Raw genomic sequence first — 72089 nt, forward strand, 5'->3', positions numbered from 1 at the left:
AGATAAATCAAATCTGAGCCCAGCATGTAGTAGTGTAATATTGTGTAATGACAGCACATTAGTAAGAAGGGAAAATTGTAAGAGACAAAAATGTTCTTAACTTGTAAAACAATGTATACTTCTAGGTATTTTATTTAAAAAATCCAATTTCTTAAGATCCAAAACTAGACACTTATTTCTTTAAGTGTCTAGTTTTGGATCTTAAGACTTTTTATAAATGAAAGGGTTGTACTGAGATGGTATCCTTGGTATTATAATACCCTTATTATTAAATATTTTTAATAAATATAAGTATATATTATAATGTTTGTATTATTAAATATACAACCTAAATTTTATGGTCCTCGATTGATTGTTTTTAAAAGATTTTTAGGCCCTACTTTTTCTTCCAGGACTATTTTATTTTTTTGTGGGCCTTTTCCCTTTTTTGGGGCTGTGCTCATCTACTGTGATTAGTTGGTAATTTCCATACAGTCTACATAACCCCAGCTAACATCTGTGCACACAGAGGGCGAGAGTCTGCACCTGGCCAGGGATCTCTGTGACCTGTGTGACTATTAGTATTATAATGGATATAGTTCAGCTATAGGATGCATGGACATTAAATATTTTGCCAAGTTAATAATGTATCCATAGATGTGCATCAACACCTTGATTTACGACATCCTCAAAGTTTGTTAGCTCCTAGGTGTCCTTGGCTATCTGTTTTACTGATGTGAAAAATGCCAATCACTTGTTTTTAAAATTTTAAAAGTTTAATAGTAATAAAATGGTTATAAAAATAGTAACACAATTAGAGTAATAACAATTTGGACAAATTGAATTAGGACAATATGAGACAATAAAAACAGAGTTACGGACATCTGGGTGCCTTTTTCTGGGCATCATGAGCCCAAAAAAGGACCCCTGCTAACAAAGGATTAACCCTTAAGAACAATAGCCCGTTGCATATTCATACACTTCATACATGATGCATAAATTCCATTCAAACACAGGATTTTGTCTGGTCATTGTCAACTTCTTCCTTCTAATCCTAACAGCGCCTTCAAGGTGGGAAGAAGTTAGTTTCTTCTGATAAGAAGGCAATAAATTCGTTTCCCTGAAAGATTTACGCGTCCTGTGGCTGCTACATGGTGCGAGTGCCTCATTCCTTTCTTTAAAAAAACCCCACTAACATAGTTCTTATTTTAACAAATTTTATAACCTAAAACTATATTTAACACAGTACTTAAGAGAATTAATGCAGCATTTCTTTCTAACATAACACATGTAACATTCATTGTAATATTTGCAAAAAGCCAATCATATAATACATAATAATGCATTTTTAATACAACATAATGCATTTTTCACACTGACATACAACATTTTGCTGTACTACATCCAGTTCGCTACACCTTGATTTGCTGCATCCACAGCTGACAACTAACAAGCTTTAGGCTTTAGCTCCCTTGACTGAAGGATGCTGGCTGCTGCTGTTCCCCTGGCTGGATCTCCTTTCCTGATCACTGACAGAACAAGAGGACACAGTCTCTCTCTCAAAGCTATGTCAGGGAAGGTATAGGTCGGATATTAGGAAGAAATTTTTCACCCGAAGAATAATAAAGTACTGGAATTCTCTTCCCAGTGAGGTGGTAGAATCACCATCTCTGGATGTGTTTAACAATAGACTGGACATGGCATTAGGTACTGTAGTCTGGTTGAGGTGTTAGGGCATAGGTTGGACTTGATGATCTTAGAGGTCTCTTCCAACCTCGTGCTTCTGTGATTATTAGGCCTGAGGCGCGCGGAGCCCCGATCGCCAAGAAGCCCCCGGCCCCACAGAATCCCTGCGTGCGCGTTCCCGCGCCAGGCCGGCAGTGACGTGCCCGCGCCGTCAGCGGCCGGAAGCGCCGCTGGCAGCAGTAAACAACGGCGTCGGGAGCCGCGGCCGCCGCTTCCATCTTGGAGGAGCCCGAGCCCGAGCCCACCGGGGACCATGGGCAGCGTCCTGGGCCTCTGCTCCATGGCGAGCTGGGTAAGGTGGACGCGGGCGGCGCGGGGGTCCCTCCCTGCCTTTCCCTGCCCGCCGCAGGCTCGGAGCCGGCGGCCGGCGCTTCCCCCCCTCCGCAGCCGGGCCTCGCCCGCCGCCTCCCCGCGGCTGTGTCACCCAGGGCGGCTGCGGCGCTGCCTTCCCTCCTGCTCCTGCGGCACGGGGAGGCTGCGGGCCCCTGCCCGGCCCCATCCGAGCTCGGTCCGCCCCGGTGGCCGCGGCCCCCGCTCCGCCGGGCAGGGCTCTCTCCCCGCCGCGGGAGGGGGCGGGCCCCGCCGTGGTCCCTCTCGGGCTGCTCCCGGGATCCGCAGGGATCCGTCGGAGCCGTTTCGCCGGCGCTGTGGGGAGCTTGGTCCTTAACCCCGACAGGCCGGCCTGTCGAGCTGCTGGGCGCCGCTCAATCCGCGTTGCTGTGCGGGAGGGGCCCCGGTGTCCGCTGAAATCACCTCCCCGAATCTCCAAAGAGTCCGGTCAAATGCTTTGAACTCAGCGTTTCTTTCGGGAAAATCAAAACCCGCACGTGTCCCCGATTCTAATATTTGTATTCAATGCCTCTTTCTTACGGCTTTGTCTGTAGCAGCTCCACCCTTTGTAGCATCTTTGTCTCGCCGAGCCATCCTTTCCTGGCGGCACAGTAATCCATGGTAATGTGTCACCACGTCAGTCAGGTGATGTTTGTTCATGGGAAGCAGGAGATTGAGATGGCATTAAGACTCTTGGCACGATGCAGGAAAGCGAAGAAGTTGGTAAAGAGTCTTCAGCTGACACACTGCTTTTTTATCAATACGTGATATATGTTTTTCCAAGTCTAGTCCCTGTCTATATTGACACAGTCAAGTGGTTTGTGAGTTTTTAGATGTTTGCAGTAAGAATGTCAGTGGGATTGTGAAAATCTGAATTTTTAATACCAAAAATAATTGTACCATGCATGAATCAAATTAAATTACCTATTATTAAAGCGTTCATGCACACACTTCTAGTGATATAACAAGACCTCATATTTATCCAGGCTCCTACATCTGCATGTATGGGTTTTGGCTCTTCTACTACAGAGTGACCTTTAATTAAGAGAGATGATCCATAATCTCTTAATCTCACGTACAAATTATATGAAATTACCATAGAATTGGAAAATCTGCATAAATTAACTTCCAGGCTGATATGCCTGTAAATAATCAACTAGAACACTGATAATATCCTTTTTACTAATTACTGTCAGGGCTCATTTTGCTCTCATTAACATTTTGCATACTACTTGATGGTTTAGCCAGTTAGGTTTGAATTACTACTGGATATACTTAACAGTATTATTTTTAATTATTGTTAAATACTTCATGACATTGTGACTATAGGCTTTATTTCAAATACTTGAGTTAAAATATACTGTGTTTTCAAGTTCATAAACAGGCTTTCTAACAACTGGTTGGCGTTTGTAGTGTTTGAAGAACCCCTATCTACTTGATCTTGATTGTTTGTTTTTCTGCAGAGAAATTCAGCCTGTTAGATAAAATGATTTCCATGACATCATAATCTTAAATCAGATTTACTGTGAGTAGTTAACCCCTGTCCCTTCCTTTGAAGTACCCAAACAAATCAGGATGGGTAGTTTTTGTTGGTATTATTTTTCTCTTTCCCCTGATGGCTTTAAAGGGATCATTTTCTTTCCACATTTAAAACCACAGCTAATCAGCACTTCGAGCCTGTACAGCAGTTCTGAGCAGGAGGAATCTGTCCACGCTGCTCTCTAGGGATATGTCAGTACAAACTCAGCTTGTGGCTCTGAGGAGGAAGCACCCACTGAGGGTGAGGGAGCCGCAGGACTAGGTGCAGTGGGGTTGGTGTGGTGCGGGCTGTGGCACGGCCAGCAAAGCTCCCCTGCCCATGGGACGCTGCTGTCACTGCTGCTTGTCCGCAGGGCCGCAGTGCTCCCCTGCCCCTGGGGACGCTGCTGTCACTGCTGCCCCTCCACAGGGCCACAGAGCTGCCCTGCCCCTGGGGACGCTGCTGTCACTGCTGCCCCTCCACAGGGCCACAGAGCTGTCCTGCCCCTGGGGACGCTGTTGTCACTGCTGCTCCTCTGCAGGGCCACAAAGCTCCCCTGCCCCTGGGGACGCTGCTGTCACTGCTGCCCCTCCCCAGGGCCACAGAGCTGCCCTGCCCCTGGGGACGCTGCTGTCGCTGCTGCCCCTCCACAGGGCCGCGCGTTGTACTGTGCAGTGGCTCTCTGCTCAGGCCTCCTGCCGTGCTCGTGTCTTGTGTGCTTTTGTGCTGTGCTGCTGCTGTGTGTGACTGCTCTGCACTCCCCTGTGCTGATCAGGCAGTGCTTCACGGTAGCATTTTTAAGAGCAGGGGAAGCCTGTCAGAGATGAGGTTGAGGCCCCAAAGCCATAAGAGCAGAGTCATCTCAGCAAAAGTCTTCTGCTCCTCCTGACAGCCAGGCTTCATAAGGCAGCGCTGTTTTCCCTCTGCTGTGTCTTGCCTCTATTGTTCTCTTCTCTGAAACAGCTGAGCTGCTGTTTTGCTCTTTTAATATTCTCTGTCAAGGCAAAGATCTTGATTAATTCAGTGTCTATAAGCTTAAGAGTAGGGATGATGTAGCTGAACCCTGACTAGGCCCATCAGGGACTTAGTGTTTTTGCAAATAATTAATTCAATATATAATCATTTAGTCATTACTCCAGCAGGAAGATTATGTTTAATATTAAAAACTTGTTCTGTGTACATCAAGGGCAGTAAGATTTGTCCTTCCATGATTTTGTGGGGTTTTCTATCTCCTACTCTCTTCTTCAGTATACATCTTGTTACGTGTTCCTCATGCAATTTCCACTGCCCTGGGGAATGAAATGACTCTTTGCGCAGGCATGAATTAACTTTAAACCCTGCTGCCTGCTCCCAGAATAGGTGTGTGGGTTTGTCTTCTTATTTTGCCTTAGTAAACACCATTGAGCTGCTTATTTTTCCTCAAAAATATAAAAGGATATGAGTTGCTAGGTAAGTAAAGTTTCTGGAAGGCAATAGATTTTATTCAGCTGTGTCTGAGTAACTTTTGTCTAAGCTTCCTTACAGAAGCAAATGAAAAAGTACTTATGGAGTAACTTTTTGTCTGCATGTGTCACTAAGCTGAGTCACACTGGGGAGTTGAGCTTTGATCTCCATTGTGGTATCTTGCAAGTCAGGGTGAGTAGTTTTTGTTGGTATTATTTTTTTGCTGAAATTTTTGTGGGAGATGTGCTTTAAATTTAGGAAGAAAGTGGCACAAACTCACCTTGTCTCCTCTGCTGATAAGCTGAATTCCATGGGCTGAATGTTCCTTGGTTCCTGTTCTTTGTGAAGTCTGTAACAAGTAGTTTTGCTGATAGTATACTGCTATTTTGTTGGAATGGTGTGCGTTTTATTCTCTTTTGCCAAAGAGAGAATTGGGCTGTAACGTGATTCCTTGTGTAAGTAGCCAGCTTGTATAAATAGTATCATGTATCAACAGGTGTCTCTTGCTCAGAGATGGATATGCATGAGCTGTGTAGGGGCAAAACATTTTAAGAGCTGGTGTTGGAGCTCAGACACTCCAGTGAGGTGTATCGCCTCTCTTGAGGCATATTGCTCCAATGAGGTGGAGACAATCATCTTCATTTCAGCTACTGCAAGTCTCTCCTGTCTGTAGAAGCATTCATGCTTGTGCTTCCACTGAGGCAAGGAGCAAGTTGCTTGAATTATTTAGGTATTTAACAAACACTGGGATGCCTTACAGAAGTGAGTTTTTGTAACCCGTGCTTCTGTCCCCGTGTTTTCTGCAGCACATGAGCCTAATCATATATTCTATTCTGCCAAACTCAACCTTTTATTCAAAAGTACGTTTAGAAATATTAATGCAGACAGAATTAGTTCAAGAAGGTAATTTTTTGAACAGAGAACTGAGATATTTTTCACTTGAAACGTTATTTGTGTAGGAAATAGTGTAAGACAGTAGTACTGTAAAATTCTGATGCATTTGCGGATAATATTTGCTGTACGTTTCCTCCTTGTGAAGTGTAGCTGCACCTAGTGTAGTTGCTTGCAGTCATAGAGGAGCCTTAAAGGTCCACCTATGTCAGGACATTCCTCTGGCTGCCCTGGATGATTCCAGACCCTGGCAGGCGGCTCAGAGACCTTGGCACAGAGTCAAAAACACCTGTGCCTTCGATTTTAGTCCATAGAAAAAAATTACTGACGTTGTGTGAAGATTTACAAACCACAAGAGTTTAAGTAGAATGATAGTTAATTTGTCATGGAGTGAAAAAGTAGAATTTTGAGATTTTAGAAGGGAGGTTCAAGCAGCAAAATAAAATAATCTGGGTGTGTCCTGTCCTCCTTCTTGTCCTCCATCTTGTGCTGTGATGGTGACACTTTTCGATTGGTTTAGAGTAGAGACAAACTGTCTAACCTAAGTAATAGGTATTGGAATATTATTGTAAATAAAGTACTCGTAGTTCTTAGTATAAAAAGTCAACACCACCCCAAAGCAGTCAGTGTGCCACAGACCAACCTGCCAGACAAATCTCAGCAGGTCAGAGAAAGAATGTAATAGATAAAATAAACAACCTTGGAAAGCAGAACTGGTGAATCTCAACTTCTTCTTCAGTCATGGGGCTAGAAAAAAAGACTTTCTAATACCTCAAGAGTCATCTCAACCACAAAACCTGAGACACCTACTCCATCTTTTATGAAGAAGAGGGCCTGAGTGGGATGATCTGGTACTCTGTCCAGTTGCATCCTGAACGCCTCCAGTGGTGCAGACTCTTACCATATCCTTGGGGAGGTTGTTGCAGGGACTGGTTGCTCTCAGTGTAAATAATTTCTTTATTATATTGAGATGAAACCTCCTATAATCAATGCATTCATATTATTTGTGCTGCACTGAGAGAAGGAGAAGGTAAAAAGGGGCAATATAATAACTATTCCATCCTGAAATACTTTTAATGAGAATCTGCCTAGTTTCAGTGGTTTAGCAGACACATGTAATGGTGAAGTTTGCCAATTTAAAGATGATTCTGTAGCGTAGTGGAATGAAGATTTTTACCTCCTTGGGAAGGAACATGTGCCAAAAAGAATACAGGGAAGTTATTTAAAAGATGAAGTTTGTGGGTTCAGTGTGTGAGTCTGGTTGAAACTGTAGGAATGATAATCGGCCTTGTCCGGAGGGTTTCCCAGGAGTGTTGTGGCAGTCTGTCTGCTTTTCCCAGCAAGCCCTGGGGACTTCCGGTAGCATCGGACTGCTGTCATTTTTGGTTGTCACATGATGAAACTGCTGAGAACTCCTTCTGACACATGCCTGTCATACTGGGTGACTGGAATGTCCTGGTCATGTGGCCTTCTAACTACTCCTGTCCTTAGGTGAGTGTGTGACTCAAGCAGTGATGGACACCTGTGGATTTTGTCCCATGGTGGAGTTGTCCCTGGATGTGTGCTGGGGGAGAAGCTGGGTTTTAACTCTGTTCTGTATCTTTGTGTGTCATGGTTTCTTGTAGTTCAGAGAAGGGCAGTGATCACACATTTTGATTGTACCTTTCCTCCTTTGGCTAATGTTTACTTGTGGGACCTTGCCTTTCTTTTCCTTCCCAAATTGTCACACTGCACGTGGCAGAGAATTGTTCCCTGCTTCCCAACCATCTTCTGGTGAAATAGCTCCCTTTTTTTCTTCCCACAATTTTCTATGTGAGAATTAAATACAGGTAAATTTTGTCCTGTTTGGTTTTCGCCCCTTGTAGTATTACAACTGTAGAGCATTCCCCATGATACCATGATATTTGTATCAATATCATACAGTATTGATAGCAAATATCAATTTTTGCTGTTGATATTTGGTATCAATAACACATGTTCTTCATATTTGCTCTGTTCTTACTGTTCGTAACTTTTACATTGCATAAGTTAATTTTGCAGACTAACAGAATCATGTGATATGTGAGTAACTGCTAATATGAAATAGTTTGCAACCTAAGATTTAGGCTGTATCACCTGTTTTTTGTGTTTTGGAAATATTTATGGCCCCAGTGAGGATTTTATCCCAACTGTGCCAGGTGCTGAGAGTGTACCTACATAACAGTTGTGCTCGTATCTTTTTCCTGTGGTGTGTTTGTTTAATCTCTGCAGCTGTGGAAGGGAGGATGTAGTTGCTAACAAAAGCATTCCTTGCATGTCATTTGGCTGAAATGAAATAAAATTCAACAGAACAAATGAGCTTGAATCCAGTCTTTATTTCTTCTGAATGGCTAAATGATTACTTGCAATTATTGAGAAGTATTAGAAATCACTAATTTCACCGTGCAGCGGCGCGTTGGGAAGCGCTGTTGTTTAGTGGCTCTGTAGCAGTAGCAGTGACTTAGTCTGCACCAATGGTGGGATGCACAGGATGAGTAATTTTCCATCATATCTGATGATCTGCACAGCCTGATTAAATATTGAAATATAGTAATCCAAAGCTTTTAAATAATTCATGTTCTGTCTTTTTGTCAGATACCATGCTTGTGTGGAAGTGCCCCGTGCCTGCTGTGCCGATGCTGCCCCAGCGGAAACAACTCCACCATAACTCGGCTGATTTATGCCTTCTTTCTACTTCTTGGCGTCAGCGTTGCCTGTGTGATGCTAATCCCAGGCATGGAAGAGCAGCTGAAGAAGGTCAGGTCATTTATTGCTAGCATTTTTGGGAGAAAAAAATCTCAAAAATAATAGTAATTGACATCTTGAAAAGCATGGGTTTTATTTGGAAATATGTCATTTTGTTACCAGCTGTGCTTCACAGTCACCAATAATTTGTTTGTGAGTCAGAGATGTTGTGGGAAGATCCCTCTATAGGTGAAAAGCACTCTTTTGAGGTAAAGCCTCTTCTTCTCCAGAGCAGAAAAAGAAAAGATTTTGTATCAAACAAGAAAATTTATGTATGTGTACTTTCAAATTAAGTATTATTGAGATGCTTGTATTTATGGCATTTAATTGATTTTTATTGTGGTTGTGATTAAAAAACAAAACAACCACACTCTAAGATGTCTTCTAGTTTTGTCATGCTGTACTAGTTAAAATTCCATCTTAAACTATGCAGTGTGTAACAAAAATATTTTTCACTCATCATTGTAGCCTGTTTTCCACCCAGGGAATTAGGAAGTGTTTGTAGGATCTTACAGTTTATTAGCTAAATGAAGATGCAATATAAAACTGGAGAATGGTATTGTGAGTTACAGTAGAGCTTACAGAACTTGGGTTGCATGTACTTCAGTTCTGTTTTGCAGTCTTAAGTTTTTTTCATAGATAGTAGCTTTGGTTAGGCATGATTTTCATGTTTTTTTCCCCCAAATTATTTATCTGTAAATGTGTATTGTAGGTTGGTGTAGTTACCACTTTAGAGCTTCAGTGAGAGCCATGTTAGTCACCCAGGAAAGAAAATTACAGCCTTCTGGAGTATGATATGACTTCTGAAAGATATTGCTCATGTCCTGGTAGTGACTGGAGAGAATGTTCTCAGCTGTTTCTGAGAATATTGAGTAATATGGAAATTACAGACACACCTAATTGATAGGGTACTTTTCTTGGGAAAGGCTGTGTCTGTTTTAGAGAGATGTAAGCAGGCTGCCACCTCCTAGCTATGTCATAAGCCTGATAGTAACTGTCAAGTCAAATTTACAAGTTCACAGATCTTTAATTATCTCTTGATTCAGATCAGCAAGGGAAAACTGCATTTCTTTAAGAAGTTCTGAAATTGCTAATAACATAAAAAACCTGTTAATAAGATCCCTGTCCCACTCATGGAAACATTCAAGGTCAGGTGGGATGGGGCCTCAAGCAACTTGATGTAATTGAAGATGTCCTTGCCCATGGCAGAGGGGTTAGTCTAGGTGAGCTTTAAAGGTCTTCTCCAACCCAAACTATTTCATGGAAAGATTTATTTTATCCTGCCTATGCAGGTTTTTTTTTTTCCTTGCATGTGTTTGATATTCTAGTTGGACTGCAGCTAACTTCAATATCATATTTTCTAACAGTATTTATAGTTACATAATGTTACAATATTAATAAATTGAGTATTGGAAATGTATTAATATTCATTTACTGACAGGAAGTCTTTTAATGATGACTGATGTGTCTTGTATTTATCACAGATTCCTGGATTTTGTGACGGAGGGTTGGGAACAAGTATTCCTGGTGTGCAGGGCCACGTGAACTGTGATGTGCTGGTTGGCTACAAGGCTGTGTACCGCGTGTGCTTTGGCATGGCCATGTTCTTCCTGCTCTTCTCCTTGCTGATGATCAAAGTGAAGAGCAGCAATGACCCCAGAGCAGCGGTGCACAATGGGTAAGATGCAGAAATGAGTGCTGAGATGAGTTAATGATTAATTTTTGTTTCATTCCACAGAGGGTTTTTCAAGAAATAAAAATATTTAGGAGCCTCATCTGAATTATATTCCTCTTCACTTTGAAGTTTGTAAGAACTTTTTTTCGTTTCTGAACGGTTTTGTTATAAAGGTTATAGCAGTTACACATATATATCGATATAGATGTATAAAACATATCTTTTCTCTTTCTGCTATCTTCTCAGTTGCCCCTCTGCAAAAAGAAATGAGTTATGTATCTAGTTTCTGAGCTTCTCAGTGAATTTTCATTTCTTTTCATTTTAGTTAAGATTATCAGATGGAAGAATATAGTGGAATTTCAGCTTGTGTATTGACACAAGTGGTAGTTTTCATCCAAGTTCTGCCTATGTGTAATGAACCAAGGAAATGTAAATATTTGTGAGAGGACATGGTGCTAAAAAGCCTAAAACCATTTATGGTGCCTGATCTTGGTGGTCACAGTGATTGCTTAGACTACTGCTTTTTAGAGGTGACTGTATTTAACAGAAGCTATGAACAGCTAAGCAAAAAATTTTATTTTATATTCAGTATAGTAGGATTAAACATGTCTAACATAAAAAGAGAAAAAGCTTCAAATTATTTCTGTAGGGGAAAATAATTAAGATTGAGCAGAATATTGCTTTGTTTACTTTTGGGGTTTTTTGGAAAAGAAAAAGAGAGTACATATTAAGATATGTTAGCAAGAGTAACTCAGTTCAGCCTTTCCCCTCCACCCTGCTTTGTTCAGGAGAACATGCTTGTTGCAAGCAAAAAGAAAGTGGTTCAGCTACATTCTGTATCAGAGCTCTGTTGTTTTTTGGTTCTTTTTCAGAAAAAGGCACATGGGGATTTTCCATAATGAGGAATGTTTTTTACCTAAATTTTTTCTAAAGTGTTTGGGATCTTCTTGATAACCTTATTTGGAGTTGTGCTCTCCAATACAAATTTAGGTACTGTTTATACAACCCATAGCAGTATGCTCTTCTTAGCCAATCTAACATCAGCACTAGGATAAAAGGAAAAATTTAACTGTTGCTGGTAAAATATTTAATAACATTACTTTCAGTACTTCTGTAACAACTCATTGCTTCAATAATATGCATTACAGTGAGCTTTATGAAAAGCGTTATGGCTTTTAATTTTTGAAATTGTCTGTATGTTCAGTAATATTTTGAGATGTAATCTTTTTGTCAGTGATTTGAAATATTCAGAATATTAGGGTTTTGCGTATATGTGTACTAACTTTTTCATGCTTGCCTGCAAGTTAAGCTAAATAATACAATCTGGTGCCAATGTTCACCTTCTCTGCTTTTTTAATGGCAGTCAGAGTGGTTTCTTGCCTCAGGTTTATGATGAGAATAGAAAAAATAAATTATATGTACAAGATAATTGCTAGCTTGTACAGAATGCGCAGCAGCTTTAGGTGTTATTTCAGATGACTGTTGTTTTCAATTGTAGAATGGGGTAGAACAGTAAGATCCATCAAAAAAAGTCTAGAATTAGAGATTAAGCATATATAAACTTGAACCCATTTCTATTTCTATAATTGAGAATGGCATTGATTAAAAAAGTGGATTCTAAAACTACTTTTAGTGGGGTTTGTATTGCACTGTAAATGTTACAACTTAATTCAACTTTCAGACTGGATTTTGTCACCTCTCTATATCCCAGGGAGTTAGTCCATTTTCTTCTGTATTCTACACTCCTGTCATCTCACATAATTCCTCTCCACACAACTGGAATTTGTTCTTCTGGTATCCATCACTTGATTGTAACAGCCAGCAGGAGAGATTAAACTTGCTAAAGTATGGGAATAAATGGGAAGGGATAGAAAACTTGAAAAACTGACAAGTGGTTGACATTGTGGGGGTGTGGTACATATCTTTGTGGTGTTACATTCAGTTTTGAAGTGCATGTAGATGGCATCATGCCTGGTTTTGGAGCTGCCTGTCACTGGGATCAGAAAAAATAGTCTTTACCTCCTTACAGTTTTGTTGGCATAACAGTTTGAAGTTCTCTATGCAGGGTATATTTATACAGTTAGTGTTTGGGGTGAGTTGTTGTATCTTTGGTGAAGGATATTCCCATGTATGCTTTCTGGAAACATCTGATCTCTTTTGATGGTCTGTGAGTTCATGTCTTTTACTGGAAGAAAAATTCCAATGACACTGCCCTGAAGCAGGGACTTGGAACTTGATTGTGTCTTTTCTGTGCAGGATAAATGATTTGCTTTTGTTTTTGTGGTAAATCCTCATCAGCTCAGTAGGCCTAAAGCATCTGAAGTTGGATGGGAGGAATCTAGACGTTTGTATATTTCTCTCGTGTAGGAAGTGAAGCAAGACTGGTAGGGAGCTCCAGCATAATATTTTATGTTATTGTAGGCACCAATGTGATCTTTGATTTTAAAAGTACAAAGATATTTTTTAACCCATTTTTCTGATATGCAGACAAACCAACAATCTCACTGCAACTCTGTGTCAGTCTAACACAGGTTAAGCATAATTTTTTAGAGAGCAAAAATCTTGGGCAGTTAAAATTTTTATCCTGCTTCAAGTGAGGCAAGTTACAAATGAGCAAATTAAAAAAAAAACCCAACTCTTAAAGATGTGTATTTTTATATGAATTAGACCAGACTTAACAGTTGCATTATTTTCTTTTATTTCCCTTTAGATTCTGGTTCTTTAAATTTGCGACGGCGCTTGCAATTAGTGTTGGAGCTTTCTTCATCCCAGAGGGACCATTTACAACTGGTGAGGGAATGTTGTCTTCCTCTGTATCATGGTGCAATCATACTTAGTTTTAGATAAAGTAATGCGTGCTGATGTCATACAGTTTTAATTGTAGCTGTGTAACTGTAGTGCTTCTGTGTGTTTAGGGACACTGCGATGGGGGGTAAACACCTATGGTTCTTAACTGATTTTGTTTTACTTCTCTTCTAGTGTGGTTCTATGTAGGTATGGCTGGAGCATTCTGCTTTATTCTTATTCAGCTGGTCTTGCTTATTGACTTTGCCCATTCCTGGAATGAATCTTGGGTTGAAAAAATGGAGGAAGGAAACTCAAGATGCTGGTATGCAGGTATGGAGGGACTATACTACAGTCAAGTTTTAACTTTAATTTAATATGCATTGTGTTAAATAAGTTACTCACTGAATAGTTCATTTTACCAATGCAGAAAGGGCTGCTTCATGCAGGAGTGTCATTTTCTCAGATGTGTAGTTCAGCTCCATTGATGTTCTTCTGTTGTCAAGTTAAATAAGGGGAAGCAGGGAGAGATGCAGCAGTCTCTGAGTAATAAGATCTGTTCCCTGTGCGCAAGGCATGAGTTTCACAGAATCACAGAATGGGTGAGGCTGGAAGGGAGCACAGCAGCTCATCTGATGCAGCCTCCCAGCTCAAGCAGGGTCATCCTGGAGCACACATGGCACAGGATTGTGTCCAAATGGTTCTTGAATATCTCCAGTGAGGGAGACTCTACAACCTCTCTGGGCAATCTGTTCCAGGGTGCAGTCATACAAAAAGTAAAGAAGTTCTTCCTCATGTTCAGGTGGAGCTTTCTGTGCATCATGGTATCAGAAAAATGGCAACAGCAGCTTTTAGGGTTTTTCTTGTTTTGTTTTTTGGGTCGGTTTGGGAGTTTTTTGTTTGGGTTCTTTGGTTTTGGGTTGTTTGTTTGTTTGTTTGTTTGTTGTTTTTTTTAGTCATAGCTTTTGCTAGCTCTTCAGTGCTGATTAAAAACAAAGTAACCTGGTAGTGCATCATGTTGAGTAGAATCATCTCAAACAATTGTTTTTTCTGGTTGCCAGTTAATCATTCTTTGAAGGTATATGCTGAGTGAAAGGTCAAGGTAGTGAAGGAGAGTAAAGTCATCTTACTGGAGAAATGTTATTTTAATAATGTGTTTCAGATTTTATAATTTAGGTGTTTCAGAAGACAGTATGGCCTGTGTTAATTCAGTGGCTGCTTCTCTAGTGTTTTTTCTAAGATGTAATTTGGAAATGAGATTTTGTATTAGCCTCTGAAGCTGAAGCATTTCTTCATTTTCTTTTTTAAGCTGTTAGCCAAAGTGTGCCCAGTACAGCTATCTATGTTCCTTTATCCTCCTTGCTCTTCCTGGTTGCTGTTAGGGCACTGGAGAATCAAGCATGGCCTCAGGATTCCAATGTATTGTTTCTTTACGGGCTATTTGAGAACTTCTTTTACATTTCAGTGCCCAGAATTCTTGTTATATATTGTATCCCACACTTGATAATCATGCAGTATTTATTCCAATCATAGTAGTCTCTGTTATTAACCAGTTTAACTATGGTTTTGTTTCTTCACAGCTCTCCTCTCAGCTACAGCTGTCAACTATCTGCTGTCTCTGGTAGCTATTGTCTTGTTTTATGTTTATTACACTCATCCAGAAGGTTGTTCTGAAAACAAGACATTCATCAGTGTTAATATGCTCCTGTGCATTGGTGCTTCTGTAATGTCAATTCTGCCAAGGATTCAGGTACGATTTTAATTCTGTTACCTCCTGTATTATCACAATGTAATTGTGCCTGCAGCTTTTGATTGCCTAACTTCCCTGTTCTGTGACTCCTTTGTCTAGGAATCTCAGCCAAGATCTGGTTTGCTGCAGTCTTCGGTGATCACAATTTACACAATGTATTTGACTTGGTCAGCCATGACCAATGAGCCAGGTAAGTGTAGTAACAATGTAGAGCATTTTGGGTAACCAGTTCAGCAATAAATTGTACTTTCACTTCTTGCAGGGCAGCAGGGAGGGAGGGCAGGGTCTGCGTGGCTGGTCCAGGCAGGTTCCCATGAGGGGGAGAGGGAAGCAGAGTGCCACTTCTTCTGGGAGGTGCTCACCTTTTCCTCCCCCCAAAGCCACGCTCCCAGCAACAATGTGGGATGTGTAAAATAGCAACATGGCCTTGCCCACACATCTCTGAGCTCCCCCCCCTGCAACCAGCATGCTAAGATTGTGTCTTTTCCCCCTGCTTGTATGGCATGTAATTTCTCCTCTTTACTGGCAGAACTGCAATATCCTAGAGCTTAGATTTTGCAGATCAGTGCAACTCCCCTGAGGAGTCTAGGAGTTTCATCTCTCTACCAAGTTTCATGTTTCTTAGGTGACCAAGATGCTACTGATTATATTTTGCCAAACTGAGGATTTATAACAAGTATTAATAAATGTTGTCAGTGTTTATTGTGACTGGAAACAGTTGAATGTCTCTAAAAATAAACAGGTGTAGAAATTACGATGATTAAAATAAATCACCAGATATTGATTTTAGTGATTTTAATTGGGTCTCTGACCCTTTTGTCTTAGCTGTGGACAATCTTCTGTGCTTCTGTGTCATGGAATACATGAGTCATCTAATTCAGGCAGTGATTATGGGAAAATAAGATTGTCTACTACTTTCAGCTGTTTCATCAGTGTTACCTGTGGATGCTGTGGGTTGGGAACCACTCATAATAAAAAACTGACTTACTGGCATTGTTTTCCATTTCTGGGATGACTTGGGTACCCCATCTATGGAATATGTTTGTCAAACCTGTTTTCTAGCAGTAGAATTTCTGAAGCTTATTATACAGAAATTTCTGTTTTGTTGCATCTAATTATGTCAGATGGAATAGTAAAGCAGTTGATGCATATCTTACATAAGTTCAGAATCCTTTCATCTGCTCAAAGACATAGATTTTTATGCCATATACTGTCATTTCCCTGCTCTAGAGAGATTCAGTAGGCTAAAATTAAATTCAGATTTCACTTAAAGACTGTCACAGTCACGACGTTCCTTTCTATTTCTGTGCATTCAGCATGGAAATGTGCTATTAAATATTTGTCCTGTTCTTGTTTTATGTAAGTTCTAATGCAATTTCCCTCACAGACAGGCGCTGTAACCCCAGTCTGCTGAGCATCATTGGTTACAACAGCACCACCATTCCAACCCAAGGTCAGGTAGTGCAGTGGTGGGACGCGCAAGGGATTGTAGGACTGGTTTTGTTTCTGCTGTGTGTTCTCTATTCAAGGTAAGATTCCTTTAAAAAAATACATTCATTTGTATCACTTCTTATTGTTGGATATGAAATTGTATTTATTTGGGTAACTGTACCATGTCCTTTCCTGTCATATCCAGCATCCGGACATCCAACAACAGCCAAGTTAACAAGCTGATGCTGACCAGCGATGAGTCAACGCTGATAGAGGATGGAATGCCCAGGAGTGATGGCTCCCTTGATGATGGAGATGATGTTCATCGAGCTATAGATAATGAGAGGGATGGAGTTACTTACAGTTACTCCTTCTTCCACTTCATGCTTTTCCTGGCATCACTGTATATCATGATGACACTTACCAACTGGTACAGGTATTTATCTTTGATTAGATGTTGTGCTGATAATGAGCATACAAGAGGCTGTCTGTTGCTGGACAGGGAGGCACAAGTTGCATGCTCTGGAATGTCGGTCTTGAGTGAGCCTTCTCAAGGGAAGTGTATCTGAAAACTGTAGCAAACCTTGTTCACAAGTGCCTGCCATATTTTCTAGGATGATTCGTGTTGTTCACTGAACTGCTGAAATGCATCCTGCTAAAGTGAACAGGATAAAGTCTTACATTATATAACAATTAAAAATTAGTAAACACTAGGCCCATGTCTAGTACAGAGAGCTAGGAAAAGGACATGTTATGTCAACAGGTCAAGGGGAAGGTGTTTCTTCCCATCTCCTCCAGTTCTGGGGCTTCCCGATATGAGAGAGACATGGGCATATACTGGAGAGAGTCCAGCAAAGGGCCACAAAGATGATTAAGGGACTGGAGCATATGTGATATGAGGAGAAGCTGAGAGAGCTGGGACTGTTCAGCTTGGAGAAGAGAAGGCCCAAGGGGTGTCTCACCAATGTGCGGAAACACCTGAAGGAGGTGTGCAAAGAGGATGGAGCCAGGACTTCTCAGTGGTGCCCAGTGACACGGCCAGAGGCAAAAGGCACAAACTGAGACACATGTGGTTCCCTCTGGACATCAGGAAACATTTTTCCATTGCTAGGGTGACTGAGCACTGGTGCAGGTTGCCAGGGGAAGTTGTGGAGTTTCCATTCTTGGAGGCACTCCAAAGCTGTCTGAGGCAGCTGGATTTAGGTGTCCCCACTGGAACAGTGAAGCTGGACTTGAGAACCTTGAGTAGTCTCTTCCAGCCATAGCCATTCTCTGATGGGGCTTGGTGGAAGGAAATTATGTTGTCTGATCCTTGGAAAAAATCCTAACAATAAAATAGTCCTCCTGTGTGTGAACTGTTGGTAACAGCTAGATCAGATCAGAATTAAAAAATACAGCTTACGGTCTCTAGTTACATGGCAAAGAACAATTTGTATCAAAAAAGCAACACTAAGAGGTACTTCCTTCAAAATAACTCTTAATAGATAGTCCTGCTGGGAAATTGATTTGTGGCCCTACTTGGGTCCAATATGACATCAAGATGATCAATTTCTCTAGGTGTTGTGTTGCCTTGTTCTTCTAAAGTTCTTCTAAGCCTTCTGATGTTTACATTTTTGTAATGGAGTTTCTCACACACTTTTCTTGTAAATAGTGATTGTTTTGCATTCCTTTCTGGAGGAGGAGAGAATTGATGGACTGTTGGTTTGACCAGTATGGTTGGAGAGGTGGCAATTTCATCCTCCAATCCATGGTCACTTTTGGAATTCTGTAAATAACAAGGTCGGGAAATAAATGCGCTCTTTTTTGCCTTGGACATATCAGTGTGTGAGTGTCGTTCGTGTCGTATTGCGACAGTGGTGTCCTTTGGCAAGGCAAAATACATTCTCTTTGTCTCTAAGTGCTATCCATTTACTGCCTTTCTGCAGATTTGTTAGAGATTCCTTGTAATTATTTCTGCTTTTTGGCAGCTTCTCATACTGAGTATTTTTTGTGCTGTTGTTTTTCCACCTCCTGTGACACCTACATACAAGTTGTGTTCTTGTACAGACTGGTGTGAACTGCCTGGGAGAAGGGTCCTTTGGTGTGTGAATTGAGAATGATCTCCTGTGAAAACAGTGTTGAAGGGTAGCTTAGAACACAAGTATGTTATATTGAAAAATATTGCAAATGATCCTTTGTCTTTTCCTTGGTTCACAGCCCGGATTCTTCCTACGAGACAATGACCAGCAAGTGGCCGTCGGTGTGGGTGAAGATCTCTTCCAGCTGGATTGGCATCGTGCTGTACGTGTGGACTCTGGTGGCTCCGCTGGTTCTCACCAACCGCGACTTTGACTGAGCTGTGTTGCTCTGGAGGAGGCTGTGCTAGCGCCACGCGTCCCTGAAACAAACAGTATTCCAGCTAGCAGTGCGGGTGTAAATACATGTGTGTGTGCTGTCCAGGTAGTGTTCCCTGCTTTGTCCTGCATGATTGCCTTGAATCATGTCTTGTCATTTCAGCAAATGACTTTTTCTAGCTGAGCTCAGTGGTAATTGCTGTAACGATGGTTTTCAGAGGATTACTCCTCCTTTGAGTGCTTTGGGAGCACCAGATGTAAGATCAAGAGCTTTGGGAAGTATGTTTTCTTCCCCTCAATTGCATTAAATGGTTGTAGGAAAAGAAGTGCAAGCGTTAATTAGGGTAATTAAACAGTGCTTGGTCAGGCTTTACAAGTGAAGAGGGTCTGCCTTTGATGATCCCTGTTGCCTTGATTCCAAAGTAAGCCTTGAGTGAGTGTTGTTAGACTCAAAGGAGCACTGTGGGTTCACTGGGTGTCTTGCAGCACTTAGACACTACCAGCCTGACTTTTCCCGTGCCGAGGGCGGCAGTACCTTCAGCACAGATGTGAGGGGGAGCTGCAGAGGAGCCAGTCCAGTGTGCCCCACTGCACACAGGACAGGCACCCTGGGAGAATACCCTGGTGTCAGAAGCATGTTTTTAAGGCACCTGTTTACAATGTGCATCTACATAGTATTATTGGTTTTTTAAGTAGTTTAAGTAGCATAGCTGTGCTGTAATTTATTGCTGTTTTGTGTGCCACTTTCTTGGCTAAGCTACAATCATGAAGTTTGCAAGGAGCCAAGTGGTAAAAGCTGTGTAAGCCCTTTGGAGGAATTGAGTATTGTGATTAAAAAAAAATGCGGAGAAAAAGAAGCACTGAAGTTACAATAACTAAAGGAGGTTTGCATTTACTGAGGCTTCAACTGAAGGGTTTCTTAAAATATTTGGGGCTCTGAATCTTGAAATCTTTTACTGTATTAGGTATTTGGCTTGTTGTCCATTGCCAGAGATGGACTTGAGCCTAGAAAGTCTAAATCTAGGCATAGTTCCTGTGCAGTTACGAAATCTTAAAATGCTTTTGTGCTTGCTGCTTTGTAACTGAAGTACATAAGCTGCATAGTTTCTCTGTTACTTGCTACAACTTGAGCCTAGAGCCACCTGACTGGGAGTGACCCTGGAGCCTGCAGCAGATGTCATGCTCATCCCTTTCTGTGGTGTTTGTAACTGTGACTTCCTGTTGCTATTCTCTAAGCTTTTAATTCTGCACCTGAACGCTGACATTTACTGCAAAAAATCTGACATGTCAAGTCAAACTTGAGACATTAATGGAAAGATTAGTAAAGGCTTGTAATAATTTGGAATATGTTGTTACCTTATTAATAAATAAATTTGGATGAAGATGTCCCATGACTTTTGATGTGTCATGCTGCTGCTGGATGTGGCTATTGCAAGGGTTTGTGTAACCTTCTCATCCTCTCTTCTGGGGATGCTTTGTAGCACTATCAGGTTCTGAGAAGAACCCACAGTGCTGCAGAGCACACCTGTGAGTCCCTGGCTCTTTCAGGAGGTCACCTGTAACCCCCTGGGTGAAGTTCTCTGACAGTCCTATGCCCTTCACAGCCATGTCCCAGTAAACACTAACGTGCTTTGCACCTGGAACTGCATTCCTGCTTCATCAACTGCTGCCACCTCACTGGATCACACCTGTTTAAATTCGGGTAAAACACCTACAGTGCTTCTACAGTCCTGTAACAAAGTTCCTGAGTCCTGTAGCAAAGAACAAATTGCTGAATTCAGAAAATGGGCTGACAGCTCTGTCTATGGATTCAGCTCCTTGTACAAGTGGCCAGATTACTCTGGAAAAAAACCTTGGATCCACTTCCAGAGCTGGGGAATGTGGCTTTTGTGTTGCATGTATGAAGTTAACAAAACCTAGTTTTCTTTCTTCTTTTGGAGGCTTATCAATAAACCTGTCAGGCTGGACATAATGAAACTACTTTCCAGGAACTGTGCACAGCAGACCTTGCACAGCTACTATGATAGGAAAACAAGATGCTGTTAAATCCATAACCACCTGGCACACAGAATAAGAGACAAACTTTTGACAAGTATCACACTTAAGTAACATTTATTTTGTCAGCATAGATGGTCCAAGTTAAAAGTACTCATGCAGTCATGGGGCCTGGCAGCTGTCAACAACTTTTCCCCAGTTTGTGCTATGTGTGAGCACTTCCACTGAAGTGAAAGTAAGGCAGAACCAAGATTTAGCAAGGTACAGGCACTTTGTTCCCAGTTGAAGCAGGGAAAAAAAAAGCCTACATCAGGTCCTGGTCCCCCCACCCCAAAAAAAGCCTCATGTGTGTTAAACAAAATGTAAAAAATAAAAACCCCAAAATACAGAAAGTCAGTGTTCCCTAACCATACACTACTAGTTTATGTCATCATATGTAAGACAAGAAGTATAAGAAACCATAAACCAAAGCTCACTATTGACAAGTGTTGGTTACTTGCAGTACAAGCAATGTGGGCAACACCAAGTGTTCACAGCAGTGCAGCAGGAGCCGGGCTCAGCAGTGCCAGCTGTGCCTGTGGCCTGGCTAACTCCATAGCTAAACAACTGCTTGTATAGGATAGGAAAGGTACTTCAGATTCCACATAGCTGGTTACATAAAACAGTGATGTACAAAAAACTCTCATACCAAACAATATTCTAAATAAATAGTTCATCTTCATGACTATATACAGAGCCTCCCTCACATCAGTTATCCAAGAAGGACATGTCTGTGTCCATGGGTGCTGGGGCAAGTTCACACAGGTAGAACAGCGTGGCCTCACTCGCCTCTGCCTCCGTCAGTGGCTCCAGACGCACCAGTTTGCTCTGGGTGGGCTGGGGATCCAGGCTGCTCTCCAGGAGCTCGTCCCCTTCCAGGGACTTTTCAGCAGTGGAAAGAGTTTCAGCTGTGAAGCCCCCACTGTCAACAGCAGAGCCTGGGTTCCCATCGAGGAATGCAAGGAGTGGAAAAGCAGTGTAGTGTATCAGCTGCTTATCTGTGGGGAAAAAAAATGCCCAGAATATCAATTCATGTGCCTTTCTACATGCAGAAGGAAAAAACAAAATCCAACCCACACCATTTATCTAAAGAATAATTACTAAAATAGATAGGTGTTTGTGTTTTTAAAGAATTGTTATGTTCATGTGTAACATTATTAGTGCAGATTCACCTGCAAAACATCAGTTTCTCTGCATCTAGTGCAGACAAAAACCTAAAAAGCAAATATACTAAGTATTGTGTTTTGGTTATTTATCAGCATAACATAAAATCAGATAAGGAGCAAATAACTGAGATGGCTTTTAGAGTAATGTTCAACTGTGGAAACGTTTCAATAGATGACTACAACTAACCTGATCTGGGCTTAGTACCTTGTGTTTCCTGTGAAGCTGCTGGACCAGCATTATTCTTGTTAGCTTCTTTTCCCTTTGTCTCCACCTGGGAACAAAAGCAAACTTTTAAAATATACTTTTAAAACTTGTTCCAATGCTACTGGAGAACAGCTGAATGACTATGACAAATATTTTTTTATTTGTGGTAAGATGCAGTGGCATAATCAGTATTATCCACACTAACATACCTTGGCTGAGAAAACATGAAATGGAAACACAGACTACAAAGCAAGAACCAAAACTAATGCTTTAAATGAACAAATTCATTTGTTCAAATGGACAAATTCAAAGCGCTACATCTTTGCTTCACTGCTTATTACTGGTTTCTCTTCCCACCAGACAATACAGATGAAACCATTCTGATAGAAGTGCATACCATGTTTGCAAATAAAAAAATCTCGGGGATATAAAAGTCAAGGGACTGGTATAATGTAGAGGTAACACAAGTTTTAAAGGGCACTGCTAATTAATTAGGGTGCTTTTTACTTTGTTGTTTAAAGCCCAACAGGATGAACTCAGCTGCAGTCTTCCTATTCTCATGCAAGTCTTAAAAGCCAGAGCACAAAGTGCCATGATTCCAGTAAAGAAAACAGCAAAAGATGAGTGAATTTTGCATCTCTCACTAGTGCATATGTTGAGCAATGGATTTAAGACTTACTTTGGTATTAGTGATATGATCATGATCTGTGGGATTCATCTGCACAGAACTTGTAAAAAGCTGAATAAGACAAAAGACATCCAAGTTTTAGGTATCTCAGTGTTGCTATTAAGAATACAAGACCATTGCTTCTGTATGTGTGAGAAAAACCCCTGTACTTATTCCACCCTCTATGAGGACTGGAGACTATGTGGAATTCCATGAACCCTGATCACAAAAGAAACAACTGTATGGCATCTAACATGGTTTGCTGCAGTCCTAAAACACCAATTTCTACTAACACTGCTGCATGGATAATTCTGTCTGCAAGATGGATGAAATTGCAAGTGACACCAAGCTGGAAGGAGCCATCAGTAAGTGGAGAGCAGAGGTGCTTTTAAGATGGATCTCAGTGAAGTGAGAGGGGGCCAACAGCACTCCAGCAGGTTCAGCAGCCACATGTCACCAGGACCCAGTAACCTCATGCACTGGGGCTTAGGTTAGGCTTAAGGAACAAATGGACAGGGAGCAGCACTTCAGAGGGGACATGTGAGTCATGGCAGACAACACCCTGCTACCAGCCAGCAACGTGGTCTTGCAACAGGGAGGAAGGTTCTTTTTAACCCCAGTTCACTGAGAAGACCAAAGATAATGTGCTGGGTTATTTCCAAGCGAGAGTATTAATTGACTTGACATCTAAGTTCACATCACAACAAATATCAGCATTATTTCATTAAGCAAGCCACTGTTCAGTAAGAAACTTAAGCATTCACTTGAGCAGTGGTGTAGCATTAAGACTTATAGCAGTGCTCCAGAAACTCATAAAAATTTATAACTTTGCTTTGTAAAGGGAAGGAAAAAAAGATCATTTGTGATTTAAATCCATATTAAACAGCAACAATACACACAAATGTTTCCTATAGCCTATTATGAAAATACTTAATTTTAAGTCAAAATTACATCAACCAGGAGATCTGGATCTATGCTGAACTGTCGTCCTGACAACATAGCCTGGAAGTCCTCTAAACTGCAGTCGATACTGTCCAGATAATCCAGAAGTTCAACTCTAGAAGGCAAACAGTATTTTATTGCTGTATCCCTTAATAAAGTAAGAGAAATCCTTAAGTAAGCTTTACACAGATGTACTACATGCATCTAAAAATCTTTACCAGAACTAGAATGAACTAAGTCTTTCACAAGAAATGACCTCTGGAAAAATGAAGACTTTTAGCCTCTTTAGAAGAGAACCCAAGTCAGCAGACAGGTGCTCTGGAAGAGGTATCACAGGAATCATGTCAACATAACACTATTACATGACATTAGCAGAGATGCAATTCTTGCACAGCCCTAATGGGTCTAATCCACCTGCAGGAATGACAAAAATAAATCCTGACGATTTCAGCAATCTCCACAACATTACACTGCCAGATTAAACAACTCACTCACTTAACAATTAAAATCAGAGGTCGCATCTTAAAATACTTAAAATAGAAGAATCTTCAGAAACTGGATGGAATATCAGTAGCCTGTAAGTTTAAAGTTCTCAGCAGAAACTGCTTTTCAGTTCTTTTTACTTCAGTCAAATAATCAGTTCTAATACTAGAAAAAACAAAAGACCAGACTACTTACTTTCCAAGAAGATTTATATTCTGTGAAATTACTCCATTTTCATTGAGTATGGAATCCATCACAGAGACTGGGTCTTCAGCAGTTGAAGTTGACTGGTTATTCAGCTGTACAGCACTTGACATGAGTGGGCTCGTGCTGTCACTGACATGGCTGGCTGGAGCATTACCTGGGACAGCAACTGATTCAGTGTTTTTATCCCCTTGAATTACAGGGGCATATTCATCTTCATTATCATCTTCCACAATTACAATATCGGGAGAATGGTAGCTACAGCTACAGCTGTAATGTGAGATAAATTAATTACAGCATTTCATACACACTTAAATGGGTATTATTCCACAGGTTTAGTTACCTCTCACTTTTTTCTACTGCTTTTTAATACTAAACACAACAAGATACTCGAAATGTCTATCTTTCATTGATACAGTTCTGTAATGATCAATACAATTAATGCAGCTCAGTTAGCAGACACTCTTGTGCCAGACTACAGTAACCAACTGCTAAAGAGCTATAGGAACACTGACACTTTTGTCATTAGAACCACTATAAGCTTGCATATAAACGTGAAGTATGTACCACATCATACAAGGTCACCAAGACAGACAGACAGACATTATATATTTTGCCTATTTCCTGTTGAACAGCATCAACTCTGGAGCACCCACAACAAAGCATCCCAGTCAACAGGTTTGTAGTTAACCTTATTATGCATACCAGGAACAAAACCTGAAAACCAAGAGCGAGCCTCAAATGATTTGCTTTCAAGCCTATTCTGGTTCTTAACCCTTAAGAAGCTGTTAGTTACACTGCCTCTCTATCACAGCCTTTTTTTCATGAAGCTCTTCTAACAGAGAATGCATTCCCAGGCATCAGCTGAGCAAGAACAATGGTGCCCAATCAAGTATAAGCTACAAATAATATCTTTTTTTTTCCCTGAGGCATAATACAGGCCATATCAGTCCAATGCTACTCAAGAAGAGAGTTGCATCTAAATCCTTGGACCGAGTTTCAACTTGCTTGTAGCTGAAAGATGAAGAACTTCTGTAGCACTGGAGTACAGACTGGAAGGAACTCAATTACCAAAAACAACTGGACTGCAAAAAACCCAGAATCCTGAAATTAATTGGCTTAATGCAAGGACCACACCAAAATCTGACATACACCACATGTAAATTTTTCTCCACAAAAACCTGGAAAAACAAGGGAAGTCGTTCCTATCTGTACACACAATCAAAAAGTAAAGAAGACTTCTCTTACTCTGGCTTTAGTATATTTAACTATTATGCAATAATACAGATTGCTTTCACCAGTTTCTATCTATCCTCCCAATATTAAAACTCCAACAGCCAATTAATTATTTTGGAACAAATCCAGAGGTCAGTAAGTCAAAAGCTAGCATGAATTCACAAATGAAGTTTCTGTATGTGCAGGAGTGCTGAATAATTCTAACCACTTCACCAAAAAAAATTATCTAAGACATCTGACAGAGTGCATGCTATACAACACTGAAAGTCATTTATCAACACAAATATGTTGAGACCTCTTACTTGGAAGAATCTGACGTGGTATCTTCACTTGTTTCTGGTGTAACAGGAAGATTTTCTTCATCAGCCATGGGATGTTCTTCCTCACCCACATCCTCAGTGACATCATAAATAACAATGTCATCTGAAATCTGTTCCCTTTTTTTTAAGCCCTCATTTCTGTTGAGAGGTACCTGAGAATTATTTTTAAAAGAGTCAGGGCAGAGGGACAATGAGCTTCAGCATTTTGACAGTTATCACTGTATCTTAAAATGCTTCACATCTAATGAAGTCTAAGAGCTTTTCTACGCCTTGGAGATTACAAGCTGTTTGTATAGATCTATGTTTAATAGAAAAAGCTATACAAGTAAATAAACATGCTGGAGAATAACAGCTATAGGAAAAAGAATTGGTAAATACTACAGGTGTAGAAATAAAATTATATTAGCACTGACAGACATAAGAACTAAAAATATTAAAACAGTGACTGCTGTTTAAACAATACTTTGTTATAAAGCTAATTCTAGTGCTACACTAGAGAGCTTGTTTTAACAATTTCCTCACCAATTACTATTTGGACAGCTGAAAACAACTTTCAGCGGTGTGACTCATTCAAATGTAACAGGAACATGACATGACCGAGCAGCACACTGGGCCCTTGTCCCTGTATGGGGCCAGGGATGCCACATTCCCGAGATAACACTGCAACATTATATGTGCTATTTCTAATAGCACCACTCTTAAAAGCAAACTGCTTTCAGCACCATCATGTATTGAGTACACAGATAAGTGGTTTATATATGCTTGTGTTGCAAAGTAGATGGTGATTATCAACCCCTCCAGCTTCTGAAAGGAAACAACACAGCCTATCACGTGTACAAGCTGACAGCTCTCAGTAGACAGCTGAGTTACAGTCTCCATATGACACTGAATTTGATCCATGTGCCCACCTGCACTCCATCCAAACAGAGAATACCCACAATAGAAAACTTACATGGTGGCTACTGTCAGTTGGTTCTTTCACAATTTTCTGAAATACATTCGACTTTGTAGGTCCATTAGTGTTCAGAAGTAGAGGCCTACATCAGAAAGAGCAAAGTGAGGCAGCCATCTCAAACCTACCTCTTTGGTCATTAGTCAACAAGGCCTGTCAGTTTATCAAGTGGACAGGAAGTGTCCAAGATCATATTTACCTCTTACGTTTTAGGCTCACTAGTTGGTTGTTCTGCACCAAGGTAACAATGAATTGTACAATCTGTAAGGGAGAGAACACTACTGTTGGTTGCTTTACTTTGTAATTGTTTCTCATATGCACCAAGGCATCTTATAGCAAAAGACACCAGTAATAAAACCTATACATAAACAGCAAAACACTTTCTTTGCATAATAACTTTTATACAAAGCTGTTCAGAAAACCTAAAAATCAAGGTATAAACCAGTGCTGATAATACCTAAATAGTTACTCAATTGTTAAAGACTTCACATAGCAGGTGATAAGAGCCAGCTTTTATACAACATCATACAAGACACAGAAAGACATGCAGCAACTCAAATGATTAAAAGAATTCTAATTAGAAATGACAAAAGGCATATAGGGATGTGGACCATATACGTAACCTGAATCTGTAAATACTGGTTCTGGTGAAAGACATTTTTGACAGATTCAGAAAAAAAATTACATGTACAATTAACAGTATTCATCAGCTGTCATTCCTTCTGAAATGTTTGCCTTCCTTCTCTTATGCCTTAAATCTAAGGCTTTAAAGTATGTATCTGGCTTGAAGAAACTGGGAAAAAAAATCAGTAAGTCTTTGCTACAAGGCTACTTGCAGTGATGCCCTGATATGTTAAAAAAATAGATTATAAACTCTACACATTTATATCAGTTTTGGTCGATCATAAATCTAACTGTTAAATAATCTAAGTTAACATATTATCAATAGGTTCCACTCAATTATTTATTCCTCTGGTAAATAGAATATACAGTCAGTAGGTCAGTTAAGTGGGGCAGCAGTGAACTTCCAATACAGAATCTTGAAATTCTTGCAGTGAGCAAGTTACTCCCAAGCAGCTGACAGAGAATTAGACATCTGATTCCCAAAGTAATAAAGAAATGGATGGACCATATTAAGGTTAATGTACTAACAGATGTAGGATGTTCTTGAGCCTCTTTCTTCGAAAATGTTCACAAGACTTTGGCCTTATTTTCTGCTTTTGCAATAAAATTGAATGTTTGTATTATTAGGGCTTGTTCATCATATACCACCCTGCTGTTTTTTCTATTAAAGAGAGATCTGACATTATAAAAAGCTGAGTGAGGGCAAAGCAAGATAACATGGCAAAGCATTCCTGTTTCAGAAGCACTCACTCAAGCACACACAACACTTGAATGAAGCCTTACCTTTCGAATAACTTGCTGCTGTTGCAAGTGTTTTGCTCTCAGTTCTGACACTTCCCTCCAAAGGGATTCATTCTCTCTGTTTAAAAATGATGATTTAAAAGTCACACTAAAACTAGTATTTAATTTATGTTAAAGATCAGTTGGCTTCATTGAAACACTTTGAAATGTGTTTCTAGATTGGGGGTTGGAGTGGGAGTGTCACACAGGCACCAAGCAGCCTTGGAAAGTAACTGTGAAACAAAGACTCAAACACAACAAATAGCCTGCAGAGAATTTCCATCTGCTTTAAAGGAAAAAAAACCAAAATTCCCAAATTTGGCAATAATCATTACCCATACATTCAGCATTTAAAAATTAACCATCAGCATTTAACAGCTACCTCCATTAGCTCCAGTAAACAGGTTAGGTGACCAAAAATAACAGGAGCATGTCAGAGGTAGCAGTTTTCACAAAACACTGTTTTAGAAACCTTGGTTCTTCCAGTACTCAGAGTACTCCAATTACTGAGACAGTGTAAAAACTGCCCTATTGTAACCACAAGCCTTTTTGCTTCCACAGTGTATGCCATGTTAAGAGGCAGATAATGAGTACCAAAAGCTTCAGTGAATATGGGTAGACAACATACCACCCTCCTCTCTTTTGTAGTTTAATTTTCAACACAAAGAAGCAAACTGCACTGGTGTATGGGGTTTTAGGAAACCTTAAACTACACTTTCAGAAACAGCAGCTCATATGCAGTGTGATGAAGGGTACTACTCACTCCACAAAGTGCTCCTATGTCTAACACACAATTTAAGAGTACAGTTCCATCACAAAATTAACAGCAGAAGTGAGGGACTCTGAACTTTCTCAGCTTTTTCACTAGTTTTCTCAACATGTTTTATAGGACCAGGTGTTCTGATTTAGCTCCAATTTCTACTTCATTCACTTTAAACTGATGAGATGACAATATGGATGTCAAAGACCAACCCCTAGGTTCTCATCTCTACAAACTGTCAGTTAATTAGCAGCTGGCTGTCATTTCAGTGAAAGCCAGCCCTACTCTGGGCAGCAGTTTGGACCTGATGGCATTCTGAGGTACCTTTCAACCCAAATTCATCCAGGATTTCAAAAGGGCAAATATGATTTTGACTCTAGACTGTCCAGATTCTAACAAAGACTATGCCCTAAGCAAAAGAAGTTTGCCTCTAAATATTCTACCACTCAAGTAGTAGAACTGAAGTCTAGAAATGAGAGAATTTACTTCTTAAAACCTGAACTAATCACTGAGCTCTGCCACAGAGGTACACTGTCACAAAACCATCTTCTAGAAGAAATAGAAACTCTAATAGAGTTTCTACTGAGATGATGTGACTTACAGTGCATGACCTTATGCTTACGTATCTAGTCTGTATGTACATATTCTAAAGGATTAAGTAATTTGTGACACTTATCTCACTGTTGAGAATAAATCATAATTTCTAAGCAGGCAGTAATGAAATTCTACAAAAACTCTATTTACATTTGGATTTTCAATTCCGTTTCTTTGTCAATAAGGTAACCAATGAATATCCAAATTAGATTTTCTAAACACTTTTTCATGGGTATTAACACTTCCACAATTTTTAACAGTGGGGCATAAGGACAAAAACAACAGGAAAATAAAAACAATGAGCATAGACATTAATTGTCCTACAAAATTAATATATGCAAACTGCACAAACCAAACTGCCTCAAAACAATCCATTAGCTATTACTCAGCATTAAGGATCACATACTGATGAAGCAACTTACCTCTTCAAAAGAGACAACTGAGATTCAATAGTTGTTTGCTTAATTTGCACCTTTTGAGCACTGCATATTATTTTAGAGAGATCTTCCTGACGGATCTTGTTTTCCTCAGGTCTTGAAGAAGAAACCTTTAAAAGATTACAATCCAGAAACAACACTTCCCTTAACTCATGCTTAACTATTATTCTCTTTTGGTGATGAAGTATATTTCCTTACTAATGTTAGCAAAATATACACTTAATTTAATAATAAACCAAGCATCCAAAAAAACCCCAAACCAGAAACACAGCTGTCACCACATTAGCTTTAGTTGTTACAAATATTTGTGTACACTCCTGACTCTTCAGGCATTTTCCCAAGTGCTCTATTTCATCATAACTGCATCACAAAACCTGGTGATAACCAGTACATCACCCTGTGCTGGTTTTGGCTGGCATGGGGTAATTTTCTTCACAGCAGCAAACACAGGGCTCTGTTTTGGACTTGTGCAGTTGTGCTGCAGTGCTGGCAGCTTCTTTCTCACCTCACTCCACCAGCCAGTTGGCTGGGGCTGCACAAAAAATTGAGAGGGCACACACACAGCTGGGAGAGTTATCCCCACCTCACCAAAGGAGCATTCCCTACCATATGGTGTCATGCTTAGCACATAAAACTGAGGGAAAGAAGAAGGAAGTGGAAGGGATGTTCAGAATGGTAGCATTTGTCTTCCCAAGTCACCATTACATGTGATGGGGCCCTGCTTTCCTGGGGATGGCTGAACACCTGCCTGCCCATGGGGAGTGGTAAATGAATTCCCAGTTTGGCTTTGCTTGTGTGTGTGTAGCTTTTGCTTTATTTATTAAACTGCCTTCATCTCAACCCAGGAGTCTTCTCACTTTTACTCTCCCAATTCACTTCCACATCCTGACATGAGGGTAGTGAGCAAGTAGCTATGTGGGGCTGTGCTATTGGCTGGAATTAACCATGACATCGAGTTTCATTTGCCATATTTCTATCTGCTATCCATATGCACTTGACTCAGTTACAGCAGAGCACATTTCAGAAGCATAACAAATGTGTTTATACATTTGCCCCATTCTCTTGGGTGTACAGTCTAATGCTTACAGTAGCTTTGTTCTGAAACAAGCTACATAAACGAGCAGTTTCTTACATTGCTGATGGTAAAGTCAAAGTATGCTCTGCACTTCTAATACTCATTTGCAAATTGTCATATTACATAAAACCCACACTTTTTTGCCACCTGTGAAACTTTACTACAATGACAGCAAAGTAGATAAAAAAAGCCTTGTCAAATCCCCCAAAATATCTTTACAAGCTCAAGATGTAAATGAAAGCAGGGAAGTTTGTTTCCATAAAGTCTGAACTTATTTGCACTCACAATCCTGCATTAAAATTTGACATGAACTTAGCTATTTATCAATACTGAACAGTACAGGTTTTCCACACACTGGATTTTCACTAACCTTCCTTTTAATGTGTTCCAGCAAGTCCTCCCGGCCCTGCCTAAAATATGCATGCCGAAACTCTACTGGACCGTCCCGCTCCAGTTTGACAATTCCAGAATCAACATGGACGACTTTACGGAAGCCATCTTAAGAAAAAAAAAAGAAAAATCTCAAAACACACATTAAGAAATTCAAAATATGCTGTCCCCACTATCCTGTTACCAATTTTGAGAATAAGACAGTATCCTAGTTGCAGAGAACACAAAGCACCTGCTCAAAGGAAATGATAAGTTAACTTTTATGTACAGGATTTAGAACTGTGCTAAAATGCAAAAATCCAGGAACTTACACATGTTTAACTGCCTGACAAAGCTTGCCATGTTGTTATGCTTGAAGTACTTGGGAAGAATCTCTTTTGCAAATCTCTGTTCATCCAACACCAAGAAACTCTTTCCACTCTAAAATGAGAAAGACACATTAAGCTACTTAAAAACCATAGCAGAAAACACACTGGGCTTTTAGAATTAATCACCAGATTGGAATGTTTCCTTTGTGCACACAGTACATTACTGATCTGCTTGCCTACAATTTTCCAAAACAAAAAGGGTACAAACCTTGCAGTTGCAAAGCAACTGAGTACTATCAATTTACATCATTACCTGTATCTGAAGGCAAACACCTCTACTGTTACACACTGCTTGAAGATATGAAATAATTGTTTACCAGCAATGATCAGTTTCCCTAAAGGACAATACTATCAATTTTGAATGTAGTCTTGAAGCCGGTAAAGAATCTTAACAAAGAACCTGAGCAAGGAAAAAATACCAACAACCTGCTGACAGTCCCATCTGCTTTTCAGTATAAAACCATGATTGGTTTGATAGGATCTGTAGAGCAGATGAAGCTGTCAAAGAGGTGAGGGTGTCCACTGGGTTTTGAAGTTACCAAAAAGGTAGTCACCTAAAGCAAGATTCCCCTCCTGATTCCCCTCCTCCCCCTTCCCTCACAATGCCAGTTGTGAGGGAAGACTGATCTTTTATTTAATCCACAGGCTTGAACTAAAATAGAAGGATCAGATCTTTGTTCTTCAATGACTGCATTCCATTTAAACTACAGGGCAAGTAATTGGCAAATGCAAATTATCTACTTCAAAATGGTTTAGGTTTTGTCTACACATCCACAATACTCTCACTCTGTAGTCAATAAAAAGTCTTATCTTCAACAATGTCAACACTTTTCCTGCATCTTCTTAAGAGGCCTTTTTAGTTTAGTGAGTCACTTCTCTTATCCTCAAATGCCAGCAGCTCTGTGATCCCAAGAAGCTTAAAGAACCAGCTGTAAGACCATATGCAGGTCCTTGTCCAAAGGCAGGCGTCCTTGTTTCAGCTAGCATAGAATTTTTTTCTTAGTAGCTGGTAGAGTGCTGAGTTTTGGATTCAGTGAGGGAATAATGTTGATAGTAAGTTAAGGTTTAGTTGTTGCTGAGCAGTGCTTACCTAAGTCAAGGTCTTTTCAGCCCCCCAAGCACTGCCAGCAAGCAGGCACACATAAAGCTGGGAGGGTGCATGGCCAGGACAGCTGACCCAGGCTGGGCAAAGGGATATTCCACACCAGGGAACATCATGCCCAATATATAAACTGGGGGGTTATCCAGCAGGAGGGCCAACTGCTCTTTCCGGATGAGCTGGGTACTGGCCTGCAGGTGGTCACCAATTGTACTGGGCATTTGGTTCTCTTGTGTTTTCTTTCTGTTTTATTACTGTTATCACACACTTTACTTCATTTCAGTGTTAAATGGTCATCTCAACCCACGAGTTTTACTTTCTCTACCAGGGGGTGGGGAAGTGAGCAAGTGGCTGAGCTGCACTTAGTTACCAGTGGGGGTTAAACCACAACAGCTCGTTCCAGCCATCAGCAGAGAGCGTCAGAAACAGGATGTTACAAATGGCTCTCCACTGGATGACTTGGGCCTTAACACTGAGAGGAAGGTAGGGAGATTAAAACTGCCCCTAATGCCTACCTACCTCCTGCTGAGAACCAATCAGTGGAAGAAAAAGGGGACGAAAAAGAAATGCAAGAACAGACTATTTTAGCCAATGCTGTGTGGTAAATTCACAAACTGAAGGTGCTGAAGCAAGTGACACTACAGTGACCTGTGACACTAACAGACAACTTCCATGTGATGCCTCACTTTATCAGCACCTTGACATTGTCCAGGCCTAGCACATGAAAAATGTGGGAAACACATCCACAAGCTCTTGCTGCCCTGACAGTCACTTACAGCAAAGCTGCACAGACATTAAGCCTGTAAGCTTCACTACACAGCTAAATACAAGTGTCAACTCCTAGTGCCAATGACTCCAGCACACAGCAGCCTTCCAAGTGCTTCATTTGGTACTCCTCACCCACATCACAAGCAATCCCTATACCTCCTCACACAAGAACTGCTGGTTGTTAATAATATCAGCTGTGACGGGTGAACTTTCCCCTCTAGAAACAGCTTTGCAGAATCTCAATTATTTTTACTGTTTTTCATTTAAAAAATAACACAAGGATACCTACACAGGTATTGGTACATTTACTTTAAATAAACATAAAAATAGATTTGGAAATATTCCATTAAAAGCATAAGGCAGCAAAACCAGCATTTTTTAATGTAGACAATATCAATCTTCATAAAGCCTTTAGTATCTCTCTTCCAAAAAAGAAAAAACCAAAAAAACCCCCAAAAATCACAAAAAAATCCCATCTGAAAACAAAACAAAACAAAAAAAAGGAAAGCTGCCATAATCTCCTGAGGCCTCCTGCTTCCCTCCTTGGGAAGTTTTGGCTGAAGGTATTGGTAAATCATTTTCAGTACAATATTTAAGACGTTTCATTATTTCTAGAGCATTTAAAATAAGAAGCTCTCAATTGAGTTTAACTCAATACCACTTAAAGATATTGATACGATTTGCGAACAAGATTTTATTGAAAACAGCATATAGGGGAAAAAATGAAGCAGTTATGATTAAAATACGTGCTCAGAACGTCAATGATGCTCACTGTAGCAACTTCACTGCCCTGTGAGAAAACTGGTGCCCAATTCGAGCTCCCCCGTGGCCCATCCCCTTCCCGCCACCGCAGCAGGTGGACACCGAGCCCGGGAAGCCCCCGGCCATGCCCCACGTGGCCGCCCCCCCGTGTCCCTGCGGGATCCGGCCCGGGTGCAGCACACAGGAAACAGCACCGGGCCTGAGCACGCCGCTCTTCCATCCCCCGGAGCTCTCCCGCAGCCCCAGCTCACAGAGGGCGAGCCCCATTCCCGGCGTACTCACCACCCCGCAGCCCCACGTTCCCCACGCCGGCTCCTTAACCGCACGGCAAAATCCTCCGGCTCCCGGGCCCCTTCGCACCCCCACGGCCGCCCGAGCCTGCTCAGTCAGAGCCGCCAGACAGACACCCCCGCCCTGCGCAGCTGTGCGGGGGACGCGGCCCCAGGGCGGGCACCGCGACTCCCACTCCACAGTTAAATCACAAGGGAGACGCTGAGGGCTGAGGCGAGCCGGCCTTTGCCGAGCAGCTCAGCTCAGCCCGGCCCGAGCCCAACCAAGCCATGTGGCCGTGCCCTGATTTTCCGTCCTCCCCACGGGCACGCCGAGGCCCCAGCAGGCCCCGATGCCCGCCGGAGCGAAGCGCAGGGTGATGGCGGGGGCTCCGCCACACGCGGACGGTAGGAGGTAAGGGGGGAGAGAGGGCCGACCTGGCTCCAGGTGATGAGCTGGTTGCTGGGGGTCTCGCCCAGCAGAGCCCACAGCTTGCTGAGGAAGGCCGGGACCCCCGGGCTGGCGAAGGGAGGCGACGGCTGCTGGGGAGGCTGCGGGGGCGGCGGTGCCAGCGGCTGCTGCTGCTGTTGCTGCTTCATTGTCGCCCGGGAGCCTCCGGGGCCTCTGTCCGGGAGGGAGCACAACCAGACCGGTGTGGCCCCGCCCCTCTCCCCCACCCCGCATGCGCGGCGGCCCCGCAGCTCGCGCGCGTGCCGGCCCCGCCCCTTCCCCCCTGCGCCTTACATAACGTCCCCACGTGCGCCGCCCTCACGTGTCACAACAGCGCCGGCACGGGAGGGGGACGGGGCCAATAGCGGCGCGCCTCGCGGCGGGGGGGGGCAGGGCCGCGGCTGCGGGCGCACGTTCCCGGCGGGGCAGCGGCGCGTGGCGAGGGGCGGGCGGCAGGACGTGCGGCTGGGGGAGGCGGGCGGTGAGCGGGAGCGGCCCCGCTGCGGCTCCCGGGAAACGGCGGGCGAGGACCCCGAGCCGGCCTTCTAAAGCCTCATCCCAGCCTGGCGTTTCCGAACCGCCTGGGAGAAAGGCGAAGAGTAGCTAATAGCTGAAAAACATGAGTACGCAGGGCGTATGCACAACAGGAACGTGCAAACCAACTCTCCCCAAAAGCATTTCAGGCAGGCCCTAAGCAGACCCCTCTGCATGGCAACTTGTGTTTAGACTTCAGACTTATCAGCTGCTGAAATTGTGAAAAGAAACTGAGTATCTCAAGGAAACCAAAATAATGAATGGTGAAATACACTATTTTATTTTTTGTACTCTACCAAGTATTTTGCAAAACTTAATCACATATTAACTGCAGATAGTTTTGAAGAAACTGTTTTGTTGAACTGAAATTAGTATTTTCACAACAAAACTTCATTGACTGGAAGTGTTACTAACATTTTTGTGGAAATTTCTCAAAAAAGTCTCAAAGAATCTCAGTCAGTTTTATCTGCTTCAGTTAGCAGTGAAAACAATGGCAAAGGGAAGATAACAGAACCTTTAGCAGGGTAGGCAGCAAGAAAATGAAGTTCAATATTTCTGTTTCAATGTGTGTATCACACAGCTTCCCTTTTGTCATCATTAGCAGCCTACCACAGCCTGTAACAAACCCTTGGACTGACATTCACTAGATCATTCCTGAAAGAAGTCACAGTTGCTAAGTTTAAGGCTCAGCTTTTCAGGGTCACTATTTGGAATGAGAAAACTTAATGCCTTTTGAATTTAAACACAAATTTGCAGTAATTTTCCATCCTGACATGCATGTGCAGCAAGCTCTCACCAGATTCTGTTTATCCAGATACAAATGCTAGATAAACAGAGAGAAGAAAATGGTTGTGACTTAATCTGGACTCAGTATTGCTCTGCATCTTATATTCCTTGTTTACAACTTTCATCTGAAAGCAGAAGTTGATTTACCAAATTGTTGGACAGTATTTCAAAAGGTAAACCCCTATATTGATGTCTTTGGCTGAGACAGAAGTGGAACCACACACTTAATTTTTTTCATTTCCCCAGTAGATTGAACATCACCACAGTGAAAAAGACTGCTGTGTAACTTGATTTCCAGTGTCTTACAGTTGAGGCAAGTCTTTAAACCTTTCTTTCTAAATCTCAGTTTAGGAAAAAAGTTTTCTTCTGAAGCCTCAAAGCTTAAGAACTGGAAGTTATTTATTAATACTTAACATAAAATGTTAGCAATGTACAACTCAAGTAAGGCTTCCATTAGGTTTTTATCTTATGAGGTCTGAGCACAACGTACTTGTTTGTCCCTGTTCATAAAGCTTTTGGTCACATTTTTTTACAATCCAGCCATTTCAAGACTCACTAGTCTTTAATCTGGGGCTATTTGACTTCCCAGTATCTTCATAAGCAGTCTGTAATCTTTTTCCACACTGCAGTAAATTTTTCCTCCACCTAGTTTGCAGAAATCTGGTAATTATCAGCTCTGAGATGGGTCAAGCTATTTAAATCTTCCATGATGCAGTTCTCACCCTCCCCTCTCCAGAAAAACATTACACTTTAAAACTTCTCGGGTACTGTGAAATGTTGGGAATTCAGATCTCTTCCCATATCTCTGAACTAACCCCTCAAGCCCCAGCAGATTCTGTTCCTCCTGAGCCTTGTTCCCCCTCCCTTGGGCCCATAGATCCCCCAAATGTCAGAGTTCCAACTAAGACCGAGTGCTCAGGGACGAGGGGAGCACTGCCAACAGGAAACATCTGATTTCCAGCGCTTTTTTTCCACAGCTTCCAGGGAGAGGCTACATAGCTAGCAGCACCTCAAATCTGGGCAGGAGGCCAAAGAATAAAGTTAGATAGCTGTTCATATCACTGTCTGTTTGTTTTGACATCCCAGATGCCTAAAAATCACATCCATCACTGGTCTCTTCCTCTCATGCTCGAGCAGCAGGCAGCCCCACAGCACTGCCATACTCTTATAGGAGCTTTGGCCACTGATTGTCCAGTTTTGATGTGCTTTAAGAAAAATAATTTGGGATGGGGACTCTGTTCCACAGCACATTTACAAATAGGGGTTGCAAGGCAGCCCTCATGTAACAATACTTTTCTGATATGAACTTAACCTATCTTCTCTGACTTCCTATTTTCTTCCCCTACAATGGGATATGCAGCAGGGGTCAACAGCCCCACTTGTGCTGCTGGTCTGGCTCTTGTAAGTCTGAAGTGCAATCTCTGTGAACTCCAGTTACAACAGACCCTGACTAAAGCCTGAGTCAGCTCCCCAAGTGATACCAGTCTGCAGATTTCCCTTAAGACAAACAGCATGATGCAAAACAAGAAACTGAAAATGACAGGAGAGACAAAGGCAGGGGGACAGATTTCAAAGCAATACCCTCTTCTTTTTGCAACCAATATTTGTCCTGCCTGAAAGGCCAGCATTTGAAGGTTATCTTTATTGATTCACTGTATTGATCCCCATGAAAGCAAGACACAAATAAGACACTGAGCTTGCACAAATGTTACCCCTGGAACAAGCACAGGCAGCCAGCCACAAGTAGGCCATCCTGGATCAAACACTGCAGACCCACCTCACAGCCAAATTTCATGCAAGCCTTCCACCTTTAAAAAATTATTGCACTACTTAAATAACTGAAAGTGTTCCTGGAAGTCCCAGCTCTACACATACTAGGATCTCCTTGAATCGAAAGGAGATTCAAGGCCCTAAGAGGCAGCCTAGCTTTAAATTAATCCTCCTTGAACCAAGGATGGTCTGAGATATCTGTATTTGTAATGAAACCAGCTAGAGTAGGCAAGGTAGATGACATAGAGAGTTTCTACAGAGATTTAATGTTGTAGTTTAGGGCAAATTTAGGAGGAAACTGCCAAATGAGGTACCCTCCAGAAAGCAAACCCAAGCAGGCTCTCCCCCAAGTGGTTGGGAAAAAAATTTCCTTGGAGAAAAGTGGAAAAAACTGTTTATTTAACAAGCAAAGTATGCACAAGCATTAAAAAAAATAATATTAAACAATAAAACCTCTCATTGTTCTGAAGAGATGGCAAATTCAGCAAGTCATTGTCGTAGGCTGTAGCTCAGCTCGCCCAATCTCTCATCAGTCCCTCCTGCACTGGAAAATGCCACGTCCCAGGCCCCAGTGGGCCACAGGTATGAGCTGCTGGTGCTCCCATGGGTTTTCAGTTCAGAGCAGGTTTGAACAGTTCCAAGAAAAAGAAAAAACATAGTCCAGGGAACTTCACTGCCTCAATTAGCTAAAAAACACTAACTAAAAAGCAAAGGAGAGCTTTCTCCTGCTGTCCATCCATGCTGCAGACAACACAGTCAAGGAGAGAAAAATGCTGAAGCTCTCTATGTTTTGAAAGCAACTGCCTCAGACATTCCACTGCTTCTCCTTCTCCTCCCACTTCACTCTCAGATCTACTTTTAAAGGTACAAAACTTATTTCTGGGCTAAACAGAGGAATGGGCATACAAGTCAGCATCATAAAGTCACCCTAAGACAATGAATCTTCTAAAGTAATATCTATTCAGTTAGTGTTGTGCCATCCTTGTGCATCTGATTCAAGTACCACTCAGTGTTTTGGATGGCTGAGTGATTAATTTTCCTTCTTAGGCCCTGCAGGAAGAACAGATGGCACAGTCAGCACACCAGACAGTGATAAAACAAAGGCTGGCATCAAGTTTCAAAATTCAGTTTTGATAACTGATCCCCACAGTATATTTAAAATTAAGCTATGATAACAGAAACCATCTTCCATTCATGATCAATGACTTTTCTTTCTTGAAAGGAAAATTCAGACCTACATTCATATTGACTACAAATCATCAAAGACAGCTTGCTTTGCAAATAGCACAGAAATGGTATCCATCTCTTATTTGCTTATGTGTGAGGAATACTTGAAACAGACTTTCCCAGTTAGACAAGATCTTCCATACAGCTTGAAAATGCTTGGGGTTTGGTAAAGACTGTTTTCTCATAATATGAGGAAAAGTTACAAACTTGGAAAAGGTATATTTTAAACAAGCTATAGCCTTGTTTAGTTGAAATAACATTCAATTAAATGTACTGTCTTTAAAAATTAACAGATTTAAAATGCCTGAAGCCATAAAAAACCTATCTTAAAAAAAGGAGGCAAAAAATATCTGAGTTGAAACCCATTTCTTAACCTGCTAACAATGAGTTCAGGCCAGATTACCTGATTTTCAGCATTTTCTACAAAGTTAATCTTGATGTTGAAGCTTTCAAATATATGGTAGCTTTGTGAAAAACAGGGAAGGGGGTTTCATGGGCTGTAGACCTGGGAGAAAACTTCGTTGAAGTTTTAGAGCAGCTTGCTGTGACCATGTCTTAGTAATTATGGAAGTTCAATGGTAAGGAAAAAACCCAAAGTATTTGTGCTCATTTGGTCATCCAAACATAACAGTTTTACTCTAAAATGAAAGGTAGATACAAAAATCTGTTAGCACAACTTTCTGTGCTTTAAAGAAGATTTTGTTACATAGAAGTTCAGAACATTGTGACAATGAAGGGCTCATAAATCAGAGTAAAGCATGAAAAGATACTTTCATTGTGCCAGAAACTAGTTTAAAACCATATACTACATGCATGATTTACTTATTCTAAGGCCTCCATTTCATGCAATTTCACATTCCCAACATTAGGACCTCCATATAATAACTGTTCTATCAGCTCAATTCCAGAGCATGGCAAAGCTTTCTTCAAAGCAGAATTGCATTGTTTTGCAGGTCCCTTGCCTTGGTGTATTCCTATCAAAAGCACAGTGGAAATTCTTTGCAAAGTACCAGTGAGCAACCTTAACCATATATTTGACACAGAAAAGTAACAATGTTCTCATTAAGTTTTAAAATTAACATTCTTTTCAATATTAAATTAGATTAGTCTGCTCTCAAGGCTATTCAGAGATATGATTTGAATGGATAAAAACCACCTGCTCTGTGGGTGTGGAGTCTGTCATATCATATCTCCCCATGCTAATTTCCATTTAAAAACTCTCTTCAGTTTAAACCCTAAAACACCGGGACTGGAAACAAAACAAACCAAACTGGCTAACTTCAATCTAATTTACCTGAATCTGAATAGGTGGAACTGTAATATCCTATGTCTGTACCTGATCTACTGTTCGCATTGTTTGTTCAGACTCCCATAAGTTTTTATAAAGAGAAAAAAAAAATTACTTGATTTCCAGAAACATGCCCAAATTTATTAGTTTTCCTGTATTGTCAGAGATACTAGAAAAAAAGCAATGATTTACTGTAGTTTCCACAGGATTTTGCTATTTCCTTCCCAGTTTGGTTAAAAGTACTGCTGAAGCAGCCACACACCAGAATTGAGTGGACAGCTGGTGACTGAAAGGCTATCTATGCTATAACTGCAATTGCAGCTGTCATCACCTTTGGTAAGTTAGTCAAATGTAATCAAGCCCTTATTGAATGTGCATCAGTGTTGTCTGCTGTGCTAGGCTGCTTATTCTTCCCCACACAAATTGACCATTAAGTTGAGAACCCCCTGCAACTGGTAGTTTTCTGTATTATGCAGATGTAAGAGCTCAACACAGAGCATCTTGACTTCACAGTTCTGGCAGATTCTGTCTGTGGTTTACACATATTTGGTGCCTTATCCTGGAATTTTAATGTAGTCTCAACACTGTCTCTGTCTCTTTCTCCTCTCCCCTGCTCCATATAAGAGGTACAGTCATAGCCCATCTATGGGTATGGGCTAATACATCTTTTGGGGACATAACAAATAAATTAATATTCATTTGACTTCACTCCTCATCATTAAGGTCCATCCTTCAGTGCTGGGGTACAAGTGTCAGGTGTTCTTAGAGCACCTTATGATTGTAGTCATAATTTGCTGTATGAGCAAAGCACTTGAAAATTAGAAAACCATGGAATCATGTAGGTTGGAAAAGACCTTTAAGATCATCAGGTCCTGCTATCAACCTAACACTGCCAAGTGCACCACTAAAACATGTCCCTAAGCACCATGCTACCTGTCTTTTAGAAATCTCCAGGGATGAGGACTTCACCACTTCTCTGGGCAGCCTGTTACAATGCTTGACCACCTTTTCAGTGAAGAAATTTTCCCTAATATCTGATCTAAACCTCCCCTGATGCAACTTGAGGTCATTTCCTCTCGTCCCTTTGCTTATTACTTGGGAAAAGAGACTGACCTCCACCTGGCTATACCCTCCCTTCAGGCAGTTGTGGACAGTGATAAGATCTCCTCTGAGTCTCCTTTTCTCCAGGCTAAACAATCCCAGCTGCTCTTCATATGACTTGTCCAGACCCTTCACCAGCTCAATTTCCCTTCTTAGGACATGCTCCAGCACCTCAATATTTGCTTGTAGTGAGAGGCCCAAAACTGGACACAGGACTCAAGGTGTGTCCTTATCAGTCCCAAGTACAGAGGGGCAGTCACTGCTCTGGTATTGCTTACCACATTATTTCTTTCACAAGCATGACATTACTGGCAAGTATTATGAACCAGAATCTGTACTCTGAAAGCTGTATCCTATGTTCTTCTTTTACCAAGCCAGTAACACACAGTAGGACATTCCACTTGCACATTTACTAGTTACATTCAAATAATATGTCTTTTAAAGAAACAAAGGTTTTTCTCCATGCTATTGTTAGGACACTGCTGCTCTTAACTTCAACTAAGTGCTGCTCTTTCACAGAGAGAACACTGCAAGAATCCTAAGAACATGAAAGGCTCTACTTCAATAACAATTTCTCCCTGCTCTGTCTTCCCTTACAATGCAGTGTTATTCAATGCTTTTCACTCCCTTACTGCTGTGCTACCTCCCACACTAGGTTGCAATAACTATTAGATCAAGGGAAATTGAATTAAAAAATACACACACAAAAATAACTCTTTAGACACCTGGGGGGAGTGAGCTTTTATCCTGTATCAGTTCTATAGTCCAGTTCAAGTAATTCAGATCCAAAAGCAATTGCAGCATCCCAGCCAAAACAATGTCCTAGCACTGGAAGTGAAGAGCTAAGAAGCTTGAGTTAGGGCACACTATACCTTGGGATTCTCTCCACCCAACAAAGGATTTATGAAGAGAGGTGAAGCACAATAAAAGCCAATTAAAAGACAATTCTATTTTCAAGTACTTAAAGTACTTGAAAACAGATCCTGACTAAAGGAGATCTCAGGCTTAGTAACTTTATTATACACACTAATTCCTTTTCACAACTATTCAGCAGACTACTCAAAATCCAGCTGGCTAAAAAAAAATAAGCAAAAACAGTTTAAAATTTTATTATTACTGCTGTAAAAGCTGCATTTTAAAGATAATAATGAAAATGCTAAAACTAAATATCCTTTCCTGTGTGCATTTCTGTTGAAGCCTGTAGTAGACATTATGGAAGTAAAATGAAAGCATTGTTTGTGTAATAGTCTTAACATTACCCTGAAAGCAAAACCAAAACACAAATCTACTCAAACATGCAGCCATAGTAACCATCAACAAAACCTCAGGGAAGCATTGTTTCGTTATTCCTATAGACCTGAAATTTTAAATGAAATTTTAAAACAAATACAAATTTAAAAATTGCTGTTAGATCTGTGGAGTTTCTTTGGAACAGGGGAAAAAATATATGACCATAGCAGATTATAACTATGGCTAGTTGAAAAGAGTAAAATCACTGTTGTATATGCAGTTGTCAGGTGGTCATGAAGTGCAGAGCTCCCCTTTGGAAGGCTTCAAGGCAGCAAAGGCCACAAATGCAACTTACTCTAACTACAGTTTGCAGAATGGCTTTCTATGAAGTATTTTCTTACTCTCACTGTGAGGAAGGGTATTTCTACTTAGCATCCACAGGACAGTGCTACAAAAACCATCATGTGTATGAGACCAGTACCCCCTGCTCCTGACCCTATGCATATGGTTGGGATAACCAATTCTGTTCTATAAGGCAAGCTGCTGCTTTCTGGAACCAAGTAGGTATTTGTTCACTTTCCCTCATTATCAGGCCCTGAAGGTCCTATGAACCAAGCAGACAAAGCAAAGAGATTTCTTCTTCCCCTCCCAACCCGCCTCAAGGTTGCTGGGCGCCAGGATAATTACTCCCTTGCCTGCCAGCCCTGGAGGCCCCAGGCACCCAGCCAGGGAGGTGCTGTTGTTGACCCTGAGGGCAGCCTAACAGCACACAGAGCTGTAATTGTAAGTTAGGTTGTATTATAAATGCTGTATTAGGATACTTCTTAATTGGACTACCTTCATTCTGCTTATAGAAATCCAGTGCCATTCTAGCAATAAATTATTTGATATACTAATTTTAATAGTTTGCTAAGAAAATAAAGCTTTAATTGCTACTACAGGTTATCATCATGATCATCCTTCTGCCTAAGATCCCTGAAAGAACTTGTCTGTCTCCTTAGCATTGGGTAACACAGGTATAGATATCTCAGGACTGAACACAGGTATAGATATTTCAGGACTGAACACATGAATTCAGTCTGTGTGTATGCCATATATGTATATATACATATATATATATATATATCTGCCTACCAAGCAGTGGGAATGCCCAGTTCTTAATGGAGTCCCCTCTGCCTGGACCAGACACCTTTCTCCAGACTCCAGGGGCCCACAGACCAATCACATCCTGTACCACATACATGTTCTACAGGTTCAGCACCTTGCCCCAAATGCCAGTGTAGGAAGTGAACAAAGTGTTCCATGCTATCAGCCTCAGAAGTTACCAAGGTCATCGTTTCTACTATAGCCCAGTCAGCTCAGTTCCCTTGGAAAATACTGTTTTTAAGACCAGTGTAGAATAAAACAAAGGACAAGACTTTCCTCTCTTCTCTGAAAGATGCAAGAGCACTCTGGAAAAGCTGCTGTCACTTCAGTAATGCACCAGTCCCCATCCTGCTCCAAGCTGCCAAATCAGTTATGGCAACAGCTGAGCTTTCCACATTTAGGGTGTGTTAGTTGTAGGACTCCAGTTTCTGACTCATCCTCACTGACAGGACAGCTGGAGAGGTTAGAGACATCTGACAAAGGCATTTTGAGTCACCCCACTATCTAAAGGATAAAATCATTATGATTTGAATCAAGAGTCTAACCCTTTAAGTACTCATTTGAGATAACTCATGTAAGCCATCATTGCTATACTTAACTAGCACAAGGATTTGAAGAAAAGGCTGCATCATAGAAGAAAATAATATCAAATGAGTGAAGTAAGTGAACATGCTTTTTGAAAAAAAGCTTGGTTAACCCACCAAGATTTGGATACTGACATGCCAGACATGACACATTACACGCAGGTATTTAAGCCTTTAAGCCTCATTCTCCTGAGCATTCTTACAGGGAAGATCCAAATGTGGATGCAATGCTCATTTGAGTGTTGAAGAGTCCTAACATAGTATCTGCTGTGGTGTTACAGATAAAAAAGGTCAGTTCTGCTTGTTCCTTCTTTCTTGATGCAATCTAGGTTTGTGCCAGTGACACTCATCCCTGAGTGGCTGTTGATGAGAACAATACCAGTGCAAAGCTGTTTATACTGACTCAAACACATACAGAATTCTCATTTCAAAACCTTTTCTACCATGAGGGAAAAGGAACTGTGTTAGAAGACACTAATACTAAATACATAAGAATTATTACATAGAAGACTGCGGGTGCATGCAGCTCTATTTAGATACTGGTCTGGATCTGGTAAAGAATACAGAGATATTGCATTGAATCAATTACTCAAGACTTTTTTTAAAGCCATGCATAGGCATTGTCAGACACCGCAAATTTAACTACAGTGTTACTGAATTAAGCATGTCATACACTGACAATAAAAGTTTGGGTTTTTTTCAAGGAAGAATAAAGTGTTTTGTTGCTGCATAAACAAGTAAAGGACCAATTCTTAATTTATAGTTTAAAGGTTTATGGGAAGAGTCAGAGGCTGACATGCACGGTATACGCCTGGGCAGTTCTGCGTACTATTTTATCTCTTTTCTAAAGGGAAAGCTTCCTAGGGCAAGCTGTCAGAGCATTGGTAAAAATGGAAAGAGCCATTACATCTAGCCCTACCACCTGTTTTCTTTTTCCACTGTGGGATCACAAGATCTATGACTTGCTTAAAAGCAGTTTAAGTTCAAGGCTCCACCAGTGGAAGCATTACTTGTAAAGTATGCTCAGAAATCCTGGGGAGCCTGCTGCAAAATCTACAGTTTGTGAACTGCAGGCAGCTCTAAATTTGTTAGTATTTTTAGATCAATAATTACTGAGGTAAAGCAAGAAATAGCAACCTCTGCTGCTTTGTAAATATACAATGCTTTATACCACAACATCTCAAAATAACAGAGTTGTTTTGGATGAAGATTATTAAGTGAAAATCACACACCTCTCAGAAAATATAACTTGTTAGCTGAACAGGAATATATCCTCTTTTAGGCTCCTTAATTTCTTAGTGTCTTGGAAAACACATTCAGATTCTCCCCAAGTCTGAGACATTTTACACTGCCTGCCCTAATCACAAATAAACTTTTGCTCTTTGCTTTCCACAAACCACAAGTCATTTTACCAGAAATAAAAATGTCCCCCATAGAAATTATCAACAACTGTCACAAATGCTGATTTTAGATTAAAAGCTTCCAAATAAGATTTTAATTAAAAATAGAGGTCGGTTGATTTTGTAGTAGTATTGGAATGTGTTTGGGCAAAATGAACCACAAAATTTTATGTTTGATTTTTATTGTTAATGACTTCACACAACAGTATCTTAGCATCATCATTTGATGTAGTCTAAAAACATTTATAGGCAGATGAACTGTAAGGAATGTGACCAAGGGAAAAAAAGCCAGCTCATGCTGTAGGATGGAACAGATAGTTCTAGCATACTAAAAATAAAAAGAAAGCATTAACTCATCATGTGCTTGCAACCCCAAATTATTTAGAAGTGCTCCAATAAAAGGTAACCATGATAAAAGTTTAGATCTACTGCAAAAAACAACCAAAGGTGACTGAAGCACATGCCACATGCCTCCTTGCATAAAATAAGCAGAAGTTTTAACTAACAATTTAGTTTCTTTGATTTTATGCACACGTTAGGATAACATTCATCCAGTTATGGAGTTTTTCTTGGTAACATGATTAGTAACCATGCCAGACAGGAGTTGAAAAGCAAGTGATGAACAAATTTTGGGTTGTACACAGCCCACAGCTGTGTTTTTCTTAAATGACTGACTTGTTTTGCACATCAGTTGTAGTAACTTCTTATGGAGTAAATTCCATTTTAACCCCTGTGTTCATATTACTGTGCTTATGCACATTCTCTCTCAAACTGTATGAACAAAGGTGTAAAAAAGGAGAGTTTAGTGAAGCAAAGAGAGATCCTTTGCTTCACTAAAGCAAAGGATCCTATCAGCAAGTCAAATTGTTTGACATCACAGAATCATGTCATTTCAAGTATATGTTAATTTTCAGCATTTTTGGAAGTCTCAAGCAACATGGGCACCTCTGTGTGCATACACAGTAAATAGTCAACAAACAAATAATTTTTCCCATAACTTTACACTGAAAATAGGGACCAGATCTGGATTATTTCTTAGAATGTTTCAGCTAATGATCTTGCAATTGGAGGGAAGCCTAAGGAGACTTAGGAGAGGTAAATCTTTTAAACAACAGTAATGCTTCAAACTACAACAGAGTGGACAAATTCTACTGACTGTAGCAGGGAAGTTGGTGAAATAATTTAATGACACAAAAATCTTGTGCAAATCTTGATCTAGTTTTCACTTTGTTTATAAAGTGCTGGCTGTTTCATATACCCTGCAGCAGAGATGTGAAATAAGTTAGTTGTACTCTGAGTTCCTCAGAATTGGCAGCAAGCTTCTCAATCTCAGCCTTCTTGAAGTGCTCACTCATACTATTTGGGTAGGTAGCTCCAGGAGCATACAGACTGCAATCACCACATTTTCTTAAACTTTTGTTCTGTTCTCTTGGCGTCAAAACACAGTGGTCTGCATATCAACTTATTTGGTCTTTTGCTTCTAGCAAAGAAGTTAAAGCATGACTACAAAATAGGACACATTTGCTCAACAACTACTCAACACCAACCCACCAGAAAGCATGGAGGAAAATTTATCCATATTAAAAAAAAAGCTTCATTAAATTACCATTCTGCAAGATAACCTGACATCAGCAAAAACATATGCCAAAAATTAACACACTCTTAAGCATATTCTAGAGAGGCAGTTTTAAGCCAAAAGACACCCATTCAAATTTATTGGATTTTGCCTGGCACATCTCAAGTATTACCTGAGCTGTCTGAAAGAACAGCAGTGGATTCAAAACAGCAACAGCTTCATGTCTTTGTTTTGTTCAAGAAGGTGTGTCTCATTAGCATGTCAGATGGTAGTTCCAGAGTCCACAATGTATGTTCATTCTGGCATACCCATATGCTGAATACTACTCAAAGTCCCTTTTAAGACCCTAACTAGAATACCTGTTCTTAACAGAGAAGTTGCACTAACAATGGGCACATGCACTCCTTGGGTAGGGAGCCAAAAAAGCCCATTCCCACTTCAGAGCAGCTCTGAACCCAAGCTGCCATTCCGAGGCCTTTACTTTTGTACATGGCAGAACTCCACACTCAACAGCAAGAACTGAAATGCACCTGTGTCGCGACTCACTTGGAGCAACTGTTTGACCACAACAACTTACAGTGACTGAATACACTGTCCTCATGACTGCCCATTTATGCCTTAACTCCACTTACAACAAAAACAAAGCAAACAAAGAAAACCCAAGCAAACAACCCAAAATTCACTTTTCAACTCATAATTTACTGAATAAAAACAAGGAATACCCTGAGAACCAGCAGGTCTGTAAGGAAAGAGTCTCCACAGAGCCAGAAAAATATCAGTGTTTCTCACCCTTGTTCTGCCACCAGAAGGGACTCTTCCCAGCCTCCTTGTATCTTACTAGAACTTGCAAAAGCTCTATTTCTTGTTCTTATTCATGAATAAAAAGGACAAGTAGGGTTATGGAGCAGCACACTATTCTTGGCTATCTCATTACTCTTTTTCAACATTCTAACACATGTAATATCTACTGATCCTTCCCAACATGCCCTCCTGCCCCACAGAATACTCTTCCTTTATCCTACTACTAATTTTCCCCTTTTTAGTTCAAAATCAGTTAACTCAAACCAGCTGTGATCACAAGCTCGAAAATGCTGAACCAGCTGTCATGAATCAGGGCAACTTCAGCCACAGCTGAAGGCAAACAGGATACAAGAAGGAAGGACATTAGTTCAACTTGGTTACAGAAAAGCTCTCTCCTCCTTGTTGCACAACGCTAAACTTCAAGATCAAGCTAAGCTTCCTTGCTTAGCTAGATCTAAAAATTCTGGAACTGTTTTCCTCCTAAAATTAAATACACTGCTCTTACTCTTTAGCTGTCCTTTTCTGTGTTTGAGATGTGTCTGCTCCAACTCTTCATTGATCAAGACCACCAACTCCAGCTTCATCTTTGGTTCTGCTTCCTGTCCCATGACACTAATTTTCCAAACTCTGAAAGGAAAAAAAAAGGCATCTCAATGGTTGCTTTTTAGGCAAAAAACCCCTCAAACAGAAACAAACAAAAAAATCCCAGCCCCAAACTTTTCCCTGTACGAGGCTGCATTTTTCTTTGAAACAATTAAATCTTTAATCAATGTAAAGTGAAATAAAAATAAAATTCATAACTGTATGGCCCTATTTAATTTATGTTGCAAGGAATTATTGAAGTTTAGCTTAGATTATACAAGAAATGTGAGGAAGAGTGCTACAGTCACAAACAGAAATTACAGTATTGAATAACCTCTAAAATGGCCTTGCTTCAGCACAGCTTAGGGACAACAGAAAGCGTAGATCTTCTTTGAATGGCAGAATCAAGTAGGTTGGAAAAGACTTTGGACACCATCAAGTTCAGCCTATGACCTAACATCACCTTATCAACTAAACCATGGCACTAAGTGCCATATCCATTCTTTTCCTAAACAGCTTCAGGGACGTGACTCTACCACCTCCCCGGCAGCCCATTCCAGTAGTAGGTTTGCTCTTAAGTGTAGGTATTACAGAGCATATGAGGGCTTTGAATTTCAGTCATTAACAACACAAATGAGTTGATCAACATCAACAAGGATCAAGAATGGGCTTCCTAACACTGTATTTCCAAATTCAGAAATTTGATTCATTGAATTTACCAAAATCCCTTTTTCAGAGAAAGGAAAATTTTCTGACATTTTGATCTTCATCCCTACATTTAACAATATAATTTTTGTCATCAGGGTTGTTTAGTGCTTTTACATGGTCCTCTTATGACTGCAGCTCTAAGGCCACCAATTAATTTTTCTGCTCTTTCAGTAGGGCATACTATTTTTATACAGTCCCTCAAAAACCCTCTCCTCTCTGAAGGCTCCAAACCCCATTTCTTTCAATATTTTAGTTGTATCAGAAGTTTAAAATAAGTAAATCTTTTAAAATTCAGAAAATTGATCTTTTCTATTCCCAAAAAAGGATCTGGCACTTTAAAGTTCAGTAGGGAAATGAGTGTTCCCAGATGAAAATCCAAAGGATTTGAAAAAAAAAAAAGTACTCATTTAATTTAAAATTTTTACCATGCTTGCTGAATTACAGCCCCTTACAACTATCATGTAAAAGATTAAACTCAAGTTACATAACATTCTTACTCAATAGTTCAGATATTAGGTAGCATAGCAAGACTTTATGTAGGATATCTTTCAGAAAGTGAATATTTTCCAGATGAGTCTAATAATAAAGCTTACTCCTCAATTTCCAAATATTGAGATTACTGTGCTAACAGTATAGTGTGACTACTAAAACATTTTGTTAAACTTTGAGATTCTTTGTCTCAAGACTGAACAGATGCCAATTCAACACTGCATGATATTAACTTGAAGGTTTAAAAATAAACATATTTTCAAGAGCAGCAAGTTAGAATGACCACATGTAGGTAGTAAGAATTACTGTCATATGTGGCATATTTTCACAATGCCATGAAGAATACACTTTTTTCAATCAGATATTTGACCCTGAAAAATACACAATAGAACACATGAGAACTGCTCCAGTTAAGCACCTGGTTTTTCCTTTTAATTTAAACACCCACACCCCTTAACACTGACTACCCAAAAACTGCACTGGTGCTAAACAGAATGGAGCGAGAGCACTCTTACAGGGAGGTCACAAAAGTTACTTCATATTTTTCAGTGTATACACTCCTTGTTGTTTTCATATTATTTAGATCCCCATTGGCAATAAGAAAAGCAAACACTGCAAAAACTCCATTAGCTGCATCAGTCTTAAGTGATGATAGTTATTACTAAGCTAAAAAGCTAATGAGAGTTAGAGCCTAGGGACAAATGAAAAACCTCTGAGAGGAAGAATTCCTTTCTCAACATCTTTAGGGAGGATCAAGTAGAACTGACTGTATGAATTAACTACTATGTTAATTGTAACATCTATCCATAAGCTGTGAATTCAAGTGCAGACTGAGTGAGCTGGAGGCATGACAGCACAAATTTGTGTTGAACATCACCAGTTAGTCTAGAGAGGAGTGTAAGTTCTTGGGGTTTGTGATAGAACAGTTACTGGCTGAGAATACAGGGAAAACAAAGAAACAAACAAACAAAACAAATTTTATGGGAATAGAGACCAGTAGTTTTCAACTTCTATCTCAAGGGTATGGATTATTTACTTTTAAGGGACCTGCAAAAGACATCTGGTAAAAAACAAATCTAAATCTATTAATATTACAAGTGCTGTATGTGTATGTTCTTACCTACCACTTTCATGACCAGTGACACTAATTGAGAAAATGGCATGAATCTGTGTCAGGGGAGGTTAAGGCTGGATATCAGGAAAAGGTTTTTCACCCAGAGGGTGGTTGGGCACTGGAGGGCTCCCAAAAAGGTGGTCACAGCATCAGGCTGACAGAGTTCAAGAAGTGTTTGGACAACACTCTCAGGCATGTGGTGTGACTCTTGGGGTTCCTGTGCAGGGCCAGGAGTTGGACTCAATGATCCTGATGGGTTCTTTCCAACTCCACATATTATAAGACAACAAATTCTTCAGGAGTTCCTTTCAGAAATAGGCTTGAAACAGATTTAGACGTAGAATTCAAACACCACAAGGTGTTATATTAAAAAAATGGTTCGGAAAAAAGTGTCTGTCATTTACAAGCACTTGTGTAGAAGTATAAATTTTAAGTAACTCAAATAGCTATGAAGCAAAAGGACTAAAACCCTGCTAGCCACACATTTAGATTACTTGACTATCAAGAGATGAAATTTCCTAAATTGGATCTGAAAAGAGACTGAAATTTTAAGAGGAACCCATAGGAGATACTATAGTAGAGATACAGACAAGGCAGAACACCTGACCAAATGTTTTCAGAAAGTGAAAGTTTCACTATTGCTTTCATTTAGTGGTTTTGTTTGTTTGTTTGGGTTTGTGTCAGGCCAAGAGTTGGACTATAAGATTGTAATGTGAGGAGTTTTTTTGGGGGGTGGGGAGGGGAGGAGGGAATGTGATCTGGAGAACAGACCACTTGCCACTCCAGTTAGTAAAAGTAATTTTTCCTACATCAGTTGAACTCCAGATGTTCATTCATAATCAAGCTAAGCAACATGTGAGTTATTGTTTTCACTTATAAGACAAAAACCTCAGAACCATGAGGTGGCATTAACTATATTAAATTCCTCTGTCCTAACATTAAGAATGCTGTAACTTCCAAAACAACAAAAGAGATATGAATCAGAAGAGTACTGATACCCAAGTAAGGATAGATAAGTTAAGGATAACCTACTAACAACTGACCAAAATTCATTTAATACATAATTTTCAAGAGCCATAATAAAAGCCTTGGAGAAGGCTACAGCTGGAGGTTTACATATTACTTATGAGAGTATTGTAACTTCAATAACATCGAAAACACAGAGCTCTGACTTCAGATAGTCATTAGAAGACTTGAGGAATGGTTGCACATTTTAATAGAAAAGTAAATGCACACAGTTTATGAAAATGTATATTTTTGGGCACTATGGCTATATTTTCTGCTCTTACAAAAATCAGTTTTCTCAATAACTAATTAGATCACAGTTAAAAACCCCAAAAACTTACATAATGAACAGCCATGAGCCTTAAATTGCCTGCAAAAAAAATATTACTAATGAAGCAGAGGTACTACAGGGGTTATTGACAGTGTGAAAACCACCAGAGCAAAGGTGTCTTGCTGGCTCCCTCCTCTTGATCATTTTAACTGCATAGACAGATATGTCATATTGATACTTCTTACATACAAACACATTTCTAAGATAAGGAAAGACATTAAATATTTAACCTGAAATACCTCAGAATAATCAGGTGTAAGTAAAGAATTCTGGAGAGAAGCAAAATAAACCTCCACAATATTTTACCTGTTTGAGCCAAAATTTGTCTTGGAAGTCCATACAGTTGGCAAACACAGATGGACACCAGTATGCTCCTCTGTGTCAGAAGTACTTAAGTAAGCTGAACATAATGACACAATTTTAAACCATAGCAAGTTTTATGTTTTAGCATCACTCTGGAGCTATGGTTACTCACTGCCTCAACAGAGCTATTGATGCCTCATTATTTCTGCATTAAGATCAATAATTTCCTTTCAAAGGGCTCTTTTTCCCTTGAAAGTTCAAGGGAAATATTTCAGTGGATCTTAAAAAAGCCTAGCATTTACAGAAGAAAACGTGAAGGGAGATTGGAATGTTGTAAGCAACATTAAACTCTTTAAAACAATCATGCTCCTGTAAAGCCTATTTACATGAAAACAGAGATCTGTGGAGATAAAACAGGGCAAGTAAAGAGACCATTCCTGACACATTCTAACACTTCATTAGTTAAACTGCTTTTAAGTGTAATCGTTATCTCAAACAGGAAATAATCCTGCATAAAGTAGACCTTGTAAACAAGTTTCTAATATCCCTCACTCAGTAACTGGAAGGCAACAATAAATGTCCCATGAAGCATTGTACTGCTTATGCACACAAATTAGTTTTAAAGCAATCATGACATGGTGATAGATTACACCTGCTTATACCTGAAACATGGATGACCTTTAGGTTCCTAGAGTTATAAATCTGGATCTCACTTACTAAAAACATGCTCTAAATTGATGGTGAAACATGCCAGAGGCACTGCAAAGCAAAATTTTCCATTTCAATTTAGACAGATTTTGTTTCCCAATTTAATTACAATTCACATTGATTAAAGAGGACTTTACATCTCAAGTATAAAACCCCCTAGACTTGAAAAGAAGGGTGCATATGGCAAACAAAAGAGGAGAGAAATGGTGTGATTACATAGAAAAGCACGCTGTTCAGACTTGAAAATGGTTACCATGTTGCTGTACATTTAGACCATGAAATCTGCAAGTCAGGCAGTGTTTCTATGGAGAGGTAATTCCTTTTATTAGATTAACTAATATAGCTGGAAGAAAACCCTGATGAGCGTCTGGGCACATAAGCCTTCTGAGGTCACCATGTGACCAAAAGCTTGTGTGGCAGCCTGTCCCATTATAAGCCAGTGTAATAAAAGACAACTACCTCCCTCCACAAACCTCAGCTGATATATATCATTTTACCACACTTAGTCTCTGCAAAGAGATGATAGTGAAAAATCAGGATACTGGTTTAGCAAGATTCATGTAGTTTCATAATGCAGAATCTCTCAAGACTGTTACAGCACTTCATCAAAATGTCACGCACAGCAAAAAATCTAGGCCAAATAAAAAGTGCCTTGATATATCAGAAAGCATTGCATTTTTGGGAACTCCCTAGATTGAGAAAGCAGTACCCTTACACTCTTATGTTAATTTTGTAATGCAATTCAGTGGAAAAAGGCAGCAGGAAGAAATTGAATCCCTGGGGACAGGGAAGAACTTCATTATTGTAATGGTGTTTAATAAAAGAATTTTTTGTATTACAGAAGCTGTTTTTCTTAGAAAACATGAAGCAACATGGGAGAGGAAGTTGACTAACAATCATCATGAACAGATGATTCACCTGAAGAAGCAGAAATTATGTACTGACAAATTATCCAAGGTACTGACACCGTCTCCTGAATTAGCTTTAAAGATCAACTCTTCAGGAAAGTGTTCAAAAGTTGTGAAAAGGTCTCAGTGAGGTACCAGCCCTCAGATGGCTCCTTGGCTTTCACCACTAGAGGTTCTCCAAGTAAAAAGGTTGTAGAAGAACATGACATGCTAAGCAGTTTAGATTCCCTAACTTTCTTTTACAAGATGTTAAATTCTGCTTAAGAAATGCATTCTCATAAATCAGTTGCACATCAGACTCAACTAACTGCAACAGGCATAAGGCACTCCAGGCATGCTGCATTTCAGCCACCTTCAGGCATCTCAAAAGATGACACCTAAGCTAATGAATCCAGATTCAGGGAGCCATGAACATCTAAAAAGTAATTTATTGCATACTGGAAGAAGGTGACTTTAGAGATCTAATTTTCAAGTTAGAGTTCTTCAGTTTAGTAGTTTGATAATTTCTTGTCTTCCCTGCTTGATACCTGGTCACAAATAATTTTATTACTAAGTTGGTTAGTATTGGGATCCTAAAGATGTTATTTAGGAATGTGGTTCAGCATTGCTAAAAAAGGGCAGTGCTTTACCTAAATCAAATTCAGTGGCCCAGCCTACGAAATGCAGTACACAGAAAGCTGTTAGCTACCACATTTCATTAGCAAATCAGTCCAATCCCATTAAGCAGACCCCTATGGCAACCAGCAGTGGTGCAGGTTTATAATGGGATCGTTTTCCAGAGAAAAATTGGAATTACTTTTCCCAGCAGTACCCAAACATACAAGGATTTTGACTGTTGAGGACGAAAATAAGAAAAAAGAAAACAAGTAACCTCCCACCTATAAACCAAGAGAGAACACACATGCTCAGCTCTGATAAATACCTACTTTAGAGGGGTTTAACATACTGTTTTAATGGTCAAACTGTGGAATCAGTTACATCGTGCTTCCCTTGAACCTGATGAACTAACCCTTGTCAATCTCCTCTAGATCATGCTTATCGATTTCTGTGCAGGATAAAAGTCCCTAAAACAACCAAAATGGTTGTTCCCACTGAATAAAAGCAGTGGGAAAGAGACTAAACAAATGCTTAACAACTTACTTTAGTCAGTATCTTGTTGCTATTGTATTGAGTATGGCTAAATGAAGCAACACATAGACTCCTAAGCCTCAGAAGGTAAAAAAAGCCGACTTTATAAAAAACCGACTTTATTAAAAACACACATTTTTATAGACAATAATGATACAGGTGGACCTGGCTGGTCCTCAATCAATATCCCTCACACCATTGGCTAATTAGACACACTGCCCTTTTGTAAACATCCTTATGAGAAAACAACACCAGCTGCAAAGAATTAAATTCCGTCTCTGAAATGTCCCAAAACGTCAAGGAGCAATGCCTGGGAAAGTTTATCTGACTTTTTCTCTGACCAGTTCTCAGCATCCACAACATCTCCCTCATATTCTCAAAAGGTTCATGGAAAGGAAAGCACATATCTGTGACCAGTATCCCCCACTGTGGTTAGCCCAACTAACAGCATTTTGTAAGTCAAGTCACCACTCTCTGTGTCTGAGCAGAGGATTCATTCCCTTCCCCCTGTTATCAGGTTCCGAAGGTCCTGTGAGCCAAGCAGACAAAGCAAAGAGATTTCTTTTTCCCCTTGACCCGTCTCAAGGTTGCTGAGCATGATGACAATTACTGCCTTCCCTGCCAGCCCTGAAGGCCTCAGGCACCCAGCCAGGGATGTGCTGTTGACTCTGGGGGAAGCCTAACAGCACACAGAGCTGGCTGGAAAATCAGCAAGTCCTAAGTGGAGAACTTGGACCCAAACTGCTGCTGGACTGCAAGACTCAAGACATCCCCATGACCAGGGATGCCTGTACTGCTGGAGGTTTGAGGGAGTCACTTATATTCTTGTATATGAATGTGAGTCTAGATTATGATTATTATATTGATATAGCAAACCACATATTAAGACCTGACTCAACCTGCAGATGGTCCAGGTGATTAGAAATTGTAAGAATAATTGCATTGCAAGTGCTGTATTATGCAGTTATAAATTGTACTACATTGATTCTGCTTCTAGAAATCCTGTGCCATACTAACTGTAAATTCTGTTCTATACTAATCATAGTACACTGCGAAGAAAGTAAAGTTTTAATTGTAACTACAGGTTAGTGCTATCATTGCTATGCCCAGGATCTTTAAAAGAACCTGTCTGTCCCCTTTGTGTCATATGGCAGAACAGAAGGAAAATGAGCTTGAAGAACCAGAACAAACAAGTTTGTGCACTTCTAACATTCACATTAACTGAAATGAGGTCTTTAAATTCCAAAATAAGAACATTGTTTATACAGCTCTTTAGATACAGCAGTTAGACTTGCATGAACTGTCAGCATTTCGTGATCAGACATGAACTGTGCCTTCCGAGACAGCAGTTTGTGCCTTATCTTCATTTTTAACTGAAGATAATGTGTTAAGTGGCTCACCGTGAAAAGTTTTTTTGTACCACAGTGCCAACAGAGGACTACAGAGGCTGTAGCCACAGTGTGCGACCAGAAAAATTTCATAGTAGCAATACTGACACCCTCCAGCAGCACCTGTAAAGGCCTCTCATACCTTACAATACGAATATGACTGACCAAAAGTCCAAGGCTAGAAGATATCTGTATCTGATCTGTGAGATGCCCTAAAACCAAGCAGATGTGTGATATTTCAAACCAAGGAACAAACTCAAGCTATTATTACCTAGAAGCTTAAATTGAAGTTACTTTTCTTTTTATCTTTCACAGCAAATTTTCCTGACCCTTATTGAAAAAGGAGTTGCTGCTTTCCAGAACCATATTGCTCTTGCTTAGCAAAGCCCCATATTGTATATGTACATATTGTATACAATATGTACTCATATTATATAAATTGTTGAAAGTAATTTAAAAATAATGAAAAACAAACACAAAGTTTAAGGCAAATGGCATGTCTTTGTGTGCAAATAAAAAGGAAAAAAAGAAAACAGTTAAGACTTGCCTTAGCCAGGAGAGCAGTACATTCAGCTCCTGAAACTGGACACAGATGTGGCCAAAGTTTTGACCTTTTATGAAAAAGAAAAAAACAAAACAAAAAACAACAAAACAGACTGAAGTTTTTCTGAAGAATGGGACTAGGAGGTGGGGAGAGAGAGAAGGAGAGAAATCTCCTCTTGGAATTTGAAGGTCCTTTTCAAATATTCTAAAGTCTAAATGGCAATTGAGGTATCCACATTTTGACAAAGACCCAGAGTGAAAAAACCCAAACACCTCCCACTAATCACAAAAACATGTCCCCACTAAAGTCTTTGGCCTATATTCTTCACTTCTGTACAAAGATAGTACCTGGATTCTCAGTCCACAGAAATTGCATTATGTATCTTGATACCCCTGAGGAGCTACTTTAAACAGTCTCTAATACATAAAAGTTCTTCAGCATTAGACTAAAACACTCAGTGCTTTGAAAAGAATGACACACCTTTACTCCAGCCAAGGACCCCAAACTGAGGAGCTGAAAAGGACAGAGTTCACAGCAAAGAAAACTTACAGACTCTTATTTGGGGGCAGAAAACAGAGGAGAAAGTTACCAAAGGAACTGAAAGATGAACATATGACAGTTGTACTCTGCCAAAATCAGAAGGGCTTCTGTTACATAACGTAAACATGCACATGCATTCTTTTTCCTCTCCCGAAATCTTATCTTTTAGTAAGTACAAAGTCCTTTTCAATTTATTTTAAACTTTTTATATCTGTTTTTGAATTCTGCCGCAGAATTACCAAGCATAACGTATAAAATATATTTTACCTGTTAAGCTAAGATGAATGCAAAAATTAGGGTCAGAAGTAGTCAAGTGACAAAACACTTAAGAAAAAACAGCAACAATGAAAAAAAACCCCAACACTAAAACCCAAAGACAAAAACTTTTATGCTGTCTTAGGATAAATAAAAATATTTATGAAAGTTGTCAGAATATTTGGAACTGTTTTCTTGCATTAGGATGTGACAGACATTTTATGCAAAAAGAAAACAGAATCACAACAGGTTCTTCAAATGTATCTATAAAATGTTAGTAAAACATTTTTGCTGTGTTTGCTTGCAGCTTACATGTGTATGACATGCTCCTAAATTTTACTGTAACCAACAACAGAAGAAACTAGGTAGGAAAACTAAAGAGAAAGAACACTGTGAGAAATTATCATAAAAAGATGATGTTACAGTCTTGTAAGAGGAGAACACCAAAGTAGGAACAGATTCAACAGATCAATAAGGCCTCATTGAATACAAAGTAACCTGTGATACATTATAAATTAGACAGTACACCTGATGTCCTGTAAGTGGAATCACTGCATTTTTCTGCAGAAAAAAGAAGAGGAACAGTCATTTTTCTGACAGGTTAACAACACAAGCCTTTAGACCAAAGCAAGTACTTTTTATCCCAAGGGTATGTAAGGCTTTAAGGCAAGGCTTTAAGTACTGGGCTTTGAAGCTGTAAAGATTAATCCTGCCTGTGCAGCTAATAATTGTCCTCTGTGCCTGGGCTCTGATCTACTACATTGGACAAGACAATCAAGCAGATATATCTACAGTAAAGCTGATAGAAATGTGACTAAGACAAAACAAAGTATTTATTATGGTAACAGTATTTTATAAATTGCAAAATGCCAGATTTCAGCATGTAGGGGCTTAATCTTTGCACAGGAAAATAATCAGACCCAACTCAGAGGAACAGAGGATGCAGAGTAGTTAGTTTGGTAAAGGCCAACCTATATGGAAGACAGAACAGAAGCTAGATTTTTAGTAACTCTTCATTACTAGCAATTATTTGAAATAACTAAAGTAATGTAACATTTTGAATAACACTAATCAATTTTTAAAATTGAGCTAATTTTGTGTTTTCATTCTTGCTCTGTACTTGTCAGAAAGCTTAGCATGACTTTCAAAACCTCATATTGCCTTTCCTGCCAGTGGAATGGCTGAACTAGTAAAACAAATGGCCAGAATGGCACACTGCTAATCTAACAATTTGGGCCTTATATTTGAGATCTGGTTTAATAAACATATTCTGTTTTCAGCCTTTTGAGTCAAAAGAACAGCTTTAGGTTTATACTGTTTAGTTCCTTAAAAAAAAAAACCCAGAAAACCGAAAACCCAAATCAAAAACCAAAAAACAACCATTCAATCCGGTATTGAATGGTATTGTATCCAGTAATCTGTCCATACAATTGCATTCAATTTTTCATTCCTATCTCTTGCCTTAGAAGACAAAAGGCAAACTAATTCTCACCTATTCAATGTGAAAGTTAAATTACTAGACTGTGCTTTCAGTCTTCTTGACATTATAACACAATTCTGGATGATTACTTCCACTTTGATGTAGTACTCTGATTGAGAATGATAGTGTAGAAGCACTGAGGGCTTTGGTTACTATCTTTTCACCTAAGAACACAGAGTCCTTAGCTATTTTACAAAACAGTATGTTGTTTAAAAAGAATCATCAATGTGACATCATTACTGAAACTGACCAAAAGGTAATCAGTACCCTCAAAAAAAGACTGTCATTTTCCCATATTAATGAACTTTGTTCTCTTAATACTGTTTGAAAAGCAGAATAAAATATACAAGAAAAGTTGGCATACATCTTTCCCAAACTGTTTGTGAGACTCAGTCAGAATCACTAAGTCTTTACCAGGAGCACTCTGTGATGCCTTGAAGTCACTGACATGATATGGATCAGGAAAAAGACAGCAGGCAAAATATATCTGAGCCTTAAGGAGATGCTGAAGGTGGCTGAACTTACTTGAAAGACATATCTGATAAACTGTGTTCAAAGTTACGTATACTAAGACTGCAGTTTTAGTGCAATTTGTTAATTTGTTTAAAACAGAACAATTTGCGGGTTTTGGCTGTCATTGCTGTGGAGAATTTTTCCATTCAAATGATATGAAAAGAAATCTGAATTAATTTTCTTTCTAGGTTTCTTTCAAGGCAGAAGATAAAAGCAAACAAACATTCCTCTTTTTGTGATTAAAGATATCATGTTTGGTGAAGATGTTGGAGTACCATTTTATATATGAAATAGGCCCCAAAACAACTGGCCCAAGGGAGCCTCCCTAAACTAAAGAGCTATGACATAAAGGCAGTTTCAAATGAAAGTCTTTTTGGGTAAGAGAGAGACGTATTCAAGTTAGTCTTTCTGGGCAAAAAGTAAGCGTGTTTTTTTCGTGTGCCTCTAGGTGGTGCTAACGCCATTCCAGTGGTTAAAAACACAGTTTTGGGAAACATTTCAAGCACCAGCGAAAAACTTCTGCCCCCAGCTTTTGAGTAGAGGGAAGTGCATCATTGCAACAGACCGTATATTGATGATTTGCAACTACGGAGAATGCCCACAATTTCTGATAAACATGTTTAAATAATTTAAAGATCTTGTTCAAACCCACAGAAGCTTATTGTTTCAGAAATGGAGTTAAATGCCCTTCTTTGAGCAAATGTCAAATTAAAGAGCCGCAGCATGCTGGATATTAGTTTGCTTCCTATTTGGAGCAGCATCTTACACAAGCACTAATCTAATGACTGAGTTCATGTTTTTACCATATTACAGATGGCATTTTGATTTTGCCTGAAAGTAGGATAGAGTAATTCGCATGTTGTAGGATCTGTGGCACAAGACTCACAGCTCTGTCTACCAGAATTTTGAAGGCCTTTGGGAAAACAAGCCCTTATAAGCCTTTAAGTATTTTGGTGAAAAAGCAAAGTAAGACTTTCTTTCTCTTCTTTTTGGAAGAGATTTGTGCAGAGTATGCAGAAAATGAAGAAGTCTTTTATGCCTGAAGTAAAACGGACTCTGTTCTTTCATACTAAATAAGACATGATTATTCATTCAGACATGTTTCCTTTGGACTGTACTGTAAAATTTCTACATAGTTCAGGATACTTTTTAATCCTCCTGCCTCATTCACACATACTTCCCTTGGCAGCCTAGGATACTTGGCATTCTGATGCTTACTTAATGGCTTTTGGATACCAAAAAGTGGGAACTCGCTTCTGAGTCACTGTTGTTGACTGATAATTTTCTTTTTTAGCATTACAGTTTCCAGTTGAGGCAAGGTTCAGAGGCAGGTTGTCCTGTAGCTCACCTCAATGCTTTATTTAATTAAAAGGAAATCTATTCAAAGCAGTGTCTCATTTGTGAGATGTAGGTGGGCTGCACAGCCTGGTGGGAGAGGAGACAGCTGGGTGGCAGCGATGTGCCTTAAACTCACCCCGATCCAGTGCCAGCCAGGAACTGCTTTGTGCTTGGGGCCGTGCCTGGTGCAGTGCAGCATGAACAGACTGTGAACCCACTGCCTTCCTGCCACACATCTGTTTCAGGGCAGGTCACAAAATGACCTTATGGATTCACCAGGGAGCTTGGCTGTGCAGTGTTGTCAGGGGAAGTTTTGGTTTCACTGTATACAGTATAGTAAAATTCCACAAATTTCTCCAAATATAATCAATAAGGTTTATTTAACCATGGGTAAACAACTCTGTTGACCTACAAATTGCAAGTGTGTTTGTATGACTGAAAACAACAGACATGAGCTAAAGAAAGTTCAGAGGAACTCTGTGAATGTGTTTCTGGGCAAAATAAGAAATTTCTCATTTTCCTGGAGCCCCAGGGTGAGGTGGGTGCAGGCAGGGGATGTTGGCATGCATATGGTCGGCAGCTGAGGCCACTCCAGCAGTAGTGTTTGTCTCATTTCCTACAGCAGATGATTCCTGTGATTTCATGAATACTGAATAGACAATAAAACAAAATTATTATAAGCAGAAGAACAAGTATTTCATTTTGCTGTGGTGGGGCTCATTCACTGAAACTTGCCTTTCCTTTGCTTTTCTTGACTCTATTATTTTCAAAAGTATGTTGTCCTAGGGCATCCCATCCATCCCACCACACATTTGTCATCCATTAGGAATCTCTTTTGGATTAGGTGTTGTGCACTGTTGTAACAACAATAGGACTCAAGGACAGACAGTGCCTTGAAGGGTTGATCCTTTAATTTGTAGTGCAACACAGACATGTGCAATCAGCATGGGTCTAAGTGTGGTGAGCTAACCACATAGGTAATACAAATTACTCACTCCTTATGGGTAATTAACCTGCTAATTATTCACAAAACATTTTGCTCTGTGGCAGTCTTGTAAGTTGACAGGAATCACCCAAGCTGAAAGAAACCTTTAAAAAATCTTTTTACCATTGCCTCACTTCATGTCAAATCACATCATCTCTCAGAAGAACGTTTTTGTATATACAATGAGGTAATAGTGAAAAAGAAACTCCTTCCTTCCACATGAATGCCAGTTGTCATTTCAGGTAACCAGAGATACCCTTCTGTGTGAGGAATAAAGGGATACAAAGAATGTGCCTTTGAAGACCCTTTACCTGTTCCTATTTCAGATTTTAGTATTTGGATAAGTTTTAAATAAGGTCTCTTTTAGATAGGTCTCTTAACTAAGACCTCTTTTAGAAACCTAAATTATGATTCTAACCTTTTATTCTTCAACACTTAATTTTTATTGTTGTTAAATGAGAGAGTTTCTTAATGTTTGCATTTTCTCTAGACTTTTTTTGCTCATAATACAGGTTATGAGCAAAAAAGGGTAACCTGTATGTCTTCTATCAGTGCATTCGTAGTACAAAAATGATGATGAGTACCTGAATCTTCTATATAATGAACAAGGTAAGTATAGAGCTGCACCAAATATTGTGAGCTACACCGTGTTCCTGGGTGTGGGATCTTTGAGCATGTTTGGGCAATCAGGTCTTGTTTTCTCAGGACTCCAGACCATGGTGGAGACAGCTGCTTGCAGTGGTACTGGGCTTGCTGTGGCTTCATTTTTACCCTTCATATCAAGAGGAGACAGACTTCTGTCCATCACAACCATCTGCCTTCTCCTCTCTGCTGGGATACAAACACTTAAAACAAAGCTCCCTGGTAACTTTCTTGTTCAAATTAAGAACACCCTAACCCACCTTTTCTGTTACTTTCCCACAATTGCCATGTTTTCTCCCTACACTGCTGCAATATGTAGCACTTTCTCTAGTTCTGTTGCAGCATTTTAAAAGCAAGAAGGAGTGGTGATACTATGAGCTATTTTGAAACCTTTAGGTTTATAAAGTAGATGGCATTATTATTATCTCAAATATGACAGTGCTTGACAAATAGCTGTGCTCTGAAAAACTCCATTCTTTCCCTTAAATGACAGAATGTGAATATCTCTGAAGGTTTCTAGACACTTAAATGGTGTATGCACTGTAGCTAAGCTATAAGGATAACACAAAAGCTCCTTTCCAAAAGGGCAGGTGGAGGACAAGGCAAAAGCCTTTTAAGATTTGTTAGTTCATACTAAACCATTTGTCCATCATTCTTTTGTTGCCTTTGAAAACAGCTATTGTTCTGATGTGCAGGAGTAGTGGCACTCATATCATAATGCCCTTGATCAGTTGTGAGTTGCAGTGAATTGCCAAGCACAGGGAGAAAAAACATCTTTCAAGACTCTGTGCTCATTCCTTTCTTGTGGCAGTGTGAAAAGCACAAAAAGCACTAAAATTAGACAAAGTATCCTGAATTCAGGATACTTTGGAAGTACGTGCCTGCCTAATGGTGTTTTGGTATATCAGGCAAGTGATGGGGATCATATTAAATATGGGTTTGTTACAGTCACGCTGATTGAGTGGCAATTGCCTTTTATGAAAACATATTTTTTAAAGTGCTTTCCTTTATCCTAGATTTTTAATTGCTCTTCAGTTAGTGATTGCCTTGAAAATTTCAGAATTATCACCTCTATGCTTTCTTCTTATTGCCAAGAGAATTTCCATATATGAGATGGAATTGCATTTTAGCACTCATTTTGATCCTGTTATTCAGGTATTTTGTATATTTGTTTTTATGCTGTGCTTTGCTCTTTGTATTATGCATTCAGGTAGTAAAAGGATTTTGGTTTACTGTTTTCATTAATAAACAGGGAAGGGGCTAATGAAATAACTGATGTTTACCATTCTCTACTGGGTTTCAGCATTAAGAATGTAGAGATTCACAACAGAAATGTTAAGACTGACAGGAATGAGAATGTCTATATATAAAAGTACCAGTAAAATTAATTTTAAAAAGCCCCAAAAATCAAGAAGAAGGAATAAGAGAATGGCACATGTTCATGGCATCCAGATTAGAAACTGGTGGAATACAGTTATTTCCATATTCTTGAGATATTGCAGGAAGGAAAATGAAGGACAGGCTACATGTGGAAATGGAATCCAAAGCATAATGAGAAAATCATCAGTGTTACCTGATGACTTACAGGAGTGCTACTTGGTGGAAAAGGCAAAATACCAGCATTCCTGTCAAGCCCTAACAGGCACAAAAGGTAAATCAGGTAACAAGCACAAGCTTGATTTGTGATATCACCTAAGACTGGTGATATTACAAATAGCCAGTGTTCCTTGTCTTGTCACTGAAGTGTTCCTAGCCAGACTTTGAAATGAGAATGGGGGTGTGGGAGAATCCATGTGAGTGAAATCAATTTGTTTCAGTTACCACTGGTTATTATAAAGTTGCATGCTGAGCTTTTTGCAACAAGAGTATTGCAAAAAGCCTAACTAGTTTGTGGCTGTGCCCAGTTCTGTAGATATCCAAGAGGTAAATGAAGAACAGAAAGTATTATGCACAGTTATTTGGTCATTAATTTTCTCTACATACAATATGAGCTTTGTAAACACTGGTGTAAACTTTTCAACTGCTTTCTGTGTTAGAAACATGGTTGTCCCAGAATATCACACTGCCTATAGGATGGTGCTGAAGCAAAATACAGGTTGGGATCCAAATATCTAAAAGACCTTTTTACTTCATATTTGGTAAGGGTTTTCAAGTCTAATCCATTCAGTTTCACTTAATTTCTTTGATTGTATCCTTTGCTTGTATTCGTGCCACAAAAATAGTAAAAAGTACTGTAAACTTCACCATTTAGCATGCCAGAAACTGAAGGTGAAGCTCAACAGCAGTTTATAAGTGAGTCTATCAAAGACTTCACAAGGAATCAAAGAACCAAATCAGCTGATAGCTTACACACATATACCCCAGGACTAGTCTGTCATGCATTTCATCCTAGACATGCTTTTCACCATGCTGCTAAAGGAGTGCAAAATTTTCTGGAAAACATTACCACAGTCCTGCTTAAGTAAATTGGAGTCATAGAAGATTTGTTTATTGTATAGACTACTTTGAGAACTTCTTTGAAGAAGTTGTTGCCAGTAGGAGTTTGCAATTGCCTGGTGTACTGGGTGCTGTTTTATTGAATTGCCAGATTATGAGAAAAAAGTCACAACAATGGTCTCACCATTCTTTCATTTATGCCCTATTTGACACAGAGTAAATAGGTAGGATGGGAAAGCTGGAAATTAATTTCTGCAGAGAAACAATGGTTTTGTTTTGTTGGTTTGTTTCCTTTTTGTTATTTTCTTCCTTCCTTCAAAACACAGATGATACTAAAAGATACCAATTTGGAATGCTCTGGGTTATATCTTGCTAGGTGGATGGCCAATTACTGTGAATGAGTGTTTTCAGAGATGGAAAACATTTCATCTTTTATTGAGGCCAAAATGTGGTCTTCATTTGATCTTCTTAATGGCATCTGACAACGAAGTTTAAAACGCAATATAGAGATAAAATGCCAAGCACAACCATATTACAGTGCATCTACTGCCTTCTCTGTTGAATTCATAACAGCTAAAATTTTCTTTCCTTTTGTTTGGAGGAGTGATATTATCTTCAGAGCAGTCATGCTGTTTTCATGATTTATGACTTCTGTAGTGTGTAATAGCAATTCTTACCAGAGTTCAGGAAGTTTAGTGGAACTCTGCAGAAGAGTAGAAAACAGAAGAGGTTAAAAGAAAATCAAAGGATTTACTATCTGACCTTTTTAGTGTAGGTTGTAGTACTTCAGTTTTTATTTCTTGCATCATTAGTTGTGATGGAGTGAAAATATTGGATGACCTAGGAGTTAATATTTATTTGTACTATGGGGGAAACCAATGTCATATCACTGCTTATTTTTACAGCACATATATATACACCTGCCTTAGTTGCTCACCCCTTGTGGAGAATGGAGCCGAGTAAGTACTTAGAGTGCAATCATCTGATTTATTTCTGATATAAGACTTTTGGAAGTAATGGAGTATAGGTAGAAGGCACACTGCTCAGTATTTACTTAGCCTTGAGGTCTATTGCCCACAGCATATTCTCTATGGCAGTCATCTTCCATTAGAAAAGGAGACTGCTGTCAGAGGTGCCCAATGACATTTCAAATGCCGATGGCATCTCTGAAGGCTTGGCCCATGTGGAACAAATCCTACAGGATGCTGTCCTGTACAGGCAACTGAGGCCGAGTGGGATACATTAGGACATGTAAAATGACATTAGAGAATAAACTAGTCATTTTCTGTTCATTTCAGTTTATTCTGCTTTTGAAAGATTTACTATATCTTACCTCCCCCTCTCTTCTAATTTTGTTAGCTTCCCTAACTAAGAGTATTTTCTACTTCTCATTGTTCTTATTGCTCTGCTCTACACTTTTCTAGTTGTTCTTAGTCTTCCTTGAATTTTGGTCAACAGATACATTTTACAGAAAATCTCTTGATGTTGGATGGAACAGAAGGATCCCTTTGTAAATCTTGCAATCTGTAATCCTAAATAAAAATCTAGTGTATCTTTTTTTTTAAAATTTATTATAACAACAGCATGAAGTTATTAACTTGTGTTTAACTTGTTATCCTTTATAACTTTCCAATCAGTTCCCACAGAACTGTGATGTTTTCAGCAGCTTATAATTCTGTTTCAAATAAATTATTTTATAAAATGTTTCATACCTGAATAATGCTTTACTTTTCCTGAACAAAATAGTTTTTTTGATCTAACGTGATTTCCATCCCTTCTAGTTTAGTGTTTCCAGTGTTTTTATTAAGTGTACTCTGTATAATGTCCCTGAGGTGGCTAATATGAATACTGAACATATTGCATCCAGGGAAGACCCTTACAGTACTTTAGAATTTATTTGGTAGGAACAAGCAGGCAATAGATGCTTTGCTAAAGTCAGCTATTACATTGCCCTAGAAGAAAGATAGAATGGTTTAAAACAATGCATTCTTGAAAAATTCCCAGTCTCCTCTTTTTCTTCTGCATGGTAATTTTCATTTTTTTCATTTTTTTCTTTTTATTTTTTGTATCTGAAACAGAACAGAAGTGCTGTCAACTCAAACCGTTATCTTCTTTTAACGAGTGGCACAGTTTTTAATTTCTGAGGCCTCTGATGCCTCCCCCTTCCTTCAGGAGTTCTCAGGAGTAAGTGCTGATATGGTGGCATCTTAGAAGCAACTCTACAAGGTCAAGCAGATTTGAAGACATCTAGCTTATGTGATCATAATTTCAAGGCTATTCTCCCCACCCCCTTTTCTTCCTCTTTCTTGTGCTGGGAATTGCCAGCTTTGTCATTTCTCATATACCAGACCTGCTGATCTGTGGTGTCTTTGATCTGATGATGGACAATTCATTGGGAGTCAGTCTAAAGTGGTTTTACTAAACGTAATAGTTTCTGCTTAAAATTGGAGTAAATAATATTACCTTTGCATTCTTCTGTTTTCAGACCTTTTCTTTCTTCCTGTTACCTGGATAGGGAGACTCCCTTGCTAGCTGGGCAATGTTCAGTTCCCAAAACAGACAGTATTCAATAAATCCTGATTCCTGGAAGGCAGAAAACTCTTTCCTTCAGGCTCCTTGTAGACAAACACAAATAAGAAGATAAACCTGAAATGTTTAAGTTTTTAACTGGAGTTCCTGAAGGACAACTGGGGAAATTTGTTTTATCTCAGAAATGCACCCTGTTTATATGTGTGTAGAGTTGGCCTCAGGACTTGGCCAAGGACCCCCACAGCCATTCACTGCTGACAGCAGGACAGGGGGAGAACAAGAGTGAGAACACTGTTGGTCAAAATATAGGCAAGGAAATAATTTACAACTTGATCTAAGTATTTCTGTATTGGGAAATACAGATGAGAAAGACAGATATTTAAAACATCCTTTTTCAACACCCAGGCTAAGAGATTCCTGAAAGGTCACAGCATCCATTTCATGTCATCATACTTGTTTGAGCTGTTCTGAAAAACTCTACATGGAATTTTTGGGAGACCAAAAACTTCTGTTTCTTCTCAGTTCTGAAGTGTTGTGATTGCCTTCTCTTTAGGGGTGACAACTGTGGCTGCACTAGTCAAAACTGAGACAAGAAGTAATTCATAATGCAAAAAGTGATGATCACAATATTCAGGGAGAAAAGGGTGAGAGGAGAGGGCAATATTGCCTGTAAAGACAACAGACTGTTAAATATTAAAAAGGGGAAAACCTGTGTAAGATGAGCACTAAAGTCTGTGGAGAAGCAGAGATAGACTCATCCAAGAATGGAGAATGTGGTCTCTGACTGTCAGAGTCTGGATGCTCTGGAATAACCTGCTAGGACAAGTAACACAGACCAAAACCTAAAATGCTTCAGATGGAATTTCTGAAAAGAATGACATGGCAGGGTGTGATAGCAGATGTTTGGTTCTTAGGCTTCCTTTCCCAGCTTTGTCTTTTATTGGCTTGAAAAAATGAGGAGTTAAACGAGCATTCCATGGGGTTTTTTTCCCCTCCACAAAATGGGGTTTTCAGATTCATTAAATATAAGTAACTGTCCAGATAACTCCTTTCCAATGCAAGTTTCTTTTCTTGATTTTCAGTCCTGTCATCACAATCGTCCAGGTTTTCATAATGAGCAGCTGTTGCATTTTTGTCTGTAACTTGTTTTTGTGCAGAAAGTTTCTTCAACCTTAATGACTCTATGATGATTTTATCATAATGCAAGCTGCTGACCTCTGCTTGGCATTGGCAATGAATCCCTGAATGGCATTTCATGTAGAAAAAATGTATTAAAATAAACTGCTAGTTACTTGTAACACTGGCCATCACACTTCAAAAGGGATTGATGTATCTGTAGTCAATCCTTTCAAGTAGACTGGACTAAACCTGGACATTGTAAATAATGGGGACAGTTTTTCTGCTGATGTTGAGAGGACAATTTCCAGTGGAGATTAGAAGCAAGAAAAAAATTAACATAGAAGTCTTTGAATAGCTGTAGGTCATACATGAATAAATTGTATTTTGGTTGCTGCTGTCATAGCTGAAAAAGGGGAAAAACCTAAAGTTCCTGCAGATTCAACCATTAATGTCTCAGACCCATAAAAGGTAAATTATACTATCCAGTCACCAGTCACTGGGTATAGCTGCACTGAGGAAATGGCCAGCATGCTGATAAATTAATTATACTAATTTCTTGCACTACAGGTAGCTCAAATTGGAAAGTTGCATTTGAATTTATCCCAAGTTCAACTTACATTTGGTTAGGGCAAGAGCAATGAGAACTTAAAGGCTGATAAATTAGGTTTCATATATCCCAGAGCAATACTGACCAACAGCATCTACTTTCCTAAGTGAATTTCTATTATAAAGTTTAGTTTCAGTGTAGACCCTCAAAATAGAAACATTGTATGGATATTAAATTCATTCTGGACACACTTTTATTCTGCATAGTTTTGCTTTAAAGCACAGGCCATAATTCAGTTAATTTTTTAGTTATACGACCTTTCCATATCCCTTTTGTTTTGTTGCCTGCCTTCTTCCAGGCCAAAGGGACTGCATTTCAGTGATGATTTTTTTTCTCATTTGAAAAAGAAAATAAACTAAAAGAAACCAAGCCCAAAACATTTTGGGTTCATTCATGCTGAGAAACATTGTAAATATGAAAGTGCTTTCATGACAGCTAGTTGGCTGTGACAAGAAGCTAAACAAAAACATTTGAATACAAAATACTCTCAATGACATAATTTCCTCTCAGTATTTTTTGGAAAGATTTTGGAAAAAAACTAATTTTTGTGGTCAATTATATGCTTTTATTTTAAGTCTAACTGGATACAGAATTTTGCAACAGAAGTCCTCCTGTCTGATTCTTCCCAGACCTTGGCAACAATAACCTTTCTGCTTACCAATTTTCAGTGGGACAGAATACCCAGTGAACTGAAAACTAAATAATGCACCTATCTACTAAGCACAATTGATTATCAATAAATAAAATAAAGTAAAACTCCTTCTTGGGAAAATTATGGAAAACATTGAGTGTGATTGGCATTTCTTCACCCCTGTCTGCTCACTGATTTCAATGGAGATGAGCAGAGCAGAATGTGCAGTAGCCTAACTTACGATGTGTCAGTCTTTCATCCATGAAAATGTAATATACAGACTTCCTCCAATGGTGCCCAATATTGCTCCTTCCTTCTTTTCCTGACTGCTCTAATTATCCAAAACATAGTGATTTTCATCTTTCCCATGGTAGCACTAACCCATAATAAATTGCATCCCTCAGAATAATGTGGATTCACAATGTTTTTTCAGTTGTCCTGGACCTTCCTCAGAGCTGTGTTGCAAACCTTTCTCCCAGAGTAACCTCCAAACACCATTCAATTTATAATCAAGAGAAACTAGCATAGCTTCTGTTCCCTCTGATCTTGATGCTCTGGTCTCTCCAGAATCCTCTCATAGAACTTCCTCTCTTCTTTCCAAAGGATTTCCAGCCATTTGGTTCTGGTCTCTGTATTCCTCCACATGACTATCACTCTTACCCTGGCTTATGGTTACCACTGTAGACAAAGTGACACCCCCTAAGTGTCACTACTCAGAGCAAAGAGATAAAGAGATTGCTCTCCATTTTATATTCCTTGGCTGTGGGCAGCTGGGCTCAATGGGGCAAACAGAGCTCTGGGCATACCTCTTGGTTCAATTTTGTCCTACCTCATAGAGGGATAAAAGCTGAAAGGAAGAAGCTGAGTGGGCAATCAACCTGTTTCTATCCTTCCCACAATAGGTTAAAACTGACAAATCTATCCCTTGGGTGATAGATGCAGCTTTGAATAAAGCAGACGTACTTTGACTTTGGATCTTTTCCTGAACCCTCTTTAGATCATTTCCAATTTAAATGTCATATGGAACAAAAGTCATATTTGGGACCATGGTGTGAAGTCTTTTTTTTCAAGATGACTTATTTTTGGGAGAAAGGTACTGAGAATAATGATGGTAATGCTAATCTTTATGAATT

At 39.8% G+C, this 72089-nt stretch overlaps 2 protein-coding genes across 4 annotated transcripts; one reads left to right on the forward strand and one right to left on the reverse strand.

Annotated features, from left to right (window-relative positions):
- The first annotated feature begins 1871 nt into the window (after positions 1-1871).
- On the forward strand, positions 1872-19198 carry SERINC1 (serine incorporator 1). The gene is made up of 10 exons (XM_054280589.1): positions 1872-2017; positions 8522-8683; positions 10156-10349; positions 13057-13136; positions 13326-13463; positions 14711-14880; positions 14980-15070; positions 16268-16409; positions 16517-16747; positions 18508-19198. The coding sequence occupies exons 1-10, from the start codon at positions 1979-1981 to the stop codon at positions 18644-18646; spliced, it is 1386 nt and encodes a 461-aa protein (XP_054136564.1). The 5' UTR covers positions 1872-1978; the 3' UTR covers positions 18647-19198.
- A 1539-nt stretch (positions 19199-20737) lies between these two features.
- On the reverse strand, positions 20738-35443 carry HSF2 (heat shock transcription factor 2). 3 transcript variants are annotated; one of them, XM_054280586.1, is made up of 13 exons: positions 35218-35443; positions 31825-31933; positions 31494-31621; positions 30034-30158; positions 28261-28336; positions 27053-27114; positions 26854-26938; positions 25884-26053; positions 24337-24615; positions 23668-23773; positions 22729-22788; positions 22050-22116; positions 20738-21676 (listed from the first exon to the last, which is right to left on the reverse strand). In XM_054280586.1, exons 1-13 carry the CDS (start codon positions 35377-35379, stop codon positions 21387-21389), a joined length of 1719 nt encoding a protein of 572 aa, XP_054136561.1. In that variant the 5' UTR covers positions 35380-35443; the 3' UTR covers positions 20738-21386. The 3 variants fall into 3 exon arrangements, with proteins under 3 accessions (XP_054136561.1, XP_054136562.1, XP_054136563.1); XM_054280587.1 differs by lacking the exon at positions 22729-22788; XM_054280588.1 differs by lacking the exons at positions 20738-21676; positions 23668-23773.
- Positions 35444-72089: the final 36646 nt, after the last annotated feature.

The sequence above is a fragment of the Melozone crissalis genome, unplaced genomic scaffold, assembly GCF_028551555.1.
Source record: "Melozone crissalis strain CALT ecotype California unplaced genomic scaffold, PUWL_Pcris_2 ptg000027l_1, whole genome shotgun sequence".
Classification (NCBI taxonomy): Eukaryota; Metazoa; Chordata; class Aves; order Passeriformes; family Passerellidae; genus Melozone; species Melozone crissalis.

What these genes read in the sequence shown, in the direction of transcription:
- HSF2 (XM_054280586.1), bottom strand. Translation starts at nt 35,379, where the DNA reads ATGAAGCAGCAACAGCAGCAGCAGCCGCTGGCACCGCCGCCCCCGCAG. An exon ending in AGCTCATCACCTGGAGCCAG is followed by an intron (nt 31,934 to 35,217) that starts GTCGGCCCTCTC and finishes TTCTCATTTTAG; the next exon opens with AGTGGAAAGAGTTTCTTGGT. An exon ending in ATCCAGATCTCCTGGTTGAT is followed by an intron (nt 22,789 to 23,667) that starts GTAATTTTGACT and finishes TGTCTTATTCAG; the next exon opens with CTTTTTACAAGTTCTGTGCA.
- SERINC1 (XM_054280589.1), top strand. Translation starts at nt 1,979, where the DNA reads ATGGGCAGCGTCCTGGGCCTCTGCTCCATGGCGAGCTGG. An exon ending in TCTGCTCCATGGCGAGCTGG is followed by an intron (nt 2,018 to 8,521) that starts GTAAGGTGGACG and finishes TCTTTTTGTCAG; the next exon opens with ATACCATGCTTGTGTGGAAG. An exon ending in AGAGCAGCGGTGCACAATGG is followed by an intron (nt 10,350 to 13,056) that starts GTAAGATGCAGA and finishes ATTTCCCTTTAG; the next exon opens with ATTCTGGTTCTTTAAATTTG.